The sequence below is a fragment of the Eucyclogobius newberryi genome, unplaced genomic scaffold (assembly GCF_026437365.1).
Source record: "Eucyclogobius newberryi isolate DKJ021-1_F unplaced genomic scaffold, fEucNew1.0.hap1 SCAF_2, whole genome shotgun sequence".
NCBI lineage: Eukaryota > Metazoa > Chordata > Actinopteri > Gobiiformes > Gobiidae > Eucyclogobius > Eucyclogobius newberryi.
Genome location: NW_027315834.1, coordinates 10,695,596 through 10,767,684, shown reverse-complemented (window position 1 = coordinate 10,767,684; position 72,089 = coordinate 10,695,596). Strand labels below are relative to the sequence as shown.

At 41.1% G+C, this 72,089-nt stretch overlaps 2 protein-coding genes across 3 annotated transcripts in view; one reads left to right on the top strand and one right to left on the bottom strand.

Annotated features, from left to right (window-relative positions):
• The window catches only part of LOC140367270 (protein Niban 2-like), a 41,761-nt gene extending 27,127 nt beyond the window's left edge, over positions 1–14,634 (bottom strand). Inside the window, exons 1-4 of the mRNA XM_072453644.1 lie at positions 14,485–14,634; positions 5,247–5,377; positions 2,256–2,384; positions 219–324 (exon numbers count right to left, since the gene is read on the bottom strand). Of these exons, the coding sequence (XP_072309745.1) occupies positions 219–324; positions 2,256–2,384; positions 5,247–5,377; positions 14,485–14,539 (421 nt within the window). The 5' untranslated portion in view covers positions 14,540–14,634. The remainder of the gene's footprint in view (positions 1–218; positions 325–2,255; positions 2,385–5,246; positions 5,378–14,484) is intronic.
• Positions 14,635–27,249: 12,615 nt separating this feature from the next.
• stxbp1a (syntaxin binding protein 1a) lies at positions 27,250–69,718 on the top strand. Of its 2 annotated transcripts, XM_072453443.1 has the most exons (20): positions 27,250–27,389; positions 41,996–42,045; positions 42,568–42,649; positions 42,736–42,812; positions 44,128–44,206; positions 44,280–44,383; positions 46,869–47,017; positions 48,230–48,314; positions 49,014–49,144; positions 49,779–49,886; positions 50,690–50,750; positions 50,952–51,017; positions 51,088–51,168; positions 52,081–52,219; positions 52,636–52,745; positions 53,505–53,606; positions 54,246–54,331; positions 60,530–60,684; positions 62,035–62,164; positions 67,879–69,718. In XM_072453443.1, exons 1-19 carry the CDS (start codon positions 27,353–27,355, stop codon positions 62,142–62,144), a joined length of 1,812 nt encoding a protein of 603 aa, XP_072309544.1. In that variant the 5' UTR covers positions 27,250–27,352; the 3' UTR covers positions 62,145–62,164; positions 67,879–69,718. The 2 variants fall into 2 exon arrangements, with proteins under 2 accessions (XP_072309544.1, XP_072309545.1); XM_072453444.1 differs by lacking the exon at positions 62,035–62,164.
• The last annotated feature ends 2,371 nt before the right edge of the window (positions 69,719–72,089 follow it).

Here is a 72,089-nt window from a genome sequence, read left to right as displayed (position 1 = left end):
TAAACAGCAATTACAATACATCACAAACTGTCATTATGGGGACAGAATCTGTACACTGTCACATCATGGGGATCATTTTGTCTTGTAGGGACCAAAAATCAGATTGCCCATGAGGCTTTTAATTCGCTGTTAAGATATGGGTTTAGGTAAAGATTAGGCAAGTAATACTAACACAAATCACATCGTTTCATGTGTGAACGGGGAATGTTTTTTCTCACCTGGCAGACTGTTGTTCATAAGCTCCGTGTATTCTTCCAACGAGCTCAGAACTTTGTATCCCGCACAGTTGATGCTGACTTTGGGCCGCAGTCCGCGCTCACAGCTCTGCTCAGAAGAAACACACATGAGACACATTCTGTTCGCAGACAAATCCTATCTATCTGATAGGTTCCAATTTGTTAATGTAAACCAGAGCTCCTCACCAAGCTCTAAAGTAATTCACGGTGTGCCACAGGGTTCGGTACTCGGTCCAATTCTGTTTACTCTTTATATGCTACCATTAGGCAACATTATCAGAAAGCATGACATTAACTTCCACTGCTATGCAGACGACACTCAGCTGTATTTATCAATGAAACCTGATCAGAGCGATCAAGTAGACAGACTTAGTACTTGTGTGAAGGAGATAAAAACCTGGATGACACTAAACTACCTGCTTCTTAACCCTGAAAAAACCGAGGTCATTGTGCTTGGCCCTAAGCATCTACGAGACGCTCTATCTGAGCAGATAGTCACACTGGACAATGTCAGTGTAGCCTCCAGTTCTACTGTAAGAAACCTTGGAGTCTTATTTGACCAGGAGCTCTCATTTAAAGCTCATATAAATCAAGCTTGTAAAACAGCCTATTTCCATTTGCGCAACATCGCCAAAATCAGAAGAATCCTGCCTAAAAGTGATGCCGAAAAACTTATCCATGCATTTGTAACGACTAGATTAGACTACTGTAACTCCCTGCTTGCAGCGTGTCCTAAAAGCTCCATAAAAAGCTTTCAACTGGTTCAAAATGCAGCAGCAAGATTACTAACAGGAACAAAAAGAAGAGAGCACATTACGCCAGTGCTGAAGTCTCTTCACTGGCTCCCCGTCGAGTCCAGAATCAAATTCAAAATTCTACTCTTGACCTACAAAGCCATAAATGACATGGCCCCATCCTACCTCAAAGATGCTATAGAACCATATCATCCAAACAGAGCTCTTCGCTCTCAGAATGCCGGCCTTCTGGTGGTGCCAAGAGTCTCTAAAAGTACTGTAGGAGGTAGAGCGTTTAGCTACCAAGCCCCTGTGTTATGGAATCAGCTCCCGACCCATGTTAAATATGCTGACACAGTCTCTTCATTTAAGTCCAGGCTTAAAACGTTCCTCTTCGAAATCGCTTATGGTCAGAGTAGTTAGGAACAGAAAGATAAACCCACAGCTTCAGCTACGCTGCCCTAGGAGTAACTGTGCTGGGGGAAGTATGACAGCTTGAGCACTATCCTCTTCTTCTGACTACTTATGCTATCAAACAATATTTATTTTTTAATTCCACTTGCAAACTGTTCACCGCCTTCTTTTTCTTTCTCTCACTCCTGAGGACCTGTGGACCCAGATGTCCCTCTCCTGGTGAAGTGGTCCCTGCCCCATGTGGACGGTCCCTCTTCTGCCTGAAGAGTGGCTCCAGTTCGCCTCAGTCGGTCCCTCATCTGCCTGAAGAGTGGGTCCAGCTCGCCTCCGACGGTGCCTCATCTACCTGAAGAGTGGGTCCAGCTCGCCTCCCACGGTCCCTCATCTGCCTGAGGAGTGGGTCCAGTTCGCCTCCGACGGTCCCTCATCTGCCTGAAGAGTGGGTCCTGCTCGACTCCGACGGTCCCTCATCTGCCTGAAGAGTGGGTCCAGTTCGCCTCAGTCGGTCCCTCATCTGCCTGAAGAGTGGGTCCAGCTCCAGTCTCCTCGTGTCCGTCTGTCCGTCTGTGAGAGTCGGATCTCTCCTTCACTGGAACTCCTCCAGGTTTCTACGCTTTTTTCCCAAAGAGGTTTTTTTTGTAGTTTTTCCTGGCCGAGAAGGAGAGTCTAAGGACAGAGGACCCTGGGACATCGTCCCTCGCCACCACAGACATTGTCTGACTCCATCGCCATCACAGACATTGTTGATTCATTTCTCCCTGTGGCCCTCAGAGGCAACTGTTGTTGTGATTTTGGGCCTTACAAAAATAAATTGATTTGATTTGATTTGATGTTCGTAATGCCACCCTTCTAGCTGTCGTGTCGGGCGTACTGTTTTGCTCTCGTAGAAGTCGACGGTGTAGGAGTTCGGGATGCACACGTAGCGGTTCCTCCACTTCCTGTTCTCCTCCAGGTGCTGCAGCAGGCTCCCGGAGAAGATGATGCTCCCCGCCAGAGGGTCCTGAGGAAGAACAGAGGATTTTGTTGAGTACTGTGAGTGTTTTCTGGAAACCTTTGATTCTGCCACCTATTTCTACTGTATATCAAAACATGACATTAACACAAACTGAAGTGACAGCAGTTTTAACCTTGCCCAAGTACGTAGAGTATCAAACCGTAAAGGCAACATTTTACTTTTACAGAATGTCCTTACCAATGTGAAATGGGGTTTAGACCTCTACAAATATGTTCTGAAATGCATGTTTTTTTGTATTGGTTTATTTCAGTCTTTACTCTGAACAGAATCCAACTTTTTAGACATTTCCCCCAGTGTTGTAGTGCTGTTATGTCTCTGGGCAAGACACTTCACCCATATTACAGGGGTTGCCCTAGTAAAAGGCAGACCATTGCTGATCATCCTTCAAAATGTATATTATTCATAATATTTATAGTATTTGTAGTATTTATTTATTTATGTATTTGTGTGTTTATTTATTTATTTAGTGGTTATATTTTATTCTTAGCCCTGTTTCACTGTGCCTAAATATCCAATTAGTAAGCTTTTAACTACTAATCAATTTAAAGAGTCCATGCCACACCATACCAACTTTATTTATAACTCACTTTAAATGCAAAAAAAAAAAAAAAGGCAAGAAAACAATATCACATAAAAATGGCCGAATTTGACCTTTCCTGAACAGTTCTAGAATGATCTTGAACTCATCTAGAGTAAAAACAATTGTTAATATAAAGAAAGTACTAATATTTTATGTTGAAAATGACTTAGTGAACTGTCTAAAAACATCTTTTCTTCTGTCACCACTGTGGTATCAACATCAGTATTGGGTACTAATATAACTATATTTGCCTTGCCTAGTAGTAGTAGTAGTAGTAGTAGTAGTAGTAGTAGTAGTAGTAGTAGTAGTAGTAGTAGTAGTAGTAGTAGTAGTAGTAGTAGTAGCAGAATAACCAGCCTTTAAGCAATAGCGACAGACTGATAACACACATTTTGGGCACTCTCTCTCTAGTTCTCAACATCGATCATTAAAAGCCATCATAAATCACTGTGGCGCACTGTACTTCCTGTTTGCTCTTTCTGCGCTCGTGGATGTGTTCATGTGTGAAATTTGTCCCACTTCGAGGACAGCAAACCCAGACTGAACCAGGACGTCCTGTTTGGGCACTATCAAAGAGGAAACTGTGCTTGCTAGTATGTGTCACTGTCACTGTACATTGTTCTCTCTTCACCGTTCTTTGTGCTCTGAAGAATACTGCTTTTCAATTCTTCTAGTGAGATCATATGTATGTTTTATTAATATTTGTCTTCTGTCATTTGGGTTTGTGATTGAAACTGATTCTATTGCCCTTCTTGAGGCTGGATTATTCATGGATGTGTGTGTTGCCCCAGGACACAACTGTATGAAATCCTATAGCTCAACTAACTGGCTCAGTCGGATTTGTATCTAATTGTTTGGATAAAGAATAGAACGGTTTAAAACAAACAGCCTCATCGAGTCTTAAACACATTGACGCGATCAGGGTAAATTAAAGGTGCACCACGTAACATTTCTGGTGGCGGGTTAGCGGTTAGAGAGGCACCAATCCAGATTTTTCATTTCCAATATCGATATCGATACTTGGGCTTTGAGAATCAGCCGACATGTAATTGAAACTTCCTAAAAGATGACGAGTTGTTATTGCTATAATAATATGCTAATATAATTTGTACAGCATTTGCAGTAATAACGGCAAAACTTTGTCAAATAAACTGAATTCTTTAGGTTCTGAGCATCAAAATGAAGAATAACTTATGAACATTTACTAGGTTGAATTTGGTAAAAATATATTTTGTGGCTTCAAAATGGCTTATTGGAGTTTGAAATCAGACTCGGAAATAAAAGACGCGATAAGGCACAAAATGTATATCATTTATCATTCTTTGGGCCCAGATTACGACTTTGTATTTATTTTATTGCCTTAAAAATAAAGTCCTAATCTTTCACTCTTCACTGTGATTGGTTAAATCCATCTGTAACTCGGTCCCTGAGCCTGGCAGAGGTTGACCAATGGGAGGAGTGGGAAAAAGTGTTTGCGTGTGTGAGTTTGACGATGTGATAAAAATAGCTGATCGTCACAGAGTTTGATCCCCATATCGTCCTGCCCTAATCTGAAGACAGGGAATCGATACCTGATCCAGTACATTTTACAGTATTGGCACAGATATCGATGCTGGTACAGGTATTTCTCCATCCCAAGGGTCCGCCACCTCCTTCTCCCCATGAAGATGTTATTGTTTTTCTGGGATTGTCTCAAATAAAACTCATTTGTTTCGAGATTCAAGATGAGGAAAATAGTCTTGGACGCACAGGCTGCCTCACAACGCACAAAGGACAAGAACGTAGACACGAGAATAAAACAATCATCGCTCTGATCAATGACCTGTAGCTCCAGAGGCTTCTCGACTCCCTGGAGAAACAGTCTCTTGTCCAGATGAACGGTTTTTCATCTGCCTTGAAGAACTGTCCATCTCGCCTGTCCGTCAGAGGGAGTTGGATCCCTCCTTCACTGTGGAACTCCTCAAGGTTTCTACTTTTTCCCAAAGATGTTTGGTAGTTTTTCCTGGCCGAGAAGGAGGTTCTAAGGACAGAGGATGCTGGGACATTGCCATATCCCTGTGAACATTCTTTAATTTGTTCTCACTGTCGCCCTTTGAAGCAAATGCTGTTGTGATTTCGGGCGTTACAAAATTAAATTGAATTGATCTATGGCCTGGAGGTTTTTGTTGGAACACCTACACTGGCGTCCAGATGGGAGCGCCTCCAAGTGAGAGTGTAAGAGTGAGCTGTGTCTCAGAAAAGTCTTTAATTCCATGGTGTTTACTCGCCTTCCGGTGCAAGAGCTGGGCCTGAGTTCCTCTGGCTCCTTCGATTTCTGCCCTCACGCTGTTGAACAGAGCCACAGAGTACTGCTGCTCGTAGATCCTGCCGAAGTCGCTCATCACCGTCCGCGTCCGCCCTGAAAACACACATAGTAAACATGTAAAAGGGATTCAGAGGGCAAAAAAGTGGCAGTCTGAGATGGAAATGTCAAGACACCCACATCAGTACAAAAACTAGTATCAAAACTAGAGACTCATTTGAACAAGTATCGATACTGAAGTAGGGGAAAATGTACTTGTCTTTATCTATAACACAACTATAGACCACATAATAATAATAAAGAAACTGGTGTGGTATCGAGCATTAAGCATCAATATCAAGTTGAGCTCACATGTTGATATTAAGTTACTTGGCAACGTTTAATCAAATAAAAATCAAACTTAAATACAAGGTTTTGCTCATCATCCAGGAAGAACTGCTCACAGATCTATATACTGTCCTGAAGCGGGCTTGATTAGTGGACACTCTGTGGTACTGCAGCTCAACAGGAATACTTATTTTTTGTTTGTTTTATTTTAAAGTGAACTCAAGAGGCTCGTGTTCGGCTGACATGGACCTAAAGCTTTCACAAAGGTCGTATTTTGAAGCGATTTTCCTCTATTTCCCAACGTCATCTTTGATTCATCTCCCAGAGGTTGGTATACTTTCATACTTTCTTTCTTTTGGTTGGTTTCTACAGTGTACCACGAACCTAATCAAATCATAATAATTCATTTTATTTAACAGCACCTTTCTTGTCACTCAACAACACATTACAAAGGATTGAAACACCATCAGTAAAACAGCAATACAGAACACACAAATACACACTGCAGATTCACGTGGGTTAAAACAGAGATAACAACCTTTAATAGACTGCGGCAGTATCTAAGAAAAGCAGACACTCCAGATGTTTTGTTTCTCCCTTTAACCCCTCTCTCCATCCCTCCCTCGCTTCACTTTCCTCATGAGGAGCTGGCTGGGCGTGGCCGTGGCTCCTCCTTCTGCTCTTGGGCCGGCCTGCACGCTGTATTTAAGCCTCACAGTATCTGCCCAATCGTCAGCCGACCCTGAATCTGCCTTCTCCTCCTGGAACCTGCCTTCAGCTCTAAAACACATGCAATATTTCACATTTCCTGTCAAAATAAACGCTTAAACTTTCAACTGGTTTGCTTTTGTTGAGCCTTGACAACTACTTGCAGATTATTTTTCTTGCAGAGTTTGTAATTCTTGCAGGACTTGTGCGTGGCCTGAACTGGACAACACACTAGACATAAACCTGGTGTACTATAGTAAGTAACTGCAATAAAGGCTAAATACAACCATTTTTAAAGTGTCATTTGCACAAAACAGTGACGCTTTCAAACAATAAATACCAAAATGTATGACTAAAACGGTGTTCTCTGAGATTTGTATGTTGTTACATCCTTACAGCCAATGATCTTCTCCTGATTTTTAAAAACAGGCAATAAAGCGTCCCTGTTAGAACTGTATGCAAAGTGCTGAAATAGAAATGGAAATCGTTTGCACTAATGCCAAAATATAACAACATATATTTATTAGCACTACGCTATATTAAGTTTGATTTGTATTTATATTTTTTTTTATTTTTGATCACCGCTTTAATATGAATGGTTCTGTAGCTCTTTATGCTAATGCAGCTTTTTTTTTAAACCTTTTTATTTATTTTATATCTTGATGATTCAGAATATCTAGCTTTCATCCTCTCCATATTTTGTCTGAAATCGAATCGTTCAAATCAAGATTCCAGTCCATGAGCGTTAACATTTGTGGAAACGGTGAAAAATGCTATGCTAAACAAACTGTAGACTGTAATGCCAGGTCAGGTGACAGAATCATTTGTTAATAGGTGATATAAAGCTCTTCCAAAGTATAAGTGGGCAATATATTCACATTCAAATTGTACTGAGAATGTAGTTTTGAAGAAATGTAAACTCTAAATATTGAGTATATTGTTATAATTTAAAAAAAGCATGGTAAAATGGTAAAATGTTGAGAACAAAAACAAAAGGTGACATTTCTGTATTTTTGTGATACATTTTTCAGATATTTCACATTTGCCTGATAATTATACCACAACCAAAGCTAGTTTAAGACATATTTTGACACGTTTCTGTGTGACACAAAATCGTCTAAATATCTCCAGCATTTGCAATTTCAACAATTCAACACGGCGTGAATTTGACCAAGCGCAGACCAGCGTTTGACACTCAATGAGGAGTTTTGTGCACAGGAGAAAGTAAAGCGAGTCTGCTGATTCTGCGCGGTCAGCAGCGGTTGTGTGGACAGGGGGGGGGGGACATTTTTGGACGGACCACAGGAAAAAGCAGAGCGAGAAAGAGGAAATAGCTGACGGGACATTGGACAGGATGAAGCGGGAAACGCGGAGGATGAGCGCGTGGGACAGAGGAGGACTTAATAAAGCTACCAACAAAAACAAGCGCTCCAAATGACTCTCTGACGTCTTTGCAAATATAAAAACGCTGATTCGAGACTTCTTCAGCAAAATGCATAGTCTGCCTCCTAAAACTCATTCAGATTAAGCTCCTGATCAAAATGAATGAAGAGAAACAGAAAAAAAGACTTAAAGGAGTTGAGACATTAATTCAAAACCCTCAAGCTGTTCATTTAAATACACTCTCTCTCCTTTCTTTCTTCACACTTCAGTATTTTGGTTTAAGAGACACTTTTAGATAATTATTGTGCTCATAAAAAAGACTAAACTGTCAGACTAAAGAATCACCATCAACAAGCTTGAGACTTTTAATTAAAAATAAAATAGCAAAATAACTTCATAAGCCTTACTTATACTGGTAAATGTTTTGGTTCATGTTGACCAAACGCTTATTATTTTCCAAATTAAATATGCTAATGTTTTGCAAAGAAGTGAAAAATACCTTCAATGTTGTGGTGTGCAAATGGTACGGAATCCCCTTGAGGTCTTTTATTTAACTTTTTTTAATATAACTTTTTTATTTCGATTTCGTTTCGTTCCTTTCTTTAAACTAATGGACTTAATTAAACTACAAGAAGTTACCACATCTATTAGGGTCTATTAGGCTGGTTTTAAAATAACTCTCTGTGCGCATATTGATCAGTGTTTATATTTGTAAATAGTATTCATTAAGTTCCTTTCAGACTTCAGAGCTCAATGGTTTTTTTCCACAGTGTTGACTGAAGAGGACTTTTAACAAGCTCTGACGTACGATGAGGAAATGACTCTACTCCAGACTTATATGAGGTTTGGGGTGAGTGGGCTTCTGATGTTGAAACGTTTAGACAAACATAAAAAAAAGCTAAATAGTATCAATTAAGTAAAGTAATAAACTGAAAACTCAAGAAAAATCTTCAAACTTGATTAAAACAACATCAATATGAGCGTCCATGGTCCTGTTAACATTAAAAAGTAATGCAGGCTTGTGTTTTAAAAATTATTTGAGGGTGAGTTGTTCAATTAATTGTGCAAATCAGTGGTCAGATTGCGTTAAAACAAAGCTCAGACTAAAGTAGAGTAACAAAGCTTCAGGAAGAGCAGTTAGTCTGACATCACTTAAAGGGTATACACTGAGTTGTGTGCAGAACTAATTGACGTTCAGTTTGTAAAGCCATAAATAATCCCCTTTCCAAGTACTGCCAAGACTAAACCAGGACTAAAAGTGAACTTTACAATAGTTTCCAGGTTTTACCTTCAGCTCTTCTCTGACCCAAACAACATGTGTCTGGACCAGAAAGTTCAAACCTCAGCATCAGGATCCAGCCAGAGAGAACCTCAACAAACAGGAGACACTGGAGTTGTATTAAGCGTCATTCAAACCACTGGTTCAGAAAACACTCCGTTTCAAGTTTCCCAGATTTGTGACATCATAGGTAGAGCTCCAGACGTCTCCTCTGCTGTTTTTAAGACCATAAATCATCGCCAGACTAGGGCTGAGCAATATCGACAAAAATAACTATTATGTCAGCAGAAATGTGTTAAAACATGTCCTTTAATATCACCTTATACCATCTTCCTTTTATTTTTTGTAAACAGCTCTTTTTGTAGCATTTTTTACTGCGATGATCTTCAAAACCAAATTCACAATATTATCTCAATGTTAATATATTTCCCACCTCTATGTCAGCATGTCGGGCGAAAGCTATCTTTGGTTTGTTTCCCCATGGTAATTCCCTCTGCTGCCAGTGGATGGAGTGCTAACAAGAGAGGGAACGCCTCACAGAAATGAAATAAAATGTGCTTTCACTTTCAGTAGAAACATGATTTTAAGTTCTAAAATGTGAGATGCCAAAGCAGAGGAACAAGAGCATGATTAAAGGACTGTAACAACACAAACAAGTGCATAATATGTGTCATTTACAGAGAAGGATGTGAATCACTGGCGTACACAAAGCACAGGGTTCGATGGCAGGGTTATTATTACAGAGGAGGCTTCAGAGCCCCAGGATGACGAGGCGTGAGGGCAGGGCTGGCTCACACACGGGCAGATGAAAGGAACTATCTGTGGAGATTATACAGAACTACACTGAGGAGAGACAATATAAGTACAGTATAATTTAGATGCGCTCATGCTGGTTTCAGAATCTAACTGCAATCACCACTATGAACACCTCAGAACCTCCAGAATAAAGTCTCGGGATATTTTCCACGTTGCACATTCGTTTATCACCACAATCAGCACCACTAACATATTTAGAATAGTCGGTTTATTGAGGGCTACAATAACTTCACACTCGGGCGGCAACTGGCGATTATTTTGCGAATTAGTCGATTAGTCTAGCGATTATTCTTTTGCTTAATTTGATTCGTTGTTTCGAACGCAACACACCGGTAAATATCAGATTTTTACTCAATTTGACCCAGATAAAGTTATGGTGATGCAGCTTGAGGACATCCTGATGGAATAAATTTACAGTTAAAATTGTTTTTTGATTAAGAAAAAAAAATGCTGTAAATACATGTCATTTTGATGTAATCGTTTGTCATAAAACCTTGTCTCTCTGGAGTCAAGATAACAATTATTCCATTACTAAATTAGTTATAGATTATCTCAATGATAAACTTGTTGCAATACCTTACACATACAAAATATTTCATATAGAGTATCACCCATTATTTTAAGTGCAAGGCTCACTTTCAAAAAAAAGAAAAAAAGATAAAGATAATGGTCTTTAAACCTACATCCACTATTTTTAAAAGCAAAAAAAAGAGCAAATTTAACAGAAAATGTCCATCTTTTACAATTTAAGTCCCCACACTCACAGTTTTCTGATTGTCACTTGGTCTTCAGCGTTCAGTTCGGTCCCGTCGACATTTGGACATGCATTTTCTCACATTCTCACCACAACTCCTGTCACCGGGGCTCAATACGCTACTGTCAATACTGTCAGGACTAATCCGACTACAACTGTCCCCACCTCGCACAACTGTGAGCGCTGACAGAACCAGCAGAGGACTGAGGCTGCTATCAAGAGTTTACATATCAACAAAAACTCACATTGTCTGAGATTATCCAAAGTCGATCTGCATTGCATCTGATTAGGAGAGTTTAACACATCCAAACACTATTTTCACTACTATGGCAAGGCAAGGCAAGGCAAGTTTATTTGTAGAGCACATTTCATACACAAGGCAATTCAAAGTGCTTCACAGCAGGAAAAATGCATTCAAATCACAAAGAAATTACAGAAACAGAAATACAATAAAATTAACTGAATTAAAAATTATCAATCCAACTGATTGTCTAAACTAATAAAATCACAAACAAAAGAGAAGAGTGCAAAGAAAAAATCCTTTCAGTCATATGCGCAGCTAAACAAAACAGTTTTTAGCTTAGATTTGAACATTGTCAGAGTAGAAGCCTGTCTCACATCTTCAGGAAGACTGTTCCAGATTTTAGCTGCATGAAACTGAAACGCAGATTCCCCATGTTTAGTCCTGACTCTGGCACCAGCAGGAGGCCGGTCCATGTTTAGTCCTGACTCTGGCACCAGCAGGAGGCCGGTCCATGTTTAGTCCTGACTCTGGGCACCAGCAGGAGGCCGGTCCATGTTTAGTCCTGACTCTGGCACCAGCAGGAGGCCGGTCCATATTTAGTCCTGACTCTGGCACCAGCAGGAGGCCGGTCCATGTTTAGTCCTGACTCTGGCACCAGCAGGAGGCCGGTCCATGTTTAGTCCTGACTCTGGCACCAGCAGGAGGCCGGTCCATGTTTAGTTCTGACTCTGGCACCAGCAGGAGGCCGGTCCATGTTTAGTTCTGACTCTGGCACCAGCAGGAGGCCGGTCTATGTTTAGTTCTGACTCTGGCACCAGCAGGAGGCCGGTCCATGTTTAGTCCTGACTCTGGCACCAGCAGGAGGCCGGTCCATGTTTAGTTCTGACTCTGGCACCAGCAGGAGGCCGGTCCATGTTTAGTTCTGACTCTGGCACCAGCAGGAGGCCGGTCCATGTTTAGTCCTGACTCTGGCACCAGCAGGAGGCCGGTCCATGTTTAGTCCTGACTCTGGCACCAGCAGGAGGCCGGTCCATGTTTTGTCCTGACTCTGGCACCAGCAGGAGGCTGGTCCATGTTTAGTCCTGACTCTGGCACCACCAGGAGGCCGGTCCATGTTTAGTCCTGACTCTGGCACCAGCAGGAGGCCGGTCCCTGAGGTCCTCAGAGTCCGAGATGGTTCATATGGCACTAACATATCCAAGATGTACTTTGGTGCTAGGCCATGGAGAGACTTGTACACAAGCAGAGCTGCTTTAAAGTCTATTCTCTGAGCCACAGGGAGCCAGTGCAGTAAGTAATAGTAAATTAAAGCACTGCACTGATGGGGTTTCCCTCTATTTTCACTACAACAAAGCACGAGAATCTTTTGAAAATTGTCCCTCATTCTGTTTTAATCGTTCTCAAAGGTCTCTGGTTTCAGTGTAATTGTGTAAATGTTTTTGTGATGATGTGCTGCATTTTTTTTTTTTAACTTTCACCCTTGTCACCCTTGAAAAAGAACTTTCTCTCAAAGGGTTTTTACTTCAATAAAGGTTAATACATGAACGAAAAACACAATATTTAAGGTGACAAAACGCCACCTGCCGCATCACTGCATCTGGTCGTTGATATAAATAATGTGAACCCCAAAGCGCGAACGATCCCAAGCTTCACGGTCAGATGCTGTGGCGCTGCGATTTCTACAACTAATTACATCGTACAAAAGCAGAATTAAAATGCAAAAATGTCTCTTTTTTTTTTTTTTGTATTATTATTTTAGCATGCAGGTCAAACATAATGGACGCTAAGAAATCGTCTAACAGCATAAACAAGGCTTTTTTCACATGTGTCTGGTAATAGTGCTGCACTAACTATGAATTAAGGTTTTTCTAATGTGATTTTGAGCTTACAGTGTTTAGACAAATAACCGTCTTTTGCCCGTTATTAGTCTGTGTAAAGCCAGAGAAAACCTGTCCGATCCCCCTAAAAAACTCATTGTAAACCAATGTTGGCAGGTGTAATACAGCAAAGTGAGCGCTTCCGTTGAACAAACACAATAATAGGACCGACCGCAATGGAATTATATGTGACAAGGGACAGTTTGTAATCTCTAAAGAGCTTCGAATCCCAAAATGTAATTAAAAGTTAGCGCGAAAGATAATTACAAGCTCTATTTCAGTTGCTAGAAGTTATCTTAAGAGTCCATTGTATTTCACCTGTACACGCAAATGCTGATCGCTGCATGTTCTTTGGAGTTGTGACTAACAAAAGAACTATTGGTTGGCATCCATTGATCGCCAACGGAGCGACAGGTGGAATGAACAAATCAAAGGAACCACCAGAGGAATCAGCAATGTAAAGCTACAATCATTCATACAAAGGGGTCGCTATAGGTACGAATCATGACGTACAAAAACAAACGCTTTCCACAAGAACGCATCATCTCTGGCGACTTAAACCAAACAGTACTAAATACACAGTACATGACAGCAGACCTTCTGTGTGGGAGCAGTAAAGTTAGTGCCAGTCGTCTTACAATGTCATGTTATTGTTTGGCCGCTGTGCGTACTTTGAAGTATTTGGCTGCCACTCAAAATGACTAAACATATGATTCACAGCGACAGTATGTCCCGCCTCATTGTGACAATAGCTCTTATTATATTTTCTTATTTTATTATATTGGGGTGATTCTCTCATTTTAATAACTAAAAGTTTCACAGTATAGAGTTATTCATCTCCGTGGAAACCAACAGAAGACTCCACCAGGCTGGAAGTGAGGAGGTTTATTATCTGTTGTAATGCAAATGCACACGTGGTTAACCGGCATATACTTTGTCTTAAACTAAAACTAAGATTAAAAAAAAAAAAATAGCTGAATTTTTTTCATATTTTTTGGATTGTCTTCTTTGAAACATAAAGAAGTGCCGTTTTAGTCAAGACCTGATTTAATGGTCAAATACATGAATTAGTCTTAGCTTAGTCCTAGTTTGGACCTAGTTTAGTCCTAGGTTAGACTTGGTTTAGTCCCAGCTTAGACCTGGTTTGGACCTGGTTTAGTACTAGGTTAAACCTGGTTTTGACCTGGTTTAGTCCCAGGTTAGTCCTGGTTTGGATCTGGTTTAGTCCCAGGTAAGTCCTGGTTTGGATCTGGTTTAGTCCTCGGTTAGACCTGGTTTGGACCTAGTTTGGACCAGGTTTAGTCCTGGTTTGGACCTGGTTTAGTCCTCGGTTAGACCTGGTTTGGACCTAGTTTGGACCAGGTTTAGTCCTGGTTTGGATCTGGTTTAGTCCTCGGTTAGACCTGGTTTGGACCTAGTTTGGACCAGGTTTAGTCCTGGTTTGGACCTGGTTTAGTCCTCGGTTAGACCTGGTTTGGACCTAGTTTGGACCAGGTTTAGTCCTGGTTTGGATCTGGTTTAGTCCCAGGTTAGTCCTGGTTTGGATCTGATTTAGTCCTCGGTTAGACCTGGTTTGCACCTAGTTTGGACCAGGTTTAGACCTCAATTAGACCTGATTTGAACCTTGCTTTTTTAGTCATGGTTCAAACCAGGTCTGGACCTGGGTTAACCCTAGAATAGATTTGATTTGAATCTGCTTTAGTCCTAGTTTGGACCCGATTTTGTGTCTTCACATATTCAATCTTTAATGACAAGCGTTGTTGATCCTTTAATATCTCACACCAGATCACAATTCAGCCTTGAACGTCCTCTTACCTGTGATCACCTGTCTCTTGCTCTCATCCAAATGCGAGGAAACCACGTCCCCCATCTTCACGCGCGCGCCTCAGATCCAGTCCGTGCGTAAAAAGCTTCCAGGACACGTTAGCTCCGATCCTCCCCGTAACATGCGCTCCTTTTGCGGGCTGCCTGCTCCGTGTGCGCGCGCGGACTGACTCCAGATCCGTGAGGAGGAGAAGAGCGGCTCTCGGGGACCGGACACACCCACGGAGATCGTCACTGGTCGGACGTGTTTAGTGGCCAAGCGCGGGGTGTGTCCTTGACGTCCATTGGCACCGGCGCGACGCGTTATAACCATGGTTATTACCGCTGTAGGAGTGTGGACAAGAAGAGCTGGCACTGATGATGAACATCAGAATAACAGGACAACGAGTCATCTATAATTATGTGTAAATCAAACTGTTTAAATGAATAAATAATCGCAGTCGGATTTGAATTATATCGTTATCTGGCATTATAAAATCAAGATGTCACAAAGGATTAAACGATTCCACGATTTTCATTATTAATACATTTTATTGTAAACAATCTATAAGTTATAACATTATCCCTCTTTATTTGAGGGATAATGTTTTTAAGAAGTCTCGGTTTACATTAGAAAATATTTGTTTAAGGTGGATAAATGGCAATACAAACAATAATGTGAGGCTCAGGATTCAGAAAAATAGTGAAGATCTTTGCTTTCAATGTAAGAGACTTTAGTGACGGGTGTGTTTTAATATCATAACGTCATAATTACAACGTGTTTATTTCAATGTCAGTGTGAATAGGCTCGTTGTAATTGATTCAGTTTATTGACCATGTATTAAAGCTGTAGCATGTAACTTCTCTGGTAGAGGATCCACCACCTGCTTGTCTCCATAGAGATGTCTTTGTCTGGAATATTCCACAGTATGGCTGTGAATATTCATACAAATCAAAAAAGAGCATTTGGTGCCACCTGGCTAAATTACAGGTCACATCTGTAGAATGCATATTTTTCCAAGTATTTTGAATAAATGTAATAATTCCATTACAGGCAAGAAAACATAAACTTCGGGCCTGAAGAGTGGCTCCAGCTCGACTCAGACGGTCCCTCATCTGAAGAGTGGCTCCAGCTCCAGTCTCCCTCGTGTCTGTCTGTGAGGGTCAGATCTCTCCTTCACTCTGGAACTCCTCCAGGTTTCTACTTTTTCTCAAGGAGGTTTTTGTAGTTTTTTCCTGGCCGAGAGGGAGAGTGTAAGGACAGAGGATGCTGGGACATCGCCCCTCGCCACCACAGACATGGTTTAATTCATTTTTCACTGTCGCCCTCAGAGGCAACTGTTGTTGTGATTTTGGGCGTTACAAAATAAATTGAATTGAATTGAAGTGGTCCGTCTGAACCAGAAGGTCTCGCCTCAGTTTCTTCCCCTTTCCTTACTCATGAACACCTGCCCCTTTGAATAACTCACTTCAGCCAATAGCACACATTCTTATCCATAATGCATAAAAATGGTTTCTAACCAAGCACACAAGACAAATGGCTCCCCCTTGTGGAAATGTAATTGCATTGGGCTAAAACATGACGCACAGAAACATGTAGAACTTAGAACTACCAGATTTTAATTGTATTTTTATGGTCCAATAATTAAAACCAGGATTTTTTTTTAAAAACTGACCCGTCCTCCTCCTCAGTGTAAAACTATGAACAGTTTAGACTGTTGTGACGTCGTGGACCTGAAGATTCAGTGTTCAGACATTTAAGATCAGCTTAAATGTTAGGGACAAAAAAGTGTTTGTCCTGCTCAGTTTGTGTTCAGGCTCATGTTCAGCTCCTGCTCAGTTTGTGTTCAGGCTCATGTTCAGCTCCTGCTCAGTTTGTGTTCAGGCTCATGTTCAGCTCCTGCTCAGTTTGTGTTCAGGCTCATGTTCAGCTCCTGCTCAGTTTGTGTTCAGGCTCATGTTCAGCTCCTGCTCAGTTTGTGTTCAGGCTCATGTTCAGCTCCTGCTCAGTTTGTGTTCAGGCTCATGTTCAGCTCCTGCTCAGTTTGTGTTCAGGCTCATGTTCAGCTCCTGCTCAGTTTGTGTTCAGGCTCATGTTCAGCTCCTGCTCAGTTTGTGTTCAGGCTCATGTTCAGCTCCTGCTCAGTTTGTGTTCAGGCTCATGTTCAGCTCCTGCTCAGTTTGTGTTCAGGCTCATTTTCAGCTCCTGCTCAGTTTGTGTTCAGGCTCATGTTCAGCTCCTGCTCAGTTTGTGTTCAGGCTCATGTTCAGCTCCTGCTCAGTTTGTGTTCAGGCTCATGTTCAGCTCCTGCTCAGTTTGTGTTCAGGCTTGTGTTCAGCTTCTGCTCAGTTTGTGTTCAGGCTCGTGTTCAGCTCCTGCTCAGTTTGTGTTCAGGCTCATGTTCAGCTCCTGCTCAGTTTGTGTTCAGGCTCATGTTCAGCTTCTGCTCAGTTTGTGTTCAGGCTCATGTTCAGCTTCTGCTCAGTTTGTGTTCAGGCTCATGTTCAGCTCCTGCTCAGTTTGTGTTCAGGCTCATGTTCAGCTCCTGCTCAGTTTGTGTTCAGGCTCATGTTCAGCTCCTGCTCAGTTTGTGTTCAGGCTCATGTTCAGCTCCTGCTCAGTTTGTGTTCAGGCTCATTTTCAGTTCCTGCTCAGTTTGTGTTCAGGCTCATGTTCAGCTCCTGCTCAGTTTGTGTTCAGGCTCATGTTCAGCTTCTGCTCAGTTTGTGTTCAGGCTCATGTTCAGCTCCTGCTCAGTTTGTGTTCAGGCTCATGTTCAGCTCCTGCTCAGTTTGTGTTCAGGCTCATGTTTAGCTCCTGCTCAGTTTGTGTTCAGGCTCATGTTCAGCTCCTGCTCAGTTTCAATTCAAGTCAATTCAATTTATTTAGTAACGCCCAAAATAACAACAGCAGTTGCCTCGGAGGTCGTCAGTAAAAACAGATTAAACAATGTTCACAGGGCCTTGGCAATGTTTCTCCAGGGAGTCGAGGAGCATCTGGGTCCACAGGTCATCAATGTGCCTGCTCCACTCCCGACGGAGAAGTGGGAAAAGAAGAAGAAAAGGCAATGTACAGATTGCAAGTGAAATGAAATATTAATTAAAGCCGCGGTAGCAGTGATGATGGCTCTCGCCTCCCGCGCGACCTCCTTCCAGCGTGGCCGCTTTCCCGTGCGACCGCTTTCTGTATCTACCTCTGTATCTACCGGCGTTGCACCAATGAAATTTCCCCATGTGGGACAATAAAGGAATATCTTATCTTATCTTCCCGCCTGTCCATGTTTTCTGCTGCGTTTTGCGTCATACCAAACAAAGCTCAGTAATTCACCGTTGATGATTGCGTAGTTTGCGATTCAAATAGTAGTTTGTCCTGACAAATTGCAAGATTGTGCTGAACGCAGACCTGAGCAGGGAGAAAGCGAGAGAGCCTCGGTGACCCGTGACTTTTCATTGATGTTCAGGGGGTCAAAAATACCCGAGTTGGGGCAGAAAGAATAAAGTCTAAAGAATAAAGTCTAAAGAATAAAGTCTAAAGAATAAAGTCTAAAGAATAAAGTCTTAAGAATAAAGTCTCAAGAATAATAATTCTAATGCTAATGCTAATGCTGAGACTGCGGCACGAGAGGAAATGTCCCATCAAAATAAAAGAGGAAGAGGAAGTGAAGGCATTCATTGCGCCTCTACTGGCCAATTGTGAAAATACACAATATCTGCAATGCACTTTTTTCATGGCGCCTCGAGGAGAATATAAACCATGAGTTTCAAACAAATCAGACAATGTTGAGTTTTTCACACAATGGTTAGGGGGCGCTATAGAGTACATTTGATTCCATAACACAGGAGCTTGGGCGCTAAACAATCTACCTCCTACTCTTGGGACCACCAGAAGGTCAGCATTTTGAGAGCGAAGGGCTCTGTTTGTGTTCAGACTCATGTTCAGCTCCTCTTCAGTTTGTGTTCGGGTGCTGGGCTTTAGGCAGACGCCTCAGATCAGAGCCTTAACTGTTGCACCATGACTCCTCATGTATTAAAGCTCTTTTCTCAACTGACTTTTGAGCTTTCAACTTTGTTATGACCCGCTCCTCCTAAAGGTTAATCAGGAGGTCATTACGGCCTGAGGTCCCTCTCTTTCAGAACTGTCCAGTGCAGGTGACCTCTATTCCTGGTTTCCTGTCTTGTGCAACCTTTGCCTTTTGCCCATTCATAATACATACTATTTCGTTTTAAATTGGCAAGCACTACTGTCTTAATAATCGTTCTGAAACCCATGGATAGGCCAAGCTGTAAAAATAGGTGCGTTCGAGTTTAGCTGCACCTCGTCTGGCTGATTAACGAAAATCGAAATGTCCAATGAGGGCAAAACAAACCACCCAGCCTCGTTCAGGCCCGTGAGGTTAATGTAGGTCCAATGTCAGCATCTGTACTGGTCTTGCTCATCTCAAACGCACCTATTGAAACTGTCAGACTTGTAAACAAGGGCAGGGTAAGTGTCAGTTATAACTCCTCCCATTGGACTGGACCAATCAGAGCAAACAATTTCCATCAGATTGAAATGACTTTAGGGGGAAGTCGAATTGTCTGGATTTCTAAAAAGTTGTCCAGATGACTACCAAACCTTTTCTGCTACGGACACCTCCTGGACGAATGAGGCACTACATCATACTAACTTTAGTTTAACAATATAAAGTTAGTTGTTTGTTTGTTTGTTTATCTGAATAGGGACGGATACAAAAACATTGACTGTAGCACAGCAGCCTGATGCATGCATCATAGTGCTTATAGCCAGAGCTATTTTGTCCCAAAAGAGCTTTTCACACACAAAAACAGGACAGAGATATGTACGACATTAGAACATGGACAAGAAAAGATACATTAAACACATTAAACGTAAGTGCTGCATCCATTTTAGTAGATTTACTTTCTGTTTGAAGATACAAAATGTTGTCATAGATTTGAAATGGGAGGTGGCATGTGACCTATAGAGCTGCAGTTACACTTCCTCCTCTGTTCAATGACAAAACCAGTCAAGGCACATTCAGAATTCTCCTATCCTCAGCTCGCCTCTGATTGGCTGAAACTGTGCACAGGAGCACTCAGTCAGTTCAGTGTGGCACGTCTGCTTCCGCAGGTAAGAGCTCTAGAGCCTGTTTACTGAGACAGATTCATATTCAGTCTGGAGACAGATGTAGGCCAGATAAATGAGTTGTTTGTGAATCTTACATCTGTGGTTTGGTTTAGTTTAGTTTGGTTTAGAGTTCAAATGAGTCTAAACTGTCTAAACTATCTCAAGTAAACCAGAACTAGACCTAGACCCGACAAGACCGACAAGTCTAAACCAGGATCTTGTCGATGATAAGGTGGGTTAAGAAAATATTTACCTGTAAACATTCATTGTAATTTAAATATAGGATATAAGAATGTAAAGTTTTTGAAAGGTTTTGTGAACTTTGAGACACACAAATTCAGTTGTGTTCCTTACTTTTACTCTCTTATCTGATTTATTATTGTTTTATTTTAAATACTTCTTGCTATTCCACTCACTGTCAAATGTTTTCTGATCTGTTGCATTTTTTTTTATCCTTTTCTAGTTTTGCACTTTGAGCCGCTCGTCAGTCGTTCTCCAGCTTCAGAATGATCCGCATGAGAAGGAGCAGTATGGACTTCAGGAATGACTTCAGAGCTTTTTCCTCAGAGTTTGACACATACAGAGACCGTCTGAAGAAGATCGTGTTTGAGCTGGATAAGATCTGTGAGAGGGAGAGGGAAGAGGAAGTCCCAGGGAGAGCAGAGCAGGCAGGAGCCGCTGGCATCATCACTGGCTTTGTTGCTGGCATTGTCGCTGGCATCTTTGCTGGCATCACCACTGGCATGCTCATTGGCATGGTCACTGGCATGGTCATTGGCATCACAGTCAATGCAATTGTTTCTGAGACTGCAGTTGTTCGTAGTAAAAACATTGGAGATCTAAAAATAGTGGAGAATGTGAACGCGTTACTGTCAGAGTTTTTGGGGATGGTTAAATCCCTGAGGCCGAAGCTGGAGGATCTGAAGACTTCTCTAAAAGACTTGGACAGAGACACAGATGACCTGGTCCGGACCCAGACTCGAATCCAGAAGTTGTCCTCTTTGCTTTTTGCTTTTAATATGGAGTCATCAGTAAAGCGCCTGGAGGTCAAAGAGCAGTGCAACAAGACACTGCAGGAGCTGCTGAAGCTCAGATCAGCCTGGTGATGATGATGATGATGATGATGATGATGATGAGGATGATGATGATGATGATGAGGATGATGATGATGATGATGATGATGATGACGATGATGATGAGGATGATGATGAGGATGATGATGATGATGATGATGATGAGGATGATGATGATGATGAGGATGATGATGAGGATGATGATGATGATGATGAGGATGGTGGTCCAGACCAGGCTCCATCAGGTTAGGAACATGAGGCCTGAAGCTTGTTTGCTTCTGAAGACCGAAGGCTGAAACTGGCTGCATAAATAAATACAAACCCATATTTCATAAGGCCTGAACTCACCCTGCCCTGTTCTGTCTGTGTGACAGCGCCCCCCTGAGGCTTCATGAAGAACCTACCGCAGATATCATTATTATCAATGAACATGACATACTCTAGTGTCCAAACTGCTCTCACAGAGACACACATCTGAGGGCCACAGCCTGGTTAATGGCCCGTTCAGACCGGTGCGGCAAAAGCGTCCAGTTTACATTCAAAGTCTATGTAAACGCGCGTCGAGCACCTCCTGCGTTTTTGCGGCGCGGCTTCCGCTTATTTGCGGCGCGATTCGCCGAGGAGCGCGGCGAGGCGGGCGCGCTTTTGCGTTTTCCGCTCGAGACGCTTTGACGGGCGAATAAGCATCAAAGCATCAAAACGGTTCGCCGCAAATAAGTTCAGAATTTTGAGCTTTTCCGCGGCGCGGTGGTGCAGCAGCCAATCAGAGATGACGCTCCGGTGACGTACGTACACATTTCACCCCGAGAAGAACCGGCACCACAACAATGGCAGACGATATAGATATATATATATATATATATATATATATATATATATATATATATATATATATATATATATAGATATAGAGATATAGATATATATATAGATATAGAGATATAGATATAGATATAGATATAGAGATATAGATATAGATATAGATAGAGAGATATATCTATATAGATATATCTATCTATATCTATAGATATATCTATATAGATATATCTATCTATATCTATAGATATATCTATCTATATATATATATCTATATCTATAGATATACATCTATAGATCTATATCTATAGATATAGATCTATAGATATACATTTTATATATATATAGTTATTTACTGTTCTATTTTTCCACAAAATAAATTATTTTATATTATAAAATGTGTGTCCTGTTTACATGCATCTTTTTCATATATATAATACTGGGGAGTCTGTGGGAAATTCAGTGGCTATTTAAAGATGTACTTATTTAATTTACCACAATTCAAGATCATAAACAAAGACAAACAAGGACAAGATGAGATAATCCTTTATTAGTCCACACAGTGGGGAAATTTCAGTGTTACAACGCACAAGTAGGTACAGAAGTAATACAGTTTCAGATGGTGGATTTAACACAGAACGAGCATTTAATAAGGCTCAGAATATGAATGAAATGTCTGAATCCCAATGTAAGGTTTATTATTGAAGTTATAATGTTAACATTTGCAGTGAGAATGATTTCCTATGATAATTTGGCCCAATTCAGCAGAAGACTCGAAAGCCATATTTAAGCAATATTAAGGACCATCGCTGTCGAAGTGTTTGACTCAAGGCATGAAATAGCAACTTTGTATTTGAACTTTCTTTTAATATACTTTCTTTCATTCTTTCTTAGTTTGACTTTTGTGTAAAGAGCATGTTTTATTTTCAGTGGTGCAAAGACAAGACTACTGACAATTTGGGCTCGAGTAAAAATACAGTTAAAGGGCTAAAATGAACTCGATTACAAGTTCAAGGAGGCCAAATGTAAAAGTAAAAAGTACATGTTAAAATACTATTGACAGATATATAGTTGAGTAATTCCCTATTCTGTGTCGTGGGTTTGAGCTTGAATTATGAGGAGTCTGAATTAATTAATTAATTAGTAGAAAAAAGGGGTGGGGTTAAATAAGTTGTATTTATTTATTTGCTAGGGACAGTGTAAATATGACAGATTATAAAGATGCTAGTTTCCATCTGTTGTCTCTAGACAGATTAACATTCAAACTTTAAAGGTTAGGGTTTTAGTTAATGGAAATTCTCCTACAATCAGAGGGCAGTAGTGACTTTTACTCTTTACATTCACTTGAGTTAATTTTTTTTTTAATGCACTTCTTGGAGTAAGTTTTGGACACTCGTGAGTAAAAGTGTTGGTTCCTGGTTGTGTTTCTTGCACGGCTCCAGCAGATGATGTTGTTTTAAAATCATTTCTAATAACTCAACAATTTGCTACAAAGTCCTTCCCCAGTCTCATCTCCCGCTGCACTGCCCTGTCCAATAAAGCACACAGGCCAAACAAATAACATACAGATTATGTTTTGTTCTAAATAAAAATTACATAAACCACAAATTATGTTGCATGATAGGCCCAGACAGTTTCTCTGTTGTTCCTGTATGTTACTGACTTGAGTAATAGTTCCCCCAAATGACCTCTTTACTCTCACTTTGATCATTTTTGGACCATACTTTGTACTTTCACTTGAGTAAAATTATTTCTGTGTACGTTTTCGGGCTACTCTACCTCTAATCACAGTAACACAATTATTTGTAAAACTTCCATCTCTGTTTATTTGAGTTGTAACACTACTACTACTACTACTACTACTACTACTACTACTACTGCTACTACTACTACTACTACTACTACTACTGCTACTACTGCTACTATTACTACAACTTCTACTACTCTTACCTAAGTACATCTTGGCTAAGTATACAATATTATACGCAAATATCTTTGGTTAATCATGATGTTATCTTACCCTCTCACAGTATACACTACTCTTATTGTAAAGGTCATTTTAACACATTTACATTGTATTATAAGGTTTTGCTTATTCATTTGGTGACTTTCTGTGTGAGAGGAAGATGCTGTGAAAAGAAAATCCACAGGTCACTTACGTAAAGTAATGTGACCTGTGGTTAATGTTAAAAACATGGACAAAACATGTTGAGCGTTGTTCAAACACAAGGATCAAGCTACAGTTGACAAGGGTAGAAATGAATGTATTGTTGAGTAATTTTAATTTACAAATGTATGAAAAACGGTTCATGAAATAAGTTAGTAGCACGGTGGTTATACAGATACAATGTAATTGGCCATGGACCCGTTGCAGTTCGCATACCGGCCTGGCATCGGAGTGGAGGACGCCGTCATCTCCCTGCTGCACCGCTCTCTCACCTGGAAAAGCCTGGCAGCTCTGTGAGGATCCTGTTCTTTGATCTCTCCAGCGCCTTCAACACCATCCAGCCGCTGCTCTTGAGGGACAAGCTGGAGACGGCTGGTGTGGAGTATGACCTGGCAGAGTGGATCCTGGACTACCTCACAGACCGACCCCAGTTTGTGAGAGCCCGGGACTGTGTGTCTGACACTCGGACCTGCAGTGTGGGGGCGCCCCAGGGCACTGTCCTCGCGCCCTTTCTCTTCACCCTTTACACTGCAGACTTCAGACACGACACGGACAGCTGTGTCCTGCAGAAGTTCTCTGACGACCCTGCCATCATCGGACTCGTCACGGACGACGATGATGCGGAGTACAGAGGACTGGCACAGGACTTTGTGGACTGGTGTCAGCGGAACCACCTCCTCATCAACGCGGGGAAGACCAAGGAGATGGTTGTGGACTTCCGCAGACGCCACCCCACTGCCCCCTCACCAGTGAACATCCAGGGACGGGACATTGAGAGAGTGGACTCATACAAGTACCTGGTTGTTCATCTGAACCACAAACTGGACTGGACTCATAACACAGACGCACTGTACAGGAAGAGCCAGAGTCGGCTCTACCTCCTGAGGAGACTCAGGTCTTTTGGAGTGACAGGGCCACTCCTGAAGACCTTCTATGACTCTGTGGTGGCATCAGCTCCTGTAGGTGTGGCCTGCTGGAGCAGCAGCATCACAGAGAGGGAGAGGAAGAGGCTGGACAAAGTCATCAAGAAGTCCAGCTCCGTCCTGGGCTGCGCTCTGGACTCGGTTCAGGACGTGGGGGACAGAAGGGTCCTGGCTAAACTCACATGTATGCTTGACCATGAGTGTCACCCCCTGCAGGACACTCTGTCCGCTCTGGAGAGCAGCTTCAGTGAGAGACTGATCCACCCTCGCTGTGTGAAGGAGAGGTTTCACTGGTCTTTCCTTCCTGCTGCTGTCAGACTTTATAACAAACACTGCTAGTCCTGAACACATGCAATACTGATTTAACCATGTGCAATACCGTCATATTCATGTGCAATTACTGTCATACTCACAAGCAATTAAGGCCATATTCATGTGCATACAACTGATGTAAATAAGTTTGTTTACTTACTTACTATTAGTATTATTTAGTCTTACGCTAGCTATTTTTACTTTATTTTATTGGCTCGAGCCTTCCATGGAACATGGAATGCGACTAGACATTGTTCTTGCCATGGTTTCTTATTATAATTTTTCATGGTCAAATTTTGCCACAACTCGTGCATTTTTGACCCCCTGAACATTGATGAATGTCACACATGGGGACATAGGTCACACACGGGGACATAGGTCACACATGGGGACATAGGTCACACATGGGGTCATAGGTCACACATGGGGACATAGGTCACACATGGGGACATAGGTCACACATGGGGTCATAGGTCACACATTGGGACATAGGTCACACATGGGGGCATAGGTCACACATTGGGACATAGGTCACACATGGGGGCATAGGTCACACATGGGGACATAGGTCACACATGGGGTCATAGGTCACACATGGGGACATAGGTCACACATTGGGACATAGGTCACACATGGGGGCATAGGTCACACATGGGGACATAGGTCACACATGGGGGCATAGGTCACACATGGGGACATAGGTCACACATGGGGACGTAGGTCACAAATGGGGTCATAGGTCACACATTGGGACATAGGTCACACATGGGGGCATAGGTCACACATGGGGACATAGGTCACACATGGGGACATAGGTCACACATAGGGACATAGGTCACACATGGGGACATAGGTCACACATGGGGACATAGACGCGATCGGCCCGAACTCCAATAAAATGGAGGTTGCTAGAACGCCCGTCGCAACAGTGCCGACTAGTTCAAAAAAGAAAAAATATGAAACGCTTAATCTTTGGCCTAGGCACATGAGACTTGGGACAGTGATAGAGCTACCTTTGACCTCTGACCTTTGACGAGTAAAACACACCTGGCAGCATCGCTCTATGATAAACAGGAAGTCAGCCATGTCGAATCAAAGTGGCACCGCCACGCTTGACTTTTTTTTTTCAAACTCGTACTTGTCCTAGGTTTTTTGTCCGATCGAGCTCAAAACAACACCTTTTGCATCTAAAGACATTGAAATTTAATAAATATCCAAAAGAATGTTGATATTCTTTACGGTCTCCGCGCCCTCAAAAAAGGCTTCATTTTCAGTGTTTTCAAGGACAAGTCACACCTGTTGGAATTGATCTACGAGCTCATATTTCACTCACTAATGCGTTTTTATGATCTGATTGGAAATAAATACCCATGTAACAAATTTACTCTATAGCGCCCCCTACCCATTGTGTGAAAAACTCAACATTGTATGATTTGTTTGAAACTCATGGTTAATATTCTCCTCGAGACGCCATGAAAAAAGTGCAGTGCAGATATTGTGTATTTTCACAATTGGCCAGCAGAGGCGCAATGAATGCCTTCACTTCCTCTTCCGCTTTTATTTTGATTCAACATTTCCTCTCGTGCCGCATTAGAATTATTATTCTTTAGACTTTATTCTTTAGGCTTTATTATTTAGACTTAATTATTTTGACTTTATTCTTTCTGCCACAACTCGAGAGGGAGAGGGAGAGAGGTTGTAGGATTTTTGACGCGTTTCCACTCTGTAGCCCGGGTCATTTTGTAGTCTCACTCCATTTTTGTAGTTCCTCCTCTTTATTTTCCTGGACACACGGGAAGGCGGTCGCGCGGGAGGCGAGAGCCATCATCGCCGCTGCCGCGGCTTTAATTTTATTTTATTATTATTATTTTATTATCTTATTTTTATCTTTATCTTTTTATTTTATTTATTATTTTATTTTGTTTTCTTCTCCTTCCATGCCCTATTAAGATATGAGAGGAGTTTGGTTTAGAAGAGTTTTTTGTTTTGTTCAAGAGTTCTTCTATTAAGAGTGTTGTTTTGAAATATCCTATAATCTGTCCTTTCCTTCTGTATCTACTGCGTTGTAACAACGAAATTTCCCCATGTGTGGACATTAAAGGATTATCTTATCTTATCTTAATTGTTATTTATGTGTTCTTGCCTCGCTCTTACTTTGGTTGAATGGCACGCAAATAAAGCAATAAAACTCATTAACCATCACTGCTGGCCTTCTTAATTTGATTGGAAGCTACTTTTATAAGGTGTATTTCTTCACTGCGCTGTCGTTCGTGGCACCGGAACCCGCCAATCGCAGCTCGGAGCGCACAGACGCGCGCGCTGACGTCTCCGCTCCGTGCGCCTCCGCAGAGACGCACGCTCACGCACTCGCGCACGCTCACGCACGGGCGCGCGCATCCACCTAAAGGGGAGGGAGGACGCGAAGAGCCTGCCGAGGAAGGGTCGCACTAACAGTCGCTGCATCATGGCTCCAATCGGACTAAAGGCGGTGGTGGGAGAAAGTAAGTCGTTCCGCTTTTCACACAACCGTAATCGCCTCGTTGGTTCGCGTGTCTTTTACGCGCGTCACGGGCTCGTCCGGGCGCGTTTACGGTTCCGAGGTGAGGATGCGTGTCTTGGCCGAGCATCTGGGCGAGGATGAGGATGGAGGATGGAGGAAGGAGGCGCTTATTGTGTCAAAGCTGATCATCTGCAGAGGCCACTTTGCGTCCGCCGTTGCGTAATTCCTTGATTAGCTCGAATGGGGATGCGAAATGTGCGTGAAAGCCAGGCTGTATCTGCGTGTACGTGCGTGTGTTTTAAGGATGGATGCGCCTGGAGGTGGGGAGGGGAGGGGGACGCACACGAAGCTCACATCCGCCCTTTAGCCCTGCTCCTTTTTGCATGGAAGGAAATACAGGCACAGTCGAAATTGCGCATCATTATTATTTCCAGGATTTTTTTTGTTCACGTTTGGGTTTAATGTCGGGATGAACCAGATCCAAACCAGGATTTGAAGCAGTACAAAGCAGTCAGTGAAATGAAAAACGCCAGGTTTAACAGCTAGGGTTAATAAGTAGGACCAAACCAGGGTTAAAACTGAACTAATGTATGACCTCCGCAGTTAAATAGATCCACGCACGGCCCTGTGTGTTTGTGAATGCGGCAAACCACGCGCCCCTCACGCCCTGTGGCTGCTCCCCTCTTTCGAATCCAGCCTCAAAACGTTACGGAACCGTCCCACTCTCCATCACCACGAGCCACCCCGCAAATCGGGCTCATCCTCCGCAGCCACACGCCGCATGTGTCAGGCCCAATGGCGCAAACAGGCCGCTGCTCCTGGGATGCGCATCGGCTGTGCGTGCGTGCACCGCTCTGCGCCACTCGTCTACCACGCTGGAGAGAGACAGAGAGAGGGGGGGGGGAGAGGGAGCAGCGCGTGCGTGTGTGTGCGTGAGGTGGGGGTGCAGGGCGGAGGATGGGTGATGGAGGAGGTGTAGCGCCGTGTGAGAGGGTCAAACGCAGGTGCAGTGGAGGGAGGCTTTAAAGCTGCGGGGGGGGGTCGAAATGTGTTGTTCATTTCCAGGATCTGTTCAATTTTGAGTGTTTATTTACTACATAATATTTATACATGGGAACAATTCTGACAATTAAAATGCTCATGGTTCAATCAGAGAACTACAATCAGAATAGTGTAGGATGCTTTTACAATGCATTGTATAGTGTGACTTTTAAGACTTGTTTTCCCATCTCATTTACTCATGCATGTTTCAGTGATGTTTCCCCTCACTCACTGGTCTTTGTTTCCTCTTTGTTGTAGTGATTTTTTTATCGTAGGCAGGAGGAAAATATACTTTTTTTTTACCTCATTATAGGGACAGTCCTGGTTTATTTGGCGGTGGAAGAGAAAGTCAGGGGTTTGACTCCGTGGCCTTTCTGGGATGAGTTTACATGTTTCTTTACATGTTTCTCTCAGTGTCTTGGGTGGGTTTCTTCTGGGGTCCGGTTTCCAAACAAGTACAATAGATAAATCCTCCTAATGTAGTCCTGACCAAGCCCAAAATCTAAATCATACATACATTTCCTCATATTAGATCAATATCCTTATTTGAAATGTAAAAAATACATATAAAATGATAAATGGGCACCATATTGCAGACAAAAAGTATGTGTTCTTTAAATAATGACTGGGTGTTGATTAGAATGTGTAGAAAACCAAAGCAGTTTCAAACTTACATTTTAAACGTTTGATAGGTCCAGCTTTTTGGCATATTAAGATTAAGATTAAGATCAAGATATTCCTTTATTGTCCCACATGGGGAAATTTCATTGATGCAACGCAGGTAGATACAGAAGAAAAGAACAGATCACTTATAGGAAGTTTGAAAAACACTCTCAGTTGAAGATCTCCTATAAACAAAAACTCCCATAGACAAAACCTCCCATTTCCCAACAAGGGATGGAGGGGGAAAATAATAAAGATAAAAATAAATAAATACATTATTATATTTATATATATATATATATATATATATATATATATATATATATATATATATATATATATATATATATATATATATATATATATATATATATATATACATTTTAGCAGTGGAATTTAATATGTCTTATTTTCAGTTGACATTATTCATCCATTCATCATTCTTACTGAAATTAATAACCAATAAAATATATAATTTTACATATTTACTAATGAAACAGGAATTTTACTGGTTCACTGTGGCAATTCTGAAGTAAGAGTGAATCATAAAAAGAACACGGAAACAGCTTTTGCGGTCGTCCGTCTATTGTTTTTGGTCTTTAATATATGGACTTTTTTCATGATTGATTGTTTTTCAGGCCTCTATAACCCAAACAAAAATACACTTCTATTTGTAAAACGTCAGATAAATGGCTGAGTCGACCTTGTTAAACCGTATCACATTTTATTTTAGTCTGAGAGTTTAATCCTTGATTTATTCCAGCGCTGAATTTTAAGTTGTTATAATTCCTTTAGTTTCGACCTGGAGTTGTTCTGTTTGTGTTTGTTCTTGTTGTGACAGTTCTGAGTTTATTTAATGTGCCAATGACAGGTTTTTATGATTCTCCAAATTTGACTTCATTTGGTGTAATTATTATACCTGTTGTACATATAAATTATAGTTTTACACCAATCGAGCAGGTATTTGTGGAGAAAACATTGAGAAATCTGTAGAAAATGACAGGAAGTGACATCACACTAGGGACACTCATTTCAGTCAAAGTTTATGCATAATTTACACAAAAGAAACAACTTTTTTGACTCTCTCAACATGAACTAAATCAAATTGCTCTCATATATTTTATTTGTCAAATTTAAAACAAACGTGACTTCAGATTAGTTTTTGGGTAATATCCTAATGTGATGTCATCAATTACAAACAGGAAGTAAAATTATAAACCTATAAAATGTGCTATTCTGTGATAACATTTTTATATATTTTTAGCAAAATTCAAAATATCTTAACTGCATTTTAGTTTAATGAGTCATCCGACCTGTAGGGGGCACTTTAAAGCGTTGGAAAATTGCTGGTGGAATAAAAAGTATAAGCTAAAACTAGCTCAGTTTTTGTGTTTGTTTTATATATACATATATATATATATATATATATATATATATATATATATAGATATAGATGTGTGCTGCATTGTGCTGATTCACAGCGGCTCCATCGGACTCGTGCATGTGTGGAATCCCCTCCCCCACAGCCTCTTGCTCCTGATCTAAACTGCGTTTAGGCTTTTGGAGGCTCACATCGCTCTTAAAGACAACACCACCTGCACATATATCTGTGTGCGTCTTCGAAAAAAGGATGAATGCACATTTGTAAAAAGCTGCCATTGAAATTAAAGTGATTATTTATAGATACATTGAGATTTTCAGCAACGTTTTGACCAAATAAAGGTTGAAATGTCATGACTGAAGGCTTTTAGAGAGAGAATATTAACAAATAAAGTGTATTGTGGATGAGAATCTGAAATTGCTTATCCTTTTTTGACATTTTGATTTAATAACGCAGCTGTCTTTGTTATAAAAACGTTTTTTTACATGTGTCTTGGAGTCTGCACAGTCCAGATAAGGTTTACAATCATCAAAATACAACTACAGTTTTGTTTAGTCCTGGTTCAGACGTGAGTGAAAACTAAAAGGATATGATGTTTTGTGGTAGCTGGTCAGATTCTAACAAACATTTGGCAGGAGTCTTTCTTATAGTTCACGTTACAGCAGCTCTGAGTGAAGTGCCACTGCAAATACTGGGCCTTTTGTTGCCTTTTTGAATCTTTTTTACTGTAAACAATTAATTCAACACTTTCCTTTCCCCCCCATTTTTATAAAAGTACAAACAATAACAAAACAACAACTACAAGTTGTTGAGCTGGACCAGGTAGACCATAAGGCAAAAAGGAGTAAAAAAAAAGAAATCTGCAACAACAACAGAGGAATTAGAGCATAATGAAATCTGAATCATTGTCCCATTTTGTCCAATAAAGTCTATTTTTTAGTTGAATCCTGGGGTAATTTCCCCCATTTTGTTTGTAATACTTACATTTTCCATATCCAAAACAGAGCCATGTAATAGAGACACTGGTTGCTTTATACTCAGTTAAAGCACTCATTCTGTCCTTATTAGTCTGTCTGTTTGCATTGTTAGGCAAATAATTATTATTGTCAGTACTACATTACAAAATAACAAGTTTTTTGGTTTAGAGTGGGACTGCAACGCATATGAGCCATTTTTTAGACCAGAAGTCACTGCATTTAAGATGAAAGATACATACATTACTAAATACATTTACTTGATATTTATTGATATATATTATTATTTATTGTTTAAAACGTGACAGTGGATTGCATTTATTGTCAATCAAAGGTCTTTTCATCATCCAGGCTGGAGTTAATGGATCGTATGAACATGTTTGTGGAGCTCTAAACCTTCTGCTGTTTGGAAAGAGAACACGGGGCGAGCAATGTCCAGAAGAATCTGGAGACGTCCTGAACACAGTGGAACGGTCCCAGTCAAATACAGAGGAAGTAGAGAAAGCTTTAGAGAGTTATTTAAATGTATTCATTTTTTCTTCCACAACTCTATTCAGTGTGTTATAGTCGACCAACATAAAGAGATTTGTCTGGAGCACAGCAGAAAGGAGGAGGAGTGACTTAGCGGGTGTTTTGTTCCTACAGTGCGTTCTAAAAATATATTTCGTAGTACTTCTTTGTATACACTGCTGATTCTGTGGTTGTTGTGTAAGTGCAGTTTGGGTCATCTCAGTTTTAGTCGAGTCATCCAGTATTTTTCAAACCTTTTTTAGTCATTGAACACTTTTTTGGTTCAAAAGATTCTACACTACCTTCTAATATTATCCCAGAGCACACCTTATTGACCTTATTCCCTCCCGCCTACGTGTCCCTCTCTTTTACCACGTGATCGGCACTTCTGTTGTAATGGCTCTTCCGGTCCAGCGGGAATTCTGTTGGTTTAAATGGAGAACGAGGGAAAAGTCTTGTTGCTAAATGCTCTGAAGTAGATTGATTTGTGTAACATATCCAATGTTCATGTGACCAACAAGTGAACAATGCACCGATTCCCTGGGCGGCCCGAAAACAGCTTTTTAGTCTGTGTAGATTTTATTTTCTCTGGAGGTCGGCAGCCCTGTGTTCACTATACAACCAGAAGGATTAAGTCATAGACGGGCTTCTGGAATTTGGTAAATAGAGGTAAAAAAGTGGTATATAATGCAGTTCATGCCACTAAACGGTTTTGCTTTCTTATTTTTGGATTGAAATTACGCTCAGGACACTCCAAAATGGTGAACTAAGAGTCAACCAATGATTTCTTCAGTCGCCCTTGACCGTTGCAGAACGTTGTCAGGCCAGTGCGTCCTGTGTAAATGTCCTGAGAAACATGTCTAACCTTTGACCGCTGCCTCCCTGTGCTGATGTCACGAATGCTGCAGAGGGCCTGTGCACACTGGTTTGGACTGGCTCGCTCTTACATATCCGCAGCTCTCTCTTTCTCTCTCTCTCTCTCTCTCTCTCGCTCTGTCTAGTCAGGAGACAAACTCACAGGCCGAGAAACAAAATGAGAGAGAGCCATAACAAGTCCTCAGGTTTCCACTCGGAAGTCGACCGGAGCTGCTGTGAATCCGCGGCGAGACATCGTAAACGGAGAAATGAATCAGTCTCTAATTGTAGTAATAGCATCAGCAGCAAAGTGAAGGGTTAAGTTAAGTTAAGCAGCCGACCGTTCCATTAAAGGATCTGGGACCATGAGTCAGGAACTTGTTTGAACACGTTCTGTCGCTCTTATGTTGCACCATGACAGAGATTCATTTGTCTGGGATGGGCTTGTGCAGGTCTTTCCTAATCGTCCTAAGGAATCTCCGACTGCTTTGTGTTGTCTTGGAAATGAAACAGACAAATAGCGAAGGACATTGGTTTTACTCTGTCACAAACTGAATTGTTCTTCTGGTTCTGAAACCCAAACAAGGGATCTTTCTTACACTGTCTGTAGGGTTCATGCTGTTGGCGATGTCATAATGCAGCAAAGGATCGCTATAACCTGTTTTCTGTGGCTAAATTGTAAGTAAGAGTGGTCAATATGGTCAAAAAACAATATATTGATACATCTTTTGGAGTGTCTCGATAACGATTTTCAGACAATATTATAGTGTGCGTTTGAATATATCGATTGAGGTTCAAGTTTCGCATCTGGTGAATTGACCATGAAATGAACCACAAAAGTGCAAGATTATCACTTTATTAATCCTCATTTGGGACATTACACTCGACATTCCTGTTTTTTAAGGTTTATCTTGCCCGAAGGCTTCATTTGCAGAACAATTAGTGTGGAATGTTAAAAGAGAGGGGCGAGACATTCAGCAAACAGTTGAGATTCGAACCCACGGCAAACCCAACCACACACGTGCAACACCTTTAAGCACTTTTAATTACATTTTTATTGTCTTTATTATAGATGATACATGCAATAGTCCGCATTTTCATTGACTCAATAAAGTAAAATCAATTTTTTTTGCTCAGATATATTGTAAAAGCAGCTATTTGTGTGAAAATGAGACCGCCGTGCTCTGTCTGTATCTGATTATAGCGAGTTTTATTCTTCTCAAAGCAAGAAGTGGGCGCTTTTAGCTTCTTAGTTGTTCGTGTGACGGCTTCAGCGAGTGTGAAAAGTGCATATGAACCACGAAGGTTTTAGTGGAATCAAGTGTAACAGACAAAGGCACAAAAAGCTCAAGATCGCACAAAAACTTCATTCATATTTAGTGCAGCACTTTATCCACATTGTTGTTGTTAGAAGACTTCTTTCAGTCCATTACGTTTGACTTTTATTAGACTTTTCTACATCATTTGCTACAACTAAGCCACATTTGTGTCTCAAAATGCGGCTGTACCTCTGTTCAATGTCATTTGTTATTGTTTAAATGACAGTAAATATTAGGATTTTTCTGATATTGGAGCAGTTTATGCAGATTTTCTTCTTACATGAGCCAACAGAATCACGATTGCGCTCACGTGTCTGACAGGGACTGATTGTGACGCATTGTTCTCATGCCACGTTCCCTTCGGAGGTTGAAACTCAGGTCTGAGAGACGTTTTCTCAGAGTTCCAGTGGCGTGCAGTGACTTTTATGGACGGTCAAGCCGACTCGGGGTGCTCATCAGTATTTGTGGGGACCATTTGCACGCAAAAGGGAGAAAAAAAAGTCAGTCTCGAACCCCAAAGGGCGACCTCCTTATCCCACTGAGCTAAACTAACTTACCCATTTCAGCTTCACCGATCACTGATGACACAAACTAGTGCTCTATGCTATTAAAATACTGCCTGTATTTCTAACTAACGTCTAATCATGATAAACGTGAACCAAGCTTGAGCTACAAACAAAGACTTGTCTCTAAATGATGTTTGATGATGATGTTTTTAAGTCACTTTGTTGAAACGTGGTGCTGCTGTTGCTTTGCTTCTACTCCAGGTACAGCTCCTTTAATGTCTGGATTTAACGTTTGGCCAACGCTCTAGCTCCAGTTTCAGGCCCGTGTCGAGCTTGTTAGCCTCAGTTTGCTCAGCTGCTGCCTGCGTTTGGTGTTTGCTCTGCTCCTTCCTCCCGTCGGCCTGACCCGGCTCTGCTTTGTTATCGTCATGAAGCTACTGTCGGAAAATTGTGCTGTCTGTAAGCCTTTTGTGCTTATCTTATTATTCCACCACCGACACAAACGATACACGTCAGCTTTATCTGTTGCACGAAGTGAGTCGTTGTGTCTGGTTTGTTGTTATTGGAATAATGTGACATGTACATTTATCTCCTCTAAAGTCCATCAAAGAAAAACAATCAAGGCTAAATCAAGGCTATATAAGTAGTCATATTTATTTTTTATCATTATTAATAGTATTATTAATATTTAAATCTTATTATTAGGCCCGAGCGCCACAAGCTGGCGAGAGGCCTATTAATCTCTTTAAGGCCGTGCGAAGCACGGCTGCGAAAGTGCGCACGTAGTGCGCACGAAATCGAGCGCGAAGCGCTCGCCCACTTCCAAACACTCACTAACGCACTCATTCACTCATGCACGCCCCGTGCATACTAATTAGTAGTAGGAAAATGGAACTTTACCGTTGTAAACGGGCGAAGCCCGTGCAAAAGTGCGCACTAAACGAGCACTTTTATATTATAAAGCACTCATTTGCGCTAAGTAGCTCACGAATACTTTCCCCATATCTTGCATGTTCCGTGCATATAAGCATGTAATGCAAAAATTTAACATTATTACTGTATAGAGGGCCAAAAACACAAAGTGGGCGGAGCCCACTCAAAATTAACGAAAGTACCCGTCAGTGACCAGGGACCCACACCATGAGGTAGGAAAGCGCGAGCGCTTTCCGAAAATGTATAGTTTATGATATTTGGAAAATGGGAAACATTGTTTTCGCATCGGAATATTTAGGCCCGAGCCCCAGCAGGGCGGAGGGCCTATTGCTCCCGCAACGCTGCCGAAGGCAGCGTTGCAACTGTCTGACCAAACATGCGGGCGCAGCCCGCATGTTTGGTGCCCCGTCGCCCCTGGCAAGTACAGTGAACTAGCCCATGCCGAAGGCATGGATCATGCATACTTACTCCTGCTATGACAGAAATAGTCAACAATTTGTGAATGGGCGTAGCCCATTCACAAATTGTTGACAACAGCAGCGCAAAGCGCTGCATTCCTCCAAAAACCCTCCTGGCATCGTCCTGTACGCGAGAATCCATGCCGCAGGCATGGGCCATGCTTGTATCTGCTAAAATCAATGGAAGTCTATGGGGAGTGGGCGGGGCATCCTGACGGAATGGGGAGTGACGAGCGCGTAAGCGCTCGTAATGATGATTCCACCCCATGGCGGCATTGGGAAGGCTTAGAGCTTTCAAACGATGTATAATTTGTTGTTATAGTGGAAACGGCTATATTGTTTTTGCTAAAAATATTATTATTTTTATTATTTTTCTTGTTCTTCTGCTTTTTGAGCTCTAATTTGACCCCCTGAACATGCTCAAAAACTCACCAAACTTTACCGAAAATTCAAAATCGGCGAAAAATTTTGTTTTTTCTGGGCCATTTTTTTTTTCGTTAAAAAATGGCGCGACAGCGCCACCGACAAAAGTCAAAATACATTGTGGGAGACGCCCCGAGGTCAACTTTGTCGTAAAGCTACGAAATTCGGAACACGCATTCCTCTTGTGAGGACAAAAAACAAAAATATTATTGTGGCCACGCCCCCAGACTTACCCTATGGCCGCCATCTTCCTTTGAAAATGAAAACACGCTGTGTTAGCCATTTTGTTCACGTGAAACTTTGACGAACTCCTCCTAGGGCGTTTTGCCCACCGACTTCAAAATCAGCGGACGTCCTCTGGACAAGTGGGGCATCTAAAGTTATCCAATTTTTTGAGATACCTTTTACGGTCTGTGTGCGGCGCAGCCGCAAAGTTGGACAACTTATTTTGGGATATTGCAGATCTAAAAATTGTTCCCATTTGATCAAAACAAGTCCGATTAGGACCAAATTTGAATCAGTTGTTCAACTTTCTAGTTTGGACCAGTTTATGATGACAAAATTGAAATGGGCGCGATAGCGCCCCCTACAGAGTGACCTTTAAATTAACATTGAAGGTCAAAAATTAGTTTTACCAAAATTTTCTAAACTTTACCCAAAATTCTATTTTGGCGTCGCGATCAAAAAAGCCAACAAGACAAATGCCTTAATTTTTACGGCGTAGTCGTAGCGATGACATAAACCTCCCATGTTATCCCTATGGGAAAACCGCTAAATCTCTCGAATATCCACATTTTTATGTTTTACACTTTAACAAAGTCCTCCTAGTGCGTTTTGCCCACCAACCTCAAAATCGGTGTACGTCCTCTAGACAAGTGGGGCATCTAAAGTTATCCAAATTTTAAGGATAGCTTTTACGGTCTCTGTGCGACGGAGCCGCAAACGTTTCCCAGAATTCTGACTATTTGGCCTTCAGAGTGGCCTATAAACAATAGTTTTTCCAAATTAATTTTGAACAAAATTCTAATTTGCCATCCTGATCACAAAAGTATGAGAGCCAAAGTCATATTTTGTACGGCGTAACCGTAGCGATGACAGAAACATCCCATGTTATCGTTATGGGAAAATCATAGAATTGCTCAAATCACCACATTTTTACGCTTCACACTTTAACAAACTCCTCCTAGGGCAATTGTCCGATCAAGTTCATATTTGGAGAATATCATCTACACAAGCGGGGCATCAAAACTTATCCATATTTTGATTCTAAGTGCTACGGTCTCTGTGTGGCGGACCCGCAAATATATGTCAGAAATGGGAAAACAGCGAAATCTCTAAAATGACCACATTTTTACGCTTCACACTTTAACGAACTCCTCCTAGGGCGATTGCCCGATCAAGCTCATATTTGGGGAAAATCATCTACACAAACGGGGCATCAAAAGTTAGTCATATTTTGATTTTAAGTGGTACGGTCTCTGTGCCGTGGAGCTGCAAATATACTGTCACAAATGGGAAAAACGCCAAATCCTTGAAATGTTCACATTTACGCTTCACACTTTAACAAACTCCTCCGTGGGCAATAGCTCGATCAAGCTTTACTTTGGGAAATATCATCTACACAAGCGCGGCATCAAAAGTTATCCATATTTTTATTCCAAGTGCTAAGGTCTCTGTGCGGCGGCGCAGCAAATTTGACTGACACTTGTGTTGATTTGCACTGGATTGGCCATGTCCAATGTGTCCCCGTCTGTCAAGTTCTTTTTTAATTCAACACACAATAAGGGCGCCATCTTTATCAAGTCGAAAGCGCAGAGTCGGAAGGCCGGCGGCCCGCGAGGGCCGTTGGATGCCGCTTGCGGCTTTAATTAGGCCCGAGCGCCACAAGCTGGCGAGAGGCCTATTAATCTCGTAAGGCCGTGCGAAGCACGGCTGCGAAAGTGCGCACGTAGTGCGCACGAAATCGAGCGCGAAGCGCTCGCCCACTTCCAAACACTCACTAACGCACTCCTTCACTCATGCACGCCCCGTGCATACTAATTAGTAGTAGGAAAATGGAACATTACCGTTGTAAACGGGCGAAGCCCGTGCAAAAGTGCGCACTAAACGAGCACTTTACATTGAGATGACGACCGCGAAGCGGTCGTCATCCCCATATAAAGCACTCATTTGCGCTAAGTACCTCACGAATACGTTCCCCATCTCTTGCATGTTCCGTGCATATAAGCATGTAATGCAAAAAATTAACATTATTACTGTATAGAGGGCCAAAAACACAAAGTGGGCGGAGCCCACTCAAAATTAACGAAAGTACCCGTCAGTGACCAGGGACCCACACCATGAGGTAGGAAAGCGCGAGCGCTTTCCGAAAATGTATAGTTTATGATATTTGGGAAATGGGAAACATTGTTTTCGCATCGGAATATTATTCTTTCTTTCTTTCTTCTTCTTCTTCTCGGGACCAACCCCCCTATTTTTCACCCAGTGAACATTGACGAAAAGTCACAAAAATTTGCACACCTCTAAAAATCGTGCCTCTCTACATTCTGGCTATTTCCCTTTTCTAAAATAAAAAAAATTGGCGCGTCAGCGCCCCCAAATGTACCAAAAATGCATTGAGAGATGGGAAATGACCCAAAAAAAATCTGATCGTAGAATCATGAAATTTGGCGCAGAGGTAGATGGTGACAAGAGAAGTAAAAAATATTATTACGGCAACGCCGTCCGCCCAACCAAATGTCGGCCATATTGCTTCAAAAATGGCTAAACATGACTTCGGAGTTTTTCCAAACGTCGTACTTTTACGAACTCCACCCAGGGCGTTGGCCCTAAAAAACTGAAATTTGGTGAAAATGCTACTGAGGAGTGGGACATCAAAAGTTATCCAAATTACATTGATACCTCTCACGGTCTCTGTGCGGCGAAGCCGCAAACTGTAGCAAGAATTTCAGAAATCTCCCAAATTTAACATTTCTGCCGTTTGCGCAGATAAAGTCCGAATTGCGTCAAATTAGAATCAGTTGTTAAACTCTTTGCCCTAAACCTACTTGAAGTGAAATAAATTAATTTGGAGCCACAGCGCCCCCTACAGATTTTATATGGAGGTTAAATATTTAGTTTTGCGAAATTATATGAAATTTGACACACAACTCAATTTTGGCATCCCCATCAAAAAAGTCAATGAGACCCATGTCATAATTGTTATGGCTTTGCCGTAACGATGACCGAAACCTCCCATGTTATTCCAATGGGGAAATCGCCAGAACATGTTTACACTTTAGACTTTCACAAACTCCTCTTAGGGCGTCAGCCCTATTAACCTGAAATTTGGTGAGACTCATCTTCAGGGGTGGACCATCAAAAGTTATCCACATTTTTATTCAAAGAGTCACGGTGTCTGTGCGGCAAAGCCGCACATTTTGCCAAGAATTCAAAATAAAATTGCTTTTTGATGGTAAAACAAAGGGGAGAAGATGTGACAGCGTCACAGATTCAGCAGTAGGCGTAATAAAAGGACAATTGGGGCGCTAACGCGGCGTGGCGGCGGTGTGGCGGCGGTGTGGCGGCGGCGTGGCGAGGGCCGATCATTGCCGCTTGCGGCTATATTTATTATTATTATTATTAATAATAAGTAAAATCAGGAATAAAACAGCCTTTTTTAACATTTCCATTGTAAAAACAGTACATTTCTGTCAAAAATTTAGAAACATTTATGTTTCTAGAATATATGTATTGCAATATCGATTATGGCCTCAGCTAATATTGTGATATCGATACTTTTGCGATACATTGTACTTTTTTTTTGCAAGTAAAATTTCTGCCCGGGAATATGTTATTGGGTATCAGTTCTATAAAAAAAAATATTTAAAAGATTAAATAATAGATATCAGTCCAAAATGTCTGTTCATGTTTAGTGCAGTCAATGAATGTAGTAAAATAAGTCATATTAATGATCACTGTTGGCTTAGAATCTGTCAAAATGTTTGAACTTGTGTATTCTTTTGGACAAATAACACATGTATTTGTTTTCATTAGTAAATCATTTATATTGGAACTGAAAAGCTGGAGTATTTTGATCACAAACTATAACCAAAAGGGTTTGCAGCAGACATCTCGTGATATTATTACATTTGTGGAGATCTTTTTACTACCCAAACTGAGCCGTGTTGCCGCGGTGACTTTGTTCCAGGCCCAGATTGTCTTTGCGCTCTTCGTGTAGAAAGACTCTGTTTGTGGGTCATTCGTCATCCCTTTATGACCTTGATTCATGTTCTTCTTCATTTCTAAATACCGTATTTTTCGAACTATAAGTGGCACCTTTTTTCATAGTTTTGGCTTATACTTATATTTATAATAATATACTTATACTTATTTCCCAGAGCGACTTATATGTGATATTATTTGTTATTTTCACACTTGCACCCTTTTTCATACTCCAGTGCAACTTATATATGTTTTTTCTTCTCTATTATGCATTTTTTGGCTCGTGCGACTTATACTCTAGTTCGACTTATAGTCCGGAAAATGAATATATGTTTATATTTCAGTCTTCTATCAAACTAATCTGATTTATTTTGAAGCAGTCGCCTCTCAGGTCTTTACAAATTGAATTAACAAACAGAAAGTTAGAAAATCAAACCATGAAACAGCCATCAACCACTAAAAGTCAAGCAGATGAACCAAACGTCATATTTAAATGAGACATATTGTCCAAAACACATCTTTAGGAGCTTGTTCTGCTTCTCAGTCTCTCACTCAACGTTGTGGTTATTTAGAGTGATTCTTGCACGTTTGAGTAATCTTTATTCTCCTGCATTAATTCCTGTTTTATATCATATAATACAACACATTATAAAACACATTTTAATGCCATTATTCAGTATTTTGTTATTAAATACATTTTCACCCCAAATACATGTTTAGAGTCCTGACTGTGAACGCTTTGTGAACATTGCCGTTTCAAATGTTGTGTGTAAAACAGTGGCACGCGGCTTGTTTGTGTGATGTGTTTGTGTGACATGATCCAGAGTCGTAAACGGCTGCGCTGACACATGCTGGTGACAATCTGTGAACTGCCTGTCAGGATCCATGAATCACACTTGACAGAATTATAAATGAAAACGATACGAGGAGTTTGTGTCCTTGAGCAAGATAAAGATGCAGAGAGTTCGAATCCCGACTCCGCCAATGTTCGCTGTATGTCGTCCCTTCTCTGTCATCCCCATTCCACGCTCAACTGTCCTGTCTAGTAAAGCCTACGGGCCCGAAACATCCATCAGCACCAGCAGTAGTGGGTTAAGCTTTTCCCTGGAAACCGAAAGGTAAACAGTTTGAGTTCCACCAAACGCGAGTCATTTGACACTTCCATTGCTCTCTCCGATCTCACTAAGACAGAGATGTGGCTGGTTGAGTCACAGAGGGCATCTGGCGTAAAGACTCAGGCCCAACCATTCCCCTTTTACCCCTCACAAACGAGGCAACAATTAAATGTGAACAAATCACGGAAATGCCATCATTGTTTTTTGTTTGTTTTGTCTTTTGCAGAGATTATGAACGATGTGATCAAGAAGATCAAGAAGAAGGGAGAATGGAAGGTGAGTTAGACCAGTAAAGTCGAGGGTCCACTGCACGTCGTCTTTTAAGGTTTATGGCTGTCACGCTAGAAAATATTTCAAGATTATCCGATGGTTCATATGATCAATCCTCGTTACGACTAAAGTTTGTTCGAGCAAATATCAGGTTTGTGTATTGTGTTCACAGTCCCATCCATGCTAAGCTCTTCTGCCATTAGTTTGAAGAGTCTTGCGTTTACTTCTGGTCACACGTTCGACAGAGATTGATCGTAGACGCAGTCAGAGGAGGGCTCACTCTGCGACCAAGATTCCAAATGCGCAAATTCAGACGCGCTTGATATTAATCACGGCTGGACTTCGGGCGCACAACAGTTCTAAGTTTAATCTTTGTCCCTGCTTCACTGTGAGACCTACGACCCACAGTTTTAGCTACGACTCGCGTGTGGCCAAAATGGTGCAGTGGACTCCCGCTTTGACGCTCATGACACATTACACGAAGTCTAAATGTGAGTGAATCGCACTTATGAATGTTTGTGCTCCCAGGCTCTGATCGTGGACCAGCTCAGCATGAGGATGTTGTCGTCCTGCTGCAAGATGACCGACATCATGACAGAGGGCATCACCAGTAAGCACGAGCTCTTTCACGATACCGAAGTGATATTTTCTCCGTATAGACGCGCATCTCTAACTGTGTGAAAATGTGCGCTTCAGTTGTGGAGGACATCATGAAGAGGAGAGAGCCGCTGCCGAGCCTGGAGGCCATTTACCTGATCACGCCCACAGAGAAGGTACAATGAAGCCAACTCTCGTAGGACGGCGCACTTTGTAACTTGTCCACCAACTCGAAACGGAAAAAGGATTTGTACTCAATTCCGTTTACTTCTGAAGAGCCCAAAATACCAGCAGCAGTCGCATCGCAGGGCTTTGGAAATTGTTGATTTGACCAACGGAAAGTTACAAAAAGGTCTTTTTGTCAATAAAAGACAAGCAGATTAACCACCATTCACAGGGAAGTGAAAGTAAAGTCTTAGTTGGACATATTTTTGGCTATTTTGATGTCTGTAGTGTCTCATATTATTACCCCAGATCCTTATTAACAAATGAGCATGAGCTGCTGCTACTAAAGCCAAAACAGGTTCAACACAATGAAAATTAGAAGCATTAATGTGTGTGTGTGTGTGTGTGTGTGTGTGTGTCCTACTTTAACATCTATTTATAGACATTTATGCTTTCCCTAGTTAACTGTAGGTCCAATGATGAAACGTACATCTTTACAAGATTAGGCGTTTTACATGCTCGGTTTACATGTTTTTAATTTAGTTTTTCCTGTTAGGTCACTACAATTGAGGCAATGAATGTCAAGCACAGTTCATTTCAACTTTGCGCATGTATTTTGAGCAAATGAAGTAGTCATACAGGAGGATCGAAGAAAATTAAGTAGGGCTGCCACCTTGAATCGACTAATCATGAGAAGGCCAGTATAAAAAGTAATCATAGTTGTATTTTGATCATCGTAATGCCTTTCATAACAAAGACAACAGTATTATTAAATCAGAATGTAATAAAAATGATTTTCCACAAGTCCGAAGGTGCACTAGTCTGAAGATTATGGGTTAGGGTTAGGGGTTAGGGGTTAGGACTTGTGAACCTTCAGACTTGTGAACCTTCTGACTTGTGAACCTTCTGACTTGTGAACCTTCAGACTTGTGAACCTTCTGACTTGTGAACCTTCAGACTTGTGAACCTTCTGACTTGTGAACCTTCAGACTTGTGAACCTTCTGACTTGTGAACCTTCAGACTTGTGAACCTTCGGACTTGTGGGTAGGGTTAGGGTTCACAAGTCCAAACCTTCGAACTTGTGAACCTTCGAACTTGTGGGGTGGAACCTGATTTTCATCTAAATGTGCTCTCTCTAGAAGCCTTAAATCACCATATTTCAACCTTTATTTGTTTGATTATGTATTTAAAAAGTCTCAATGTACAACAGAAATAATCTAGTCGACTACTAAAATAACCGTTAGCTACTAGTTAGTTGTAGCCCTAGCTGCAGTCAAAGTGGTTGGGAAATGATCTAATATGAATGAGGTTTCCTCTTTGTCCAGTCTGTCCACACTCTTATCGGAGACTTCAAAGATGCCCACTCGTCCAAATACAAGGCAGCGCACGTCTTCTTCACTGACTGTAAGTACACGCCCAGCACCTCTGTAAATGTGTGTAACGTGTGTGTGATAACTGTGCGTTTCCCCCCCCGCAGCCTGCCCCGACCCGCTGTTCAACGAGCTGGTCAAGAGCCGCACCTCCAAAGTCATCAAGACCCTGACGGAGATCAACATCGCCTTCCTGCCCTACGAGTCCCAGGTACGAACACGCACACGAGCAGGGAAATGCCCTCAGATCGGCCATTTTGGGTCATATTTCAGCATTGGTTTAGCTCTGGTTTGGTCCTGGTTTAAGTCATAGTTTTGAGTCCTGGTTTAGTGCTGTCTTTGTCTTGGTTTAGTCCTAGTTTAGACCTGGTAATATACTGGCTTTGTGTTGGCTTAGTTTGGTTTAGAACTGGTTTATTCCTGGTTTTGCCTTGGTTTAGTCCAAGTTTTGATCAGGAATGGATTCAAGTTTTCCAATCTTATAACCGATGTGCTCAAACCGTATTTTTTTAAGTTTACTCTGACACTATGTGCTTCTTTCTTGTGGTTTCTTGCTGAAAAGCCTGTAGATGCTCCGTTAATGCTGAAAAAATACAACTCCAACCTGATTTGAGCGAAGGGTTGCATAAAATTTATGCAACCCTTCGCTCAAATCAGGTTTAATGTTCCTGTAGGTTAGGTGAATAGTGTTGTCGGTGTAGTTTGTTGCGCTTTAGGGGTTTGTCTGGCCTAGTTTAGATCTGATTTGGTCCTGGTGTAGTGCTGCTTTATGGTTCACACCGCAGCGTCCAAAGCGTCCGGTTTACATGCAAAGTCGACGGTGGACTGTAAACAGAGATTACCCGCTGTTTCATTATCTGGAGAAAGGACCGAAACAAACCCTGCACCAGCAAAAATGGTGGCCGTGTGTAAAGTAAAGACACAAAAACCACTCTCTCCACCTGGTCTGCCATCGCACGAAGAGAACAACCACACCGGGAAACACAACGAAAACTTCTCGGACACAAATGTGCATCGGACGCCTTGGACGTTTGTTTTTCAGCGGCTGAGTTCAAGCTGCGTAGACGTCCAAGCAGGGGCGATAGGCACGAATCTGACGAACACAGTGTTTAGTCCTGGTTAATCTTGATTGATATTTACCGTATTTTCCGGTCGCACCAGAGTATAAGTCACACCAGCCCAAAAATGCATAATAGAGAAGAAAAAAAACATATAAGTCGCACTGGAGTATGAAATGCGGTTGCAAGTGTGAAAATATAAACAAATAATATCACATATAAGTCACTCTGGAGTATAAGTATAAGTACATAAGTATAAATATAAGTATAAGTCGCACCCTGGCCAAAACCTAACGGAAAATACGGTAGTTTGTTCGTTCTGGCTTTGTGCTGCTGGTTTAGTGTTTTAGTCCTAGTTTAGAAAGGGTTAACACCGGGTTTAGTGCTAGCATGGTTTAGTTTTTGAACTGGTTTAGTCCTGGTTTAATGTGGATTCAGCATTGGTTCAATCCTCGTTTAAATTTGGTTATTCCAGTTTTGATTCTGAAACTGCTGGATGTTGAGCTTATTTTAACTGATTTCTGCTCTACTTTTCTAATGTGTGATACTGGTGGCTCGTCATGGAAGACATTTGGATATCACAGTCTGCAGTACTTATTGATTCATCTCAAAATTGACACCACCTTTGGTATTAAAAGCATCTTATTGAGGTCATATCTTAGCTTATTTGACAGTCATTTTGCACGATCCCTTTGTCTGGCTGAGCCTCTGAGGACAGCGCCGGGTCCACGCTCCTGCCTGTCCTCTGTCATTACTTCAAACCCACTGCTTTCAGCTGCAGGCCAAAGACTGCCACATGCCCCGCCCACTCGCTCTCAGGGCCGCGGCTCATTGGGCAAACCACATCTACATGGCTACACTCAGCCAATCAGACAGAGGAGCCTTCCGCAGAGCGTCATGTGACTGGACAGATGGAGGAGAGGAGAGCAGGGAAGGAGGAGAGAGGGTGTAGGACGCATAGAAGGGAACATGCAAAGAAGGAAATCAGGTTCAAGGACAGTCAATGTGAGTCAGAGAGATACTGTCAGTGGCACCGTTCTATATTAGCATTTGATCAAATCTGTGCTCTCAATGAGTCAATGAGTCCATGTAATCCCTCCCTCAGTCCAGGAGTGGTCCATGGTGGAAAGGACTTGAAGATGTGCGCACTAAAATGTAGAGTAATTTAGTGGATTCTATTTGTTGCATTAATTAAGTACTGCAATGAAACCAAACAACCATTGCACACATCAACACAGAAAATACTCTAATTCTGGTTTACAGTTTGCTGTGCATCTTCATCTAAAAGCCAATGGAATGGGTGATTGAAAGAAGAGTGAAGGAGGGATTTTTTTGTGAAGAACGAAAATGTTACTTTAAATAGAAAATAACAAATCGATTTTTCATTCAACGTTTTACTCGGTAAGTCAATGAACATGAAGAAGCAGCACAAATCAACAGAAAAATACTCCCAAAAAACCACTCACATCGATCACTGACACATTTGCAAGGAATAAAGTGTTAAAAAGGTGCTGATCCTGTGGGCGTGGACAGAGGGCCACTTCACCAGAGTAAAGGCTGCAGTGGGGAACGGTGCCATGTTTTCGATGCTGGAGGAGGACTTCTTACCATGGTAACGTCTGTAATGTGTTTGTGCAGGTTTACTCCCTGGACAACCCCGACGCCTTCCACAGCTTCTACAGCCCTCACAAGGCCCAGCTGAAGAACTCCGTGATGGAGCGTCTGGCCGAGCAGCTCGCCACCCTGTGTGCCACGCTCAAGGAGTATCCCGCCGTCAGATACAGAGGGTCAGTTCAGGGCACTGTTTTGGGCCCTTCACGTTGCATGGCACGTCAAGAGATGGAGACGTCAGGGATGAAGGGAGAGACACTGGTGAAGAGGAGGGGATGGAGAGGCTGAGATGGTTCTGCTGCTGTGGAGAAGTTCATTTGATTGAATACTGATTGGTTGAGAGTTAAAGGAGCAGGTTGTGATTGGCTGAAATGTCATACTAGTTGAATATAAACTTTAATGTATTCTTTCTGGGAATTTTCATGGTCCATCACAAAGTTCATCCATCCCACCTCAAATGTTTAGAAGTAACTAAATGTGTGTTGTAAATGAGTATTCACAATTATCATTTTGAGTTTGTGTTTTCTTGTACACTTTCACTTTCATTCGGTGAGATTCAGAATACAGTTACTTTCTTAAGTCAGAGGAATACAGCTTGATTATTTATGCTTCAAACGGCACGGTATTAAATTAGAGGAAAACAGAAGAACAAACAATGCAACAAACATAACAATGTTTTAATATTTTAATTCTATTTCACGTTTTTTATAATATAAAATAATGGCACTAAATATTCACAACACAGTTCTCTGATTGGACCGTGTAACAGGGTACGTTTCAAGATATGTTTTAATGCAGGTATTCACTATTCTGTAACTAAATACACAAGTATTCTTCCCAACACTCATTATACACTTATGTTTAACAGTTGCAGAACAGCATAAGTATATTTCTAATACCCTTCAATTTTAGCATAAATGATTCGATTTATTTGATTTAACATTAAATAAACACACACAAAAAAAATAATGAAAATATATAAATTAAATATGACATTGCTTAGTCAATTATCCAGTTGATGGTCTTAATCAACCACAATTTAACTTATTTTATTGATATTGAAGGTTTTAATGGGCCACAGCTGAAAGGAAAAGTGAGTAAATGATTTTGACAAACTAATGTGCTGTTTAGTCCTGTTTTCAGTACAAATTGTTTCTGTCTTTATGAGTTCCCTTGAGATTGTGAATACTTCAAGCTGCTTTTAGTCGACTAAACGATGCACAGGACACGGCTTTAGTTCTACCAAGACAGTCTCTAGTCGACAACCGCCCTAATAATGGAACGTTATGTAGAAAGTTTTATAAGTCATATAACTGAAGCTTACATTGACTTCTATTCGTACTTACTGTATAATATGTAAAGTGTCCTTGTGTCCCACGTGTCCACAGAGACTACAAGGACAATGCAACACTGGCGCAGCTGGTACAGGACAAACTGGACGCTTACAAGGCCGACGACCCCACCATGGGAGAGGTACATTTACACTCAACTTTCTAAATATTACCAAAGGTCCTTTTTGTGCTACGCTGGTCTATAAATCCTGGAAAAAGCCAAACCTGATGTAAAAGTGTGAACAATGTAAATCTTTTTGAAAAGGAGGGACTTTATTTGATTGTATTACATGACCGGATTAATGCTTTTTTAAGTGTAACTAAAGAAGTCAAGTATATTTTCCCCTTAAATAAATGCTTTCTATTCTACTTATTCACCATGATGAGTTTATAGGTGCTTTTTATAACTTTTAGAGACCAGAGTGGAGTTTGGCCACAACCAGTATGCTAACAGTGCAGCTGGTTCTAGAACAATAACAATGCTTTTTATGCTATTAAAAAATGTTTAGCTTTGGAGAAGGCAAACATAGTCTTGTTAGTCTCTAATAAAGAGTAACGCAGTGAAAAAGCAGATGCTGTGACGGCAAAATTTCGACTTTCCCAGTGAAAAAGTACATGAAGTAAACAAGTCAGAACCCGAGGACCCCAAGAATGCATCAATAATTAAATGCAGACAGCACACAGCGGCCTTATTTTGATCCTTGGAGCTGCTTTTATAATATTCTAGGGCCGGACAATTCCAAAAATCGGGTGCAGCCTTTTTTACAGACGTGGAAACATGCCTTTTCTCACAACCGATCCAGTACGAGCTTTACGAGATAGTGTTCTCTGATGTGTGCAGGGTCCGGACAAGGCGCGCTCCCAGCTGATCATCCTGGACCGAGGCTTTGACCCGGTTTCTCCTGTGCTCCATGAACTCACCTTCCAGGCCATGGGCTACGACCTGCTGCCCATCGAGAACGACGTCTACAAGTGAGCAGAATGACACCGCAAGAGACTTTTAGCCATTAGTGCTGGCACAATATTCAAATGTTTATCTCGATACCAGGGAATAGGCTCGATGCTTGATGCAGATTGTATAAAAAACAAAAAAAATTACACAATAGACTGTAATTTTCAACACAAACTAATAATAATTTATTTTTGTTATCCTGTTGTCTTGTATTAGTTCGTTAATGAGATTTTGTTTTCTATTGATCCTTGTTCAAATGAGAATATATTGCAGTTATTATCAGATTTTTGATACTTTTGACAACCTGAGTTACCATTATTGTAGAAGAAATACCAGAATTTAACAGTTATTCGTGATTTTTGACTGACACCACGACCAAACAACTATAAAATTGTACATCACATTTTTTTAAACATTATTACCAGTAACCCATATGACCATTTTTTTACTGTGAAATCAACAAATTTTGCTTCTAAAATTTTCATTATTCGATTTTTTTTGTTCTAATGATCATATTATGACTAAAATGACTGATTAAGCGATATACTGACATCCCTAATCACAGTTTTGGATTGTTTTTCATAATTTATCCAGCTCAGTTAAACAGTTCGATGCACTTTAGAAAACCCTATGTCTGTGTGTTTTGTGCCGCAGATATGACACGAGTGGTATGGGAGACAATCGAGAGAAGGAGGTGCTGCTCCATGAGGACGATGACCTGTGGGTGAGCCTGCGACACAAGCACATCGCTGAAGTGTCCCAGTGAGTATGGCTCTGAGAAACATTATATTTACACTCAATATGCCAAACTGTGGTGCGCGTACACAGTTTTGCTAATCTGAAAACCTCTGCTTAGTCCGAGTCTGGTTGTAGTGCTGGTTTAGTCTGATTTTAGGTTTATTTATTGTCCAAATCTTTTCGTTAGGCTTGGTCAGGACTACTGGAGGAAACCCATCCAGACATGGGGGGAAAACTCCACACAGAAAGGCCTGGTCTGGCAAGAGGCGAGAGTGCTAGCCACTCTGCCACTGTGCAGCTCAGACCCTGTGCACTACTCAGTTAGATCTAGTTTAGAGCAGGTGTTATTTAGAAATGATTTAGAACTGATGTACCAGTGTGATCTAATTAATATCTCAGGGAATACAGGTTTAAATTAGGTTTAGACCCGTTGTAATGATCTATTTTCTGGAGTAGTAAAACACAGAAGTGAAGCTTCTTACAGCTTTAGCCTGGTCCTGAGAGATCCCCATGAGGGCCTCCTGGCCTCAGATACAAGCAGCAGAGCAGCACCTTATGAAGGCTTTGTCTTTGTTCATTTACAGCTTCTAATAAAGCCTCACTTATAGCACTAGATTAATATAATACATAGGAACTGAGGGACCTGAAGTGTTAAGATCTGAGCACCTGCTCTAGCCCAGAGGCCGTGTCAATCCCGTCTGATCCCAAAGCATCTGTGTCCAAGCAACCTAGACTGATCCTGTTTAGACAATAAATTGAACTTGGTTTGTTCCCAGTAAAACGTTTAGTTTGATAACACCACTGACCTCTGTGTGTGACTGTTTCAGGGAGGTGACCCGTCAGCTGAAGGAGTTCTCCGCCAGCAAGAGGATGAACACTGGAGAGAAGGTATGCAGAAGCATGGTGCTACTTTTGTTTGCATCTAAACAAAGTGTCAAGCTGTCATACTTTCTAAGTAAGACCCAAGTGGCAGCTGGGTCAGTATATTCTTGAATACATTTTATCAAGGTTATCTAATATTCACCTTGTATCCTAATACCTTCTACAATTCAGTCATTCTTGTTCTGACGTACGCTCTTGTCTGCTCAGACCACCATGAGAGACCTGTCCCAGATGCTGAAGAAGATGCCTCAGTACCAGAAGGAGCTCAGCAAGGTTAGCCTCGTCCCTGGTTATGAGTTATGGAGCAGTGCAGATGCTAATGCTAAAGCTGATGTGTCCACAGTACTCGACTCACCTGCAGCTGGCTGAGGACTGCATGAAGCACTACCAGGGAACAGTGGACAAGCTGTGCCGCGTCGAACAGGTCAGAGGCACAACGCAATGCTCTGGGAGAAAACACATTCTATCTACAAAACGCTCAGCAAATTGATCGTATTAGTAAAAAGAGATGGTTTAGGAAAGGCCTGTTGTCCACCACTGGAAGTTCACGCAAAAGAGCAAGTATTCGAGCTGAGGCAGAACACAACTGTGTTTAAGGCACCAGGACCTGAACATGATAAAAGTTTATATTCTTATGAGAATGTTTGTATTCCTGGGTCATAATTATAAAACTGTAACGTAATGGGCAGAAAGACTGTAGTGTATTGTATTATTCTATAGAAAATAATAATTATGCACCACAAAATCACTGAATCAATCAATCAATCAATCAATCCAGATTTATGTGTAGAGCACCATTCATGCCGACTGTAACTCAAAGTGCCTTACAACCATTAAAGTACATTCAAACCAATGCACAAAATAACTCACAATACAAAGAATAAAAGCATAAATCAAAGTATATATATCATACTCAGTTGAATATACTGTCAAATGTTTTGAAGCCTTTTTAGAAATATTTATTTAAAAAAAAACTAAGAGCTAATAAAACCAAACTAAATAATATGGAGCAGACAAATGTTTTTTTAGATTGTCTTTTTTGTTTGGTTTGCTCATGTGTAGTTACCATAACATGACGTAGACATTGTACAAGTTCAAACACCACATTAAAATTGGGACTAAACTAGGACTAAACTCGGGTCTATACTTGGACAAGACCAGGGCTAAACCAGGACTATAAATGGACTAAATCAAATCTACATCATAATTAAACTGGGCTCAAACAGGACCAAACAGATACAAGTGTGATCGTACGCTTTACAGTGTTTATTCTCAGTCCTTTTCAGTATTTCCTAAGTTAGATTTGCACATCTCCTCACATGCTGTTGTTCACCAGGACCTGGCCATGGGCACCGACGCCGAGGGCGAAAAGATCAAGGACCCCATGAGAGCCATCGTGCCCATCTTGCTGGACGCTAACGTCACCACGTACGACAAGATCCGCATCATCCTGCTCTACATCTTCCTCAAGAACGGTAACAGCAAACTGCATAAACACAAGCTACACTACAGGCAAAACGACATTTCAACTGGGCCTTTGTAACGTAGATAAAGTTAAGATAAAACCCTGTAAGAGACTAGCCCTAGCCATTATCAATCCAATATTGTAAGAATTTAATTACGGTATACCAAACATGGAACATGAAAGTTTATACAGCAAATTCTATTTTACAAAAGAAATGGTTGTTATTTAGACAACAAACATTCTTTTAATCTTTTAATATTTCAGTATAGTTCTCTTCTCACTTCCACTTCAATAATAAAACTTCTAAATCTAGTGGTTCCTTAGAACGTTTTGACATCACTATCAGTACGTGACTGAAAACATGCCAAATATTTGTACCAGTAATTTACATGAAAAACCTCTATTTGTGTTGTCTGTGTGTTGTAGGCATCACAGAGGAGAACCTGAACAAACTGATCCAGCACGCTCAGATCCCTCCAGAGGACAGCGAGATCATCACCAACATGGCCAACCTCGGCGTGCCCATCATCACAGACGTGAGGACTCAGCACTGCAGCGCACTCTAGTGTTCCTCATGCTACGCTTTAGTCTTATCATACTGTTCTAAAGTTACACTGTCACTGTGGTGTCAAAACCACCTTTGACCAAACAAAATTGGTCGTTAGATCAATGGTTCTCAAACTTTACCACTAAAGAAAAGATGTGTCTTTCAGAGTACCACCAGATCTAAAGCAGGTCTAAACTAGGACTAGTCTTGGTCTAGTCTTGGTCTAAACCAGGTCGAAAATAGGACTATTCTTGGTCAAAACCAGGTCTAAAATAGGTATATTTTTGGTCTGAATTTGGGATTTAATCAGGTCTAAAATAGGATTATTCTTGATCAAAACCAGGTCTAAAATAGTCTATTCTTGGTCTAAATTTTGGCTCTATCATTTCTAAAATGGAACCACTCTTGGTCTAAACTTGGAGTTAACCAGGTCTAAAATCGGATTATTCTTGGTCTAAACTTGGACTCAAGCTGGTCTAAAATAGAACTAAAGCATTGCCACAGTCATTCAAACAGGGCCCAGCCCAAAGAGGGACAAAATGTGAATAAAAAGCCACGCAAACTCTATAACTGCGTGTTCACATACTCCCTGAAGTAAATCACGTACCACAGTTTTAGAACCACATCTAAACGTATCTCCACTGGCCTTCACCAAAAAATAACAGCGCTTCAAAACTTTTAAAGATGACTAGATTAGCCTCACGTACATTCATTATTGACTCATTTCTGCTTGTTGTGCCTTTCTCAGTCGACCCTGCGCAGAGGGAAGAAGATGGACAGGAAGGAGCGAGTGAGTGAGCAGACGTACCAACTGTCGCGCTGGACTCCTGTGGTCAAAGACATCATGGAGGTCAGACCAAACACACGCCTTGTGCTGCCAAACCGCAATACAACAGACAGAGGAGAGGAAATGACGTTTTGGACTAGTTTAGAAGGATTTGTTACACAGTTGACTTCAAAAGTGTGGTTTATTTGGGCGTCAGTGGCTCAGTTGGTAGTGTTATATTAGTCAGATCCCAGCCTCCACAAGCGAATACTGTTTTTGTGTCCTTGGGCAAGACACACAGAATATTAGATCCACTACATTCTAGAACTTTGTATTTGGGTCTCAAAACTCCTGCCATGGACACAGTAAATGGATACCTTTGGAACATACTTGACACAAACCTCACCAACAATCAATGACCGGACTGACATAGAAAAACATTTAAAACAATAAGATTTAATTTGGAAATGGACAAATTTGACAGACTTTGGATCAAATGAGCCTGTTATTTTTATTTATTTTTGGTTTTGTTCCTTTAATTTAGCTATTCGCTGTCTGGTCACGTTCGGTATTGCGCTGTTTTCTGTGTTATATATTCTTGACAAACGATATATAATACATTGAAATTACAGTTCATGTTTGTGGGATATGTTTTGCTTTAAGCTTTGTCCCTCGTGTTCAGGACAGTAAATCTGACAACCGCCTCCTTTCTCCTCCCCACAGGACGCTATTGACGACAAACTGGACACCAAGCACTACCCGTACATCTCCACCCGCTCCTCGGCCTCCTTCAGCACCACGGCTGTCAGGTACAACGCAAAAGATTGTTTGTTTTTTTTATCTTAATCTTGTTTTATCTTTTGAAATACGACCGTTTGCGCATGATTCTGAAGCTATTAGAGAGTGGTTTGGGTATTTTTCCAAACCAGACAGCAGAGAAGCCATTACAGTTACTGCGACGTCGTTTCATCCCTCATTTAGTGTCCAAATTTACAACCTATTTTACCACTCGTGACCTTTGATTTACGGCTGAATTGGTTTTGTGAAATTAGCATGCAGCTGCTCTCGTAAAGGGCACTGCCTGAACACACAAAACATACTACTGCTCATGTACTCAGAGAAGATACTACTGCTCATGTACTCAGAGAAGATACTACTGCTCATGTCCTCAGAGAAGATATTACTGCTCATGTACTCAGAGAAGATACTACTGCTCATGTACTCAGAGAAGATACTACTGCTCATGTACTCAGAGAAGATACTACTGCTCATGTACTCAGAGAAGATACTACTGCTTATGTACTGAGAGAAGATACTACTGCTCATGTACTCAGAGAAGATACTACTGCTCATGTACTCAGAGAAGATACTACTGCTCATGTACTCAGAGAAGATACTACTGCTCATGTCCTCAGAGAAGATACTACTGCTCATGTCCTCAGAGAAGATATTACTGCTCATGTACTCAGAGAAGATACTACTGCTCATGTACTCAGAGAAGATACTACTGCTCATGTACTCAGAGAAGATACTACTGCTCATGTCCTCAGAGAAGATACTACTGCTCATGTACTCAGAGAAGATACTACTGCTTATGTACTCAGAGAAGATACTACTGCTCATGTACTCAGAGAAGATACTACTGCTCATGTACTCAGAGAAGATACTACTGCTCATGTACTCAGAGAAGATACTACTGCTCATGTACTCAGAGAAGATACTACTGCTCATGTACTCAGAGAAGATACTACTGCTCATGTACTCAGAGAAGATACTACTGCTTATGTACTCAGAGAAGATACTACTGCTCATGTACTCAGAGAAGATACTACTGCTCATGTACTCAGAGAAGATACTACTGCTCATGTACTCAGAGAAGATACTACTGCTCATGTACTCAGAGAAGATACTACTGCTCATGTACTCAGAGAAGATACTACTGCTCATGTACTCAGAGAAGATACTACTGCTCATGTACTCAGAGAAGATATTACTGCTCATGTACTGAGAGAAGATACTACTGCTCATGTCCTCAGAGAAGATACTACTGCTCATGTACTCAGAGAAGATACTACTGCTCATGTACTCAGAGAATATACTACTGCTCATGTACTCAGAGAAGATACTACTGCTCATGTACTCAGAGAAGATACTACTGCTCATGTACTCAGAGAATATACTACTGCTCATGTACTCAGAGAAGATACTACTGCTCATGTGCTCAGAGAAGATACTACTGCTCATGTACTCAGAGAAGATACTACTGCTTATGTACTCAGAGAAGATACTACTGCTCATGTACTCAGAGAAGATACTACTGCTCATGTACTCAGAGAAGATACTACTGCTCATGTACTCAGAGAAGATACTACTGCTCATGTACTCAGAGAAGATACTACTGCTCATGTACTCAGAGAAGATACTACTGCTCATGTACTCAGAGAAGATACTACTGCTCATGTACTCAGAGAAGATACTACTGCTCATGTACTCAGAGAAGATATTACTGCTCATGTACTGAGAGAAGATACTACTGCTCATGTCCTCAGAGAAGATACTACTGCTCATGTACTCAGAGAAGATACTACTGCTCATGTACTCAGAGAAGATACTACTGCTCATGTACTCAGAGAAGATACTACTGCTCATGTACTCAGAGAAGATACTACTGCTCATGTGCTCAGAGAAGATACTACTGCTCATGTACTCAGAGAAGATACTACTGCTTATGTACTCAGAGAAGATACTACTGCTCATGTACTCAGAGAAGATACTACTGCTCATGTACTCAGAGAAGATACTACTGCTCATGTACTCAGAGAAGATACTACTGCTCATGTGCTCAGAGAAGATACTACTGCTCATGTGCTCAGAGAAGATACTACTGCTCATGTACTCAGAGAAGATACTACTGCTCATGTACTCAGAGAAGATACTACTGCTCATGTACTCAGAGAAGATATTACTGCTCATGTACTGAGAGAAGATACTACTGCTCATGTACTCAGAGAAGATACTACTGCTCATGTACTCAGAGAAGATACTACTGCTCATGTACTCAGAGAAGATATTACTGCTCATGTACTGAGAGAAGATACTACTGCTCATGTACTCAGAGAAGATACTACTGCTCATGTACTCAGAGAAGATACTACTGCTCATGTACTCAGAGAAGATATTACTGCTCATGTACTGAGAGAAGATACTACTGCTCATGTACTCAGAGAAGATACTACTGCTCATGTACTCAGAGAAGATACTACTGCTCATGTACTCAGAGAAGATATTACTGCTCATGTACTCAGAGAAGATACTACTGCTCATGTACTCAGAGAAGATACTACTGCTCATGTACTCAGAGAAGATACTACTGCTCATGTACTCAGAGAAGATATTACTGCTCATGTACTGAGAGAAGATACTACTGCTCATGTACTCAGAGAAGATACTACTGCTCATGTACTCAGAGAAGATACTACTGCTCATGTACTCAGAGAAGATATTACTGCTCATGTACTGAGAGAAGATACTACTGCTCATGTACTCAGAGAAGATACTACTGCTCATGTACTCAGAGAAGATACTACTGCTTATGTACTCAGAGAAGATACTACTGCTCATGTACTCAGAGAAGATACTACTGCTCATGTACTCAGAGAAGATACTACTGCTCATGTACTCAGAGAAGATACTACTGCTCATGTACTCAGAGAAGATACTACTGCTCATGTACTCAGAGAAGATACTACTGCTCATGTACTCAGAGAAGATACTACTGCTCATGTACTCAGAGAAGATACTACTGCTCATGTGCTCAGAGAAGATACTACTGCTCATGTACTCAGAGAAGATACTACTGCTCATGTACTCAGAGAAGATACTACTGCTCATGTACTCAGAGAAGATACTACTGCTCATGTGCTCAGAGAAGATACTACTGCTCATGTACTCAGAGAAGATACTACTGCTTATGTACTCAGAGAAGATACTACTGCTCATGTACTCAGAGAAGATACTACTGCTCATGTGCTCAGAGAAGATACTACTGCTCATGTACTCAGAGAAGATACTACTGCTCATGTACTCAGAGAAGATACTACTGCTCATGTGCTCAGAGAAGATACTACTGCTCATGTACTCAGAGAAGATACTACTGCTCATGTCCTCAGAGAAGATACTACTGCTCATGTACTCAGAGAAGATACTACTGCTCATGTACTCAGAGAAGATATTTTTGCTCATGTACTGAGAGAAGATACTACTGCTCATGTACTCAGAGAAGATACTACTGCTCATGTACTCAGAGAAGATACTACTGCTCATGTACTCAGAGAAGATATTACTGCTCATGTACTGAGAGAAGATACTACTGCTCATGTACTCAGAGAAGATACTACTGCTCATGTACTCAGAGAAGATACTACTGCTCATGTACTCAGAGAAGATATTACTGCTCATGTACTGAGAGAAGATACTACTGCTCATGTACTCAGAGAAGATACTACTGCTCATGTACTCAGAGAAGATACTACTGCTCATGTACTCAGAGAAGATACTACTGCTCATGTACTCAGAGAAGATATTACTGCTCATGTACTGAGAGAAGATACTACTGCTCATGTACTCAGAGAAGATACTACTGCTCATGTACTCAGAGAAGATACTACTGCTCATGTACTCAGAGAAGATACTACTGCTCATGTACTCAGAGAAGATACTACTGCTCATGTACTCAGAGAAGATACTACTGCTCATGTGCTCAGAGAAGATACTACTGCTCATGTACTCAGAGAAGATACTACTGCTCATGTACTCAGAGAAGATACTACTGCTCATGTACTCAGAGAAGATACTACTGCTCATGTGCTCAGAGAAGATACTACTGCTCATGTACTCAGAGAAGATACTACTGCTCATGTACTCAGAGAAGATACTACTGCTCATGTACTCAGAGAAGATATTTTTGCTCATGTACTGAGAGAAGATACTACTGCTCATGTACTCAGAGAAGATACTACTGCTCATGTACTCAGAGAAGATACTACTGCTCATGTACTCAGAGAAGATATTACTGCTCATGTACTGAGAGAAGATACTACTGCTCATGTACTCAGAGAAGATACTACTGCTCATGTACTCAGAGAAGATACTACTGCTCATGTACTCAGAGAAGATATTACTGCTCATGTACTGAGAGAAGATACTACTGCTCATGTACTCAGAGAAGATACTACTGCTCATGTACTCAGAGAAGATACTACTGCTCATGTACTCAGAGAAGATATTACTGCTCATGTACTGAGAGAAGATACTACTGCTCATGTACTCAGAGAAGATACTACTGCTCATGTACTCAGAGAAGATACTACTGCTCATGTACTCAGAGAAGATACTACTGCTCATGTACTCAGAGAAGATACTACTGCTCATGTACTCAGAGAAGATACTACTGCTCATGTACTCAGAGAAGATACTACTGCTCATGTACTCAGAGAAGATACTACTGCTCATGTGCTCAGAGAAGATACTACTGCTCATGTACTCAGAGAAGATACTACTGCTCATGTACTCAGAGAAGATACTACTGCTCATGTACTCAGAGAAGATACTACTGCTCATGTACTGAATATATTACTGCAGTGTTTGGCGGATGTTCTGAGCAAAGGTTCTGAGCTTAGGTCTAGCGTTGGTGAAATGGGATCAACCGAACAACACAAGCAAATTTAAAGTTCAAAGCAGCAGTTTTGAGGACGCAGTGACTTTGTTTATCCATTACCCACCAATCTAAACTTGGAATGGTAAATATTCTGGACCAGGACCGTAACTAATTGTGACAAGTCGGCTAATGAACATAATTATAGTTGTGTTTTTGATCATTGTAATATTGACTATACAGACTTTAAAACGGTACTATGAAGACAGTTACAATATTAAATCAAAATGTCAAAAAAATAAATATATTTTTTTAAATTTATTTCAGTTATACACTTAATTCATAAATATTCTCTTTCTAGAAGCCTTCTGTCACCATATTTTAACATGTATTTGGTTCTATTTAAACAGTCAACTGCTAAAATATCTGTTTGTTGCAGCTGTATTCTGAACACTATAATGATGTAACAACAGTATCACTAGCTTCAGGCTGTCACTGTTGTGGTGGAGTATTGATCTGATTGGCTGCTGTCGCTGAGTGTTTCCTGTGTGTCATCTGAGGACACATACACAACTTCAGTGCAATGCAAACAGTTATTTTATATCAGCATCTGTTAAGAGCAGATCACCACCAAAGCATGAGCCACCATACAAGTGACGTAAAAAGGCCTTTTTTGAGTTTTTAACCATGTTTTAACATTGTTTCCTTATCAACAATGTTCATGAGGTTGTGTTTAGCTTCATGCACGCTTGTTTCATTCATCATGTTTACGAGGTCGTCTTCTCCGCTCCTTCTCTGATCCTCAGAAAACACAAAAGTAAGAGTAGAGCGCCAAATTCTTCGGTGCTGCTTTTAAGTCATCACTAGATTCGTTCAAAGCAATTCTGCCATCAAATTGTGTTAATTTCAACTGTGGGCTTACATTAGCATATCAGGGCAAGCTAGCTTTGCTTTATTTCCCTATGGTAATTCCCTCTGCTGCCAGTAGATGGAGTTCTTACAGTTATAAATAAATGTATGCTTTCAGTATTATTTTAAGTTCTAAATCATGAGATGCCAAGGCAAAGGTACTCAGGAGCATGTTTAAAGGCTTATGAAAAATAATGCATAATATGTGTCCTTTAATGGTCTGTAATGTCAGACTTAAAGCCCCGCTCCTTCAGCTCACAAGTTCTCCGCCCCAGGCTGTCACACAACTGCACAAATACGTTCATAAGGAAAGTGTCTTGCTCCAGGACACAGCAGAGGAAGGATCAGAACCACCACCATTTCAGCCAGTGCCCTTCACTCTAACGTTGTCACTGTAAGTTCTTCTGGCTGATCGCTTGTCCCTCCTATCCGTGCTTTCCCGCAGTGCTCGGTACGGCCACTGGCACAAGAACAAGACCCCCGGCGAGTACCGCACCGGGCCGCGCGTCATGGTCTTCATCATCGGCGGCGCGTCCTTCAGCGAGATGCGTTGTGCCTACGAGGTCACACAGGCCAACGGCAAGTGGGAGGCCATTATCGGTGAGTCGAGCGGGAAAGGAGGCGGGAAGACACGACTTAAGGCTGAGTTAGCGCTCGGATGCTGATATTAGCGCCTAAATTGTACCTTGTTTTCGATATGATAGATGATTTGCGAGTCTTAACTGTAGGTTTTGTTACCAATGCTAGTTCAAATTGCCTTCGACAACTCTGAAAGTGAGTATTTACTGTATATCAGTGACATTCGAAACAGAACATTTAATTCAAAGAGTATTTTTTATAGTTTGAGCGTAGCCTGGGTGAGTCAGAATTTAGTTTTCCTCAGCTACCCATTATTATATTAATTTTAAAGGTGTTATATCTGAAAAACAGAGCTAGTTCAGCTTGCAGCAGTTCAAACTTATTCCACACTTAGTTAACGTGTTCCAAGAATCCGAATGATAGTTTACAAACGCGTTTTACAACTTTCAGAAGTGAGAGCGGACTATTAGCAAGTACTGGACTTCCTGCTTCTCTGATGATAAAAACGCTTTATAATTAGAGCCGGCCAGCACACAGTGGTCTCATTTTGAACCCACGAGCTGCTGGGCAAAACAAATTCTTCTTCTTCTACTGTATGACACGAAAATACAATTAGGATACAGCCCCTTTAATGCTAGGATAATCTAGCCAAAAAAAGCGAGCAAATTCAACATTAGAACTACTTGTATTTAATTTTGAATGTATTTGATTGAGTCCAGCGTGTTTGCATTATGTTAAACCAGTTGTTGATGTAAAGTCCCTGTGTGTCTCTGTGCTAACGCTTGGCCAGTCCTCGTGGTTTAACTGGACTCTGTTGCTTCTGCCGATGTCTCTAAACCAACTATTGTCTTTGAATTTCAGTGACGACGTGTCTCTGTTTCTGTACAACTCGGTGAATGTTTGTGTGTGCGACCAGACACGGAGAAGTGTGGGCTTTTGTCAATCACAGTTCGTTTTACACATGGGACAGTAAGATGGACCCATAGTTTATACCAGGTTATTTATCCCTCAATAAAAAATCTGTTGATCAAGCAAAACATTCACGGAAACATTAATGCGAGGCAAAATACAATGGAAAGTATGTGAGATCAGATCCACTGTAATTATATTTTTGTGGCTGAAATGACTAAATAATTTGTACAAATCTATGTTTTACTCCATTGTAGTCGGTTTTAGAAGCACACATTGATTTCCGGACACCACACTGCCCCCTGTCTGTGTGCGTATGTCTGTGTGCGTCTGTGTGCGTCTGTGTGTGTCTGTGTGTGTCTGTGTGGAGTATTAGACAGTGCTGGGCGGTGGGCGGTGGTCCGCGTGGGGAGGGGCTCGTGCTGACAGACCAGTGGTGAAGCCGGCTCTGTTCCTCCACAGGTTCTACCCATTTGCTCACTCCCACCAAATTCTTATCGGACCTGCAGCACCCCGACTTCCGAGAGTCCACTAGGGTGTCCTTTGAGGAAACAGACGCCTCGGCCGAGTGAGGCAGAGGCACACACACAAAGTAAAGGCAGCCGCCTGAAGCCCTGTGACCCAGCACCAGGGCTTCTCTTCTATAGCAACACTGTTTGTGCTCCACCCCTGTGCCCTGGGGATGGACCCCCGCCCCAAACAGACCTGCAGCCTCCTGTCTCCTGTCCTGTCTTTACGCAGGCCAGGCTGATTTGGACATTTGAATATTACATTCCTTTAAGAGGTTTGATCAAGTAAGAAAGTAAAATGATAATCAAATTGTGAAACAAACAAATGGATAAATACACCAACATGGGTCCTGATAAAGGCCTGTGTCTAAAACATACAATCTAAAACAGAGAAAACATCGGCTTCTGAATCATCTATTATGTGATTTTTACATCATATACTTGCCTATTCCACAAGTGGAATTTGCCAGTATTTTTATCTAAAAAATACAACAAGTACTCAGGAACTATGAGTTAGCTCAGCTTGTGACATTATTAGTAATTGTCATATTTTTAGCTCCAAATCAAAGCCGACAGGAGGTGCATCTGCGAGGCTTGTGTGTGGCGGTCCATCCCTGCCTCATTTATCTGCTAGGTGCATTAAACCTGCCCAAGCCCTTTGAGCCTAACCTGGTTTAATGTGCCCCTGAGATCCATCCTCAGAGCTGTGGTAACACTTACAGAGGCGTGTCGGGCCGGCCCTCGTGTCGGTGAGGAGTTCTGTGGATTTATCACTGTGTTCTGTGCTCACCTGTCGGCAGGGAGACTACAGCCATGCCAACTGTTTTAGGTTGTACAGGTTATGGTCAGGGTAATGTCACTCCCAGACCCTAACCCGTGAACGACACTGCCCCCTGGTGTTTCTCTGCTGTAACTGTCTCTCTGCTGACACTAAGGCTGTAGCCCTGCTCCGCCTGATATGCTTTAGCACCAACTAAACAACGCCCAACCCAGCAGACCCCTCCCACTAATCCCCCTCTGCCAATCGTAACATGTGCCTCTAATATTAACGCCACACATTACAACATTCCATGCATTATAACATGAAACAATGTACGATGCTAAGGCTAGATTACAATAAAGTCAATAGCTAGATAAGATAAGATTGTGCTTTTACAACAGGGTGACTTTCTATTGTAAGGATGTATCATGTTTGATGCATTAGATTAGGTTTTTTTTGGCGTTCTTTTACAATATGTTTTTACATGATAAGTTATTTTAGTTTTATCATGAAACATAATATGCCAAATTAGTATCACATAGAATCATGGCCATATCTTGTAACAGTAACTTGTGAAAAAACTATTTGGAAACAAGTGTATGCATATTTCAAAAAAAATAAAAAAACTAACTCAACAAAACAAAAATACATTAGAGTTAAGGGAGAAAACATATGCGTCTATTATGTAGTACAAACTTAACAATAAATCATGAAAATGTGACCAAAGTATATCAGTAAAGCCGGGTGTCCACTGCACCATTTTGCCCGTCTGTGATGAGAGAACTTGCTATGGCAGCATAAAACATAATAAAGAATATTGATAATAGTCAAAGTAGTATGAAATCTTCAATTACAAAATGATTGAGCAGTGGAAACCAGGCTTTAGTTGTAAAAACTTGACCATATTTTGTAAAAACATAACAGTAACTTGTGAAAATGTGGCAGTACCTTGCAACAAAAACATTTTATAGTGCTTTTCTTACATCTTAAATCTTAAGATCTTTGTTGTAAAAAATAAAATTCTTCATAAATGTGACCATATTTTGTTAAAAAAAATGTAATAATAGTAAAATTCATACTCAGTTGGCTGTGAAAGACCTTTCGTGAAACTTATCAGACACATTTACGTTCCTACACACACCATCCTACACGTATCTGCTAAAGCGATATCGTTCTAAACCGGCCTGGTGTCCTGGTTTCTCAGTAGCAATCGTCACTCTGAGCAGTATGGCTGAGCACACAGCATACTGCCACGTGTACGCAGCACTTTGTGAGCAGTCATCTCTGACAGAACTAGTCTTTTCCTTTGGTTCTGCTCCGTCGGACTGAGCAAAACCCTGTGGTGTGAAACTGTTGTGTTTCACAAAGCTGCCTGTTTGTAGCAGGAGAGAAGTGGACAAGCCTCTCCTGTTGGCCTGTGAAGATCCCACTGACAACAGAAAGTAGAGGACACAAACCTACCTACTCAAATATGAGTCGTGTCATAATGCATATTCCACTAGCTTTGATAACAGCATAATTACAATCACAGTAACTTTGCAGTAAAGAAGCAGATTACTTCTAACAGCCATATTTTACACACGGTTGGTCAAATCTGCCAATATTCCGAAAGCGATTTTAACTGAAACCGTTGGCACATTGAAGTAATCCCTCATTTGTCCAGGAGAGGTTAACAGTAGACAAGGTTTTAAACGTTATTTTAGACCTTTTGACTTCCATCCGTATGACATTTTCACTCGTTTATACTCTCACAGCTTGCGTGGTTAAGTTCTGTTGAGGTCTGGCCACCTTCTCCTCAGAGCAGCATTTGATCTATATCTGATTTAGTTTCTGGCAAGGTCTTACGAGGCTGTTGTAGACTGAGGGGAGGTTGAGAGTGTTCCGTTGGCGAGGCAAAACAACCATTGCACAAAAGACAATGTCAATGTGTCAACACAGAAGGCACTTAAATCCTGGTTTACAATGGGCTGTGCAGCTTCATCTAAAAGCCACAACTCACAAGTTTGAAGACATTAAGGACATTTTGAGGAGGGAAGAAGTGCTTGTTTGAAAGAGGAGTGAAGGAGGCAATGTTCGTTAAGGAATAGGAATGGTGGTCGAATATACAACCTCCCCTCAGTCTATAACAGCCTCACAAGACCTTGACAGAAATAAAATCAGTCAGAACGCTAATGAGGTTTTTCAGCTGTGAAGAGGTGTGACCAGACCTCAATAAGCCTTAGCAGCCCAAACTGTCAGAGTGAAATATCAGACTTTCACCATCAGATTGAAAATTACTTTTGGATGGAAGTCAAAACGTCTTGATTCAAAAGCAGCGTCCATATGACTACTTTTAAAACCTTTTCTACAATGAGTATCGTTCAAAATGGTTTCACATTTTGAAAATCACTAGCGTAAATTGTATTCGATTCAACTTTTGAGTAGCATTTCTCAATTGTAATCTACAGTACGCTCAAGATTCTACAATTACACACTGGAAAAGTTTTCAATAATGATATTTTGGATATGTTGGAGACATTTCGTGATACTGCAAATAGAGCTCAGGTTGACCCAAAATGTCACTTCTGGGTTTCTACACCTGAGTTTCTTGGGCGTCCTCTCTTTTTCCTGTCAGTGGTTGACCTGAATCTCATTCCCCATGCCTCTGTAACCAACTGCGATGGGCTTTCCGCTTCCCCTTTAAGCCTAACTACTACTAATACTTCTCCTACTACTGCTCCCAATACTAACGTCTCAATGGAAACATGCAGCTTTGTCCGAGAAACAAACCCTGTGTCTGATCTCTATTGTTTTGTTGAGTGTGTTGAACAGGTCTGAAGAGGACTAAAGCCAACTGAATCTTATTTCCCATTAACCCCCCCAAAAAATCAGTTGGCATTACTCCGAACCAGCACCTTTCAAATGTCTCTTGTCATAAATGTGTCTTCAGCTGTCTCTGTCATCCTTTTGTTTACTTTTGATTTATTTTACAATGAAATTGTTATTATTTTTCTAGCGAGCACAAATGTTTCACACAATATGCACCATCTTACTGCTAAGTTGTCTCTGCTTGCATGTGCTCTGTTGCTGACACCTGATTGGTTGTCGTACAATAGCACACAGATCATAATTGGAGTAAGACAAAGCTCATCATCATCACTGCTGCTGCATTTATCCCATAGTGTTTTTAGCACTGCGTTCATAACATCGTCATGACCAGAAAAAGACTCATATTGGGATCCTGTAAGTGTTTACGACAAGAACAGACACGTTTGAAAAAGAAAAGGTCAAACTATGATTCTGAAAACAGACTGAAACGTCCCTTTTTCATATGTATGTCGTTAGCTCACTCTGTGCAAACCTGACGACATTTTGAATTGGACACGTTTTGCGCACCAGCTTCAGCACATTCAGATTCACAGACTTTCTCCTCGTGTTCTTCGGAGAAAAGTGAGTTCTTCAGGGGTCAATGGTGCAATGAACAAAAGTCAGGGGTCCTTAAAGGTATTGTAGTTTAAAAAAAAGAAGAGAGGAGGTCCGACGCACTCCGACATTAAGTTAAATATCCTTTATTGTGTTAGGGACAGACCAATCACAGACCTTCATCAGGGCATAAATGCTGACCGCAGTAATAGTAATTTAACACAACAAATAAACAACAATCAAGACTTGGAGCTTCTTGGAAAGCAATAGAAGTAGTCAAAAATATACAGTATGTTGTAATAATAGAACATATTAAAACACTGCAGGCTATGAGCACATTTATCACTAGTACTAAGTTGGATTGATTACCTTTCTTTCCTTCAGGTGTTTCTGAGTCCGTTTGTTGAGGAAATGAATTGTTGTGGACGAGTTGGAAGTGTCCTTTATCTCCTCCTACTGTTAGCAAAGAAGCTAGCTAAGCTCAGTCTGAATGACAACAGAGAAACCACAGACATATATTAGTACATTAGACACACTATATATTAGTTATTGTGGCAGTCGATGCTGGTGCTAGCGATCACTTAGCATCTCAGCTAAGTCCGGTATGATTTGAAGGACTCCGGAGCCAGTCCCCTGTATCTCTTTCCTAAAGCGGTTAGCATTAGCCTGTTATGTACTAAGAGGGTTTAGGCTGGTATCATCGACTGCATTTGGGTCAAAGCCCAAATCACTGATGAGTGTGTAAATCTTTTTCCGTTTTATTTTAGATATTTATTAGCATGTTAAACTAGCATCTGTGCTAAAGGCTAACTAACTTTAAACCTGGTTAAGATTCTAGTGACTCTAAACATGTTCTTTTACATGTTAGTGGTAAGGAAACCAGATAGATGACATGAATATCACGTAAACATTTGATATACTATAATATGTGGCCTGGCTTCACCTTTCATTTGAATGTGAAGGAACGTTCGATGTGACACAACTCCAGGAGCATCCGCCAAATGATCGAGTCCGAGCAACGGGCAGAGACAGAGAATTTATGAAACAGAAAGAAAGTACTTAAAGTGTAAAGTACCGTATAAAGTGAAAGTGTGTATGACAGGTTTTTACGTTTATCTAATTTCGACTTTATCTTGTGTATTTGTACCTCTTGCACATATAAATTATAGTTTTACACCAATCGAGTAGGTATTTGTGGAGACGTTGAAAAATCTGTAGTGACATCACACTCATTCCAGTCAAAATGTATGCAGAATTTACACAAATAAACTACTGACTGTATTTTAGTTCAATGAGTCGTCCAACCTGTCATGGGCACTTTAATTTGAGCTAAAACATTGCTCCGCGGGACAAAAGTTAGCCAAAAGAAGGCAAAGAAACACATTGTATCCGTTACACCGCGTTAAAGGTGATTTTTCAACTAAAAACCTCCATTCTCGCTTAGAACCGGACTGGACTACACCACCATTCCCATTTGTCACTTTAAAAACCACAAACCATCCTCACTGATTCACACCCATCGCCGCTGTAGCCTACATTAGAGCTGAAAACACATTTATTACATCCATTGACCGTAACAATTGCTGTATCTCGCCGCAAAGAGCCGAGCTAACGCTGTGCTTTCTCTGTGCCCAGGATCCACCCACATCTTCACCCCCACCTGCCTCCTGGAGCAGCTCAAGGCCATGAACAAACCAGACGAGGAAGTGGCCAGCTAAAAAAAAAACACACCGTCCAATCACCGCTCTCCTCCTCGGCTTAACCCCGCCCTCACACACACACACACACACACACACACGAAAGCCCGCACCACGTTTCCCCTCCCCTTTGTTAACCGTGTATGCATCCTGCTCGAGAAGTAAAAAGTCGTCATAACTGTAGAGCATTAAAAAAATGAAATAAAATAAAAAGATATATATATGTTGTATCAAAGAATTGCAAGTAAAATGGATGCAACTGTACGAGGCCATTGAAAACTAACGTACCAAATTCTCCTTTCCGTTGTGACCTTTTCGCAGAGACTCTGGGGGGGGCGTGGAAAGAGACGTTTGAGAGTTCGATGTTGTTGTAAAATATATCATATCGAAAGAAAACATGCAATACATTCATATATGAGTCTATATTTCATGCGAGAAGACCCCCGATCCGCCCCCTTCCCCCGCCCTTCCCCGTTGAGGTGTTTTATCCAGTAGCATGCTTGGAATCGTTTGGACTGTTGCCGTGTTCGTGTGTCCGGATGTCATGGGAAATGCAAAAGTTTTAAGTCTGTCGAAAATACCCACTGAAAAATGTGTGTTTCCAGCGTTTATTGTTATATGCAATTTTAGCGGACGACAAAACGTTGTTCGAATAGTCCCCAAAGCGAATTCAGGAATCGAGAAATTGATCGCAACTTTAGCTTTTTAGTTGTAGTTGTAGGTGACGTCGCGCTGCAAAAAGAGAGAAGTTGGTTAAATTTGAGCGTACTTGTTCAGCCTAGAATGCTCAAAGTATTTACCACTCGTGAGACGGTTTGGCTGGTTGTTTATAGTACGTTTTTGTCGTTTCGTAATTGAAAGCAAACTTGTCGGCCGGCGGAGTGGGAAATCTGCACTGAAAAACATCAACTTTCTCACGCCCATGCTGACGTTTTAGCTTTAAATGACAAAAAATACGGTTCATTGACGTATCAACCAGCCATTCCCCTTTTTATTCTTGCACAGCGTCGATCGAGCTGAAACGGGACAAACTGTGTGTGTGCGACGCTCCCGAAACATCCAATTTCAGTGGATTTATTTTACAAAACGCTCGACTTTAATCGGCAGCCAACCGGGCGCTGTAAAGTCATGACTGTATAGTATTGTTGCCTATTTTTCCGTTGTAAAAAACCTTCGAATTTATCGTTGAAAGGCCCGTGCTTGCTGATCGTAAAAGGGCCGCCATATTTCCGACTTTCTTTCACCGCTTCAGTGTCGTGCGTGTCATTCGTTGCCGTTTTAGCGTCTCGATGTTTGACTGGTGACTTTTCGGACTGTGAAGTAGTGATATTTTCCTTTAAATAAATGAAGATTAAAAAAAAGCTCACGTGAAGCTAATATGTTTGTGACGTAGCTGTAGCTTAGTTTATGAAAAATATAAACGTCTTTCTTTGTTCCCTCTGGTGAAACGTAGAACCCGACCCAACAACGGCGAATGGCTTTAGCGAAAAATAACATTTTACTTTTCCCCCCCGGCCAAAACAAGTTGTACTTTTGCACTATTATTATGCGTTTTCTGTGATGCGAACGCTTGAGTTGTGTTGATTTTTTTCTATGATTTGCTGTATGTTGTTACAGGGCTGACTCCAAACACTGGGTTTATAAAGATTATTTATGAGAGTCGAATATGGTCCGGCTCAGCTCTTTTGGGTTGTATGTTTGCGAGTGTTGAAGCACAAACAATACTTCCATGTGTACTTTATGTATAAGGCTGTCAATAAATTGGCTTCCATAATGAACTCACTGGCTCTGCTCTATATGACATTGTTTTATTACTTTAACGTAACAGCGGTGGAGTAAACGGACAGAAACGGGAGCAATTACTGAAGTGAAAGTATTGATGTGTACTTTGGGGGTAAAAAGGTTAAAGTATTTAACAGATTTTGAGAACTATTAAAGCGTCAAATGTGGTGATTTTGGTAAAAAAAAAAAAAATGCTTAAAGGAAGTGTCTTTTGTGTATATTTTGGTCAAATTCCGGGCTTTAACTCTTTAATTTAAATATTTTTAGGCAGGAGGAAGTCACCATTTCCATTTCAAACCCGAGAAAAAAAGACTTAACTTTTCGGTGGAGCGATAGAACAGATATGCACTCTCAGATGTAGTAAAGTAAAACGTATGTAAAACTTTTGTCTTTTGAATGAATTACATCTGGGACACACATTTTATGTCAAACATTTATTTTTTTTAATAATTATTTATTTTATAATTATTTATTATTTAAATATTATTATTTTTGTCTGTGTTTGCAGTTTTTTTTATTTGATTTTGAATAATGAAAAAAATTAAAATATATAAATGGATGTTGCAATTATTTACAACTATTTTGAAAGGAAAATTAAGTAATTTCAACTCAATTGGTAGCTGTGTCTCAGACCACATGACCCTGACCTGTGGAGTGCCCCAAGGGTCAGTCCTGGGTCCCCTTCTGTTCAACCTCTACATGCTGCCGTTAGGTCAGTTGATACGCAGTGAAAATGTGTCCTATCACAATGATGCAGACGACACTCAGATCTATGTTTCACTATCGGCAGGTGACTATGGACCAGTAGATTCACTCTGTCACTGCATCCAACAGATCAGTGTGTGGATGCAAAACAACTTTCTCCAGCTGAACTCAGACAAGACTGAAATAATTGTCTTTGGCCACAGAAACAAAGAGAAAGTGTTAGCGGTCACCTCCAGAGTATCACTCTAAAACCTTCAAACCAAGATCTGGGGGTAATAATGGACTCAGACTTGAACTTTAACAGCCACATCAAATCAATAACATCAGCAGCTTTTTACCATATAAAAACATTGGCAAAATCAAAAATATAATGTAATTTTTTTTTTAGAGAGACTTATTCATGCGTTTGTCTCCAGTAGATTAGACTATTGTAACGGCCTGCTCACTGGCCTCTCCAAACGAGCTGTAAAACAGCTGCAGTACATCCAGAATGCTGCTGCTCGGGTCCTGACCAGAACCAGGAAGTATGATCACATTAGTCCTGTTCTCAGGTCTCTGCACTGGCTCCTGTGGCTCAGAGAATAGACTTTAAAGCAGCTCTGCTTGTGTACAAGTCTCTCCATGGCCTAGCACCAAAGTACATCTTGGATATGTTAGTGCCATATGAACCATCTCGGACTCTGAGGACCTCAGGGACCGGCCTCCTGCTGGTGCCAGAGTCAGGACAAAACATGGGGAATCTGCGTTTCAGTTTTATGCAGCTAATATCTGGAACGGTCTTCATGAAGATGTGAGACAGGCTTCTACTCTGACAATGTTCAAATCTAAGCTAAAAACAGTTTTGTTTAGCTGTGCATATGACTGAAAGGATTTTTTCTTTGCACTCTTCTCTTTTGTTTGTGTTTTTATTAGTTTAGACAATCAGTTGGATTGATAATTTTTAATTTAGTTAATTTTATTGTATTTCTGTTTCTGTAATTTCTTTGTGATTTGAATGCATTTTCCTGCTGTGTGAAGCACTTTGAATTGCCTTGTGTATGAAATGTGCTCTACAAATAAACTTGCCTTGCCAATCTCTACAACAAAAACCCTAAATGTGATGTGAAATTAACTTTATATTTATACACTTTGATTTCATAAAGCTGGTCACATAATTAGAATGTTCATGTTTACTCCGGGCGATGGTGATGGCGATACAATTGTGATGTTTCTTCTCACAATATAGTAGAAAAAGCTTCAGTTGTAGTCATCTGGACTCAGTTTGAAAAAATAGACGTTTCGACTCTCATCCAAGAGTCATTGTCAATAAAAGAATTTAGATCGAGAACTCCGATATTAATACTGTTCTGTGGTAAGACCCGCCCATTGGGAGGAGCCTTCCTGAAGTAGAAAGAGTTGTTTGTTTCAACAGAAACTCCCCCCTTGTATCTACCGAGCTAGCCTATTCAGAATTTTAACGGCCTATTAGAATCCTCTTTGTCTTTGTGAGACCCTGGCTCAACCACCCTGAGTACCTGATTAGCATCTAAATGTCCTGGTCCTCTACCTTTCCAGGGGTTCAGTATACCATTATAGATACCAGGAAGATTGAATCTGAGCCCTCCATTTCTGTTTAAAGAAGGTCTTTCTTTTTTAACAAAAATAGCTTCCTTGACTCCTCTT

What these genes read in the sequence shown, in the direction of transcription:
- stxbp1a (XM_072453443.1), top strand. Translation starts at nt 27,353, where the DNA reads ATGGCTCCAATCGGACTAAAGGCGGTGGTGGGAGAAA. An exon ending in CCCGCCGTCAGATACAGAGG is followed by an intron (nt 47,018 to 48,229) that starts GTCAGTTCAGGG and finishes ACGTGTCCACAG; the next exon opens with AGACTACAAGGACAATGCAA. An exon ending in CACATCGCTGAAGTGTCCCA is followed by an intron (nt 49,887 to 50,689) that starts GTGAGTATGGCT and finishes TGACTGTTTCAG; the next exon opens with GGAGGTGACCCGTCAGCTGA.